Here is a 72,089-nt window from a genome sequence, read left to right as displayed (position 1 = left end):
CAAAACTTTTAAGAATCTTTTATATAAGAGGCAGTCTTTCACAATTAATTTTTGGAGATAGAATTATCTGAAGAGTAATTATAACCATTCTGTCTGTGCACCCAGGCCTTAATTTCCTCTATCCCCAAATAATTCTCAGTTGATGCTTGTAGCTATTCAAATTGTTTTATCTTACTGGTATTTATGTCCACAGGCTGGCGGTTAATATAATTTGTCCGTTGATCTTACATTCCTCTTTCCTAATCCAATAATTATTTTTTTCTACATATTATGTATCTCTTATCATAACCAAATTATTAGCATATGTAAAAAGATGGTAGAACTCTTTGTAGTTATGATATTCTGAAAAATTTACCTTCTCTTAAACCACTTTTTCAGTAGTTCCTTTAAAGAAGATAGAGTATATCCCAGAGTACTCATAAGCTGGTACAACACTGAAGAGAGGTTTCCCTCTCTATCTATATAGTACATTTTTCAGTGCCAAGCTGAAAACCTTCAAACGTTCTGAGATGCCAAATTTTTTCCTCAAAACCCAAGGCTATTTTACAGAATGTCATGATGTGCTCTTTTCCACATTTGATAAAGTCAATATATTTAATAGTATTTTCCATATTTTTCTTGAGTCTGTGACAAATGTAGAATACCTGATCTGCCAGGGTACTTTTATTCTAAATCCCATGTTGTTCCGTTCTCATTTCCTTTGATTTTGGGATAATGTAATGAAGATGGCATTAACGGTAGAGATGCCGTGACAATCTTTCGATTTGCACACAGTGGGAAAGGTCTGCACAAGACTACTTGCACCCACAACTGATTGGTGTTCACTGTGCTGTTCTGCTTCCTCGTGAGTTTCCTAAAAAGAGTTCTTGGTCTGGCTATGGCTCAGGCCTTTACCTCCTTTGGAGCCCATACCAAATGACTGCTGATTTGGTTAAGGGGGGGTTGAGTTCCTTAATCACAGACCCTGAGGGAGTGGGACATTTTGTATGACCTAGAGGCCCAGGCTGTCCCTGACCTCTCTTCTGCCTTATCATATTTTTCAGAGATTCTGGTTCCAAAGATGTATGATCTGTGAGGCACATCAGTTCTCAGTTTTTCTTTTTCATCTTTGTCGAAACCCTGTTCATATCATTCTTGTTGCCATACTCATGGCCTCCTTGTTTGCATCAAGATCAGCCATAACATTCAGAGTTTTTAAATCCAGAAGCCTGTTTTATTAATAATATCTGATATCCCTATCTTTATTTGAATTTCTCCAAAACTCTGTATTTTATAAGAAACTCAGATATTTTTGTCCATTCTTCACTGTGCCAAGGTTTGGTTTTTTTGAGTGCCTTTCAGTGCTTTATAGCTTTGCATTTCATAGAATCATAGAACATTTTGGGTTGGAAGGGACCTTTAAAAGTCATATTGTCCAAACCCCTGCAATGAGCAGGGACATCATCAGCTAGACCAGGTTGCTCAGAGCCCCGTCCAGCCTGGCCTGGAATGTCTCCAGGGATGGGGCATCTACCACCTCTCTGGGCAACCTGGGCCAGTGTTTCACCACCCTCAGTGTAAAAAATTCTTTCTCATGTCTAGCCCGAACCTCCCCTCCTTTGGTTTGAAACCATCATCCCTTGTGCTGTTGCAACAGGCCCTGCTAAAAAGTCTGTCCTCATCTTTCTTATAGGCTCCTTTTAAGTACTGAAAGGCCGCAATAAGGTCTCCCTGGAGTCTTTTCCAGGCTGAACAACCCCATCTCTCCCAGCCTGTCCCCACAGCAGAGCTGTTCCAGCCCTCTGACCATCTTGGTGGCCTCCTCTGGCCCCTCTCCAACAGGTCCATGTCTTTGCTGTGCTGAGGGCTCCAGAGCTGGATGCAGGACTCCAGGTGGGGTCTCACCAGAGCAGAGAAAAGGGGCAGAGCCCCCTCCCTTGACTTGTTGGCCATGCTCCTTTTGATGCAGCCCAGGATATGATTGGCCTTCTGGGCTGCAATTGCACATTGCTGGCTCATGTCCAAAACTTCCCTTATTAGTATTCTGACAGACAAAAGCTAAATGGCCTGGCATCACAATTTTTCAGAGTATCTTCTGAACCTACGATTTTGCATATGTAAAGCATATCTATAAATTCTTCATGTCCAATATAGAAAGAGGTCAATGTGAGTAATGCAAACTAAAAATATTCATTAAATATGAAATGGTTGAGAGGTACAGGCTATTAGACTAGTGTAATTACTGTCCATAGTTTTTACTTTTCATCAATACTTTATTGGAAACCAGTCAGATTCCAGGAAGGAATATTATAGGAGCAAATTTTATTATCCAAGAAATTTCAGGAAAAAAAGGTATTTTTCAACAGAGACAGATAATGCCTAGGAAAGGAAATCTGATAACTCAAGTTCTGGCTGTTCTCGGTATTATTGATCTCTTGCTCTAGCTCCTCTAAAGTTTACCATTTATTTGATTTCTAAAATATGTGCAGAAGTAGTTCTGTGATTTTCATGGTACTCCAAGAATAGAAATGAGGCAAGACTTGTGGGAGATTTTAATTTCACAGAATCACAGAATCACAGAATGTCAGGGATTGGAAAGGACCTCAAAAGATCATCTAGTCCAATCCCCCCGCCGGAGCAGGAACACCTAGGTGAGGTTACACAGGAAGGTGTCCAGGCGGGTTTTGAATGTCTCCAGAGAAGGAGAATCCACAACCTCCCTGGGCAGCCTGTTCCAGCATCTGTTACCCTCACTGAGAAGAAGTTTCTTCTCAAATTTAAAGTGGAACCTCTTGTGTTCCAGTTTGAACCCATTACCCCTTGTCTTACTGTTGGTTGTCACCAAGAAGAGCCTGGCTCCTTCCTTGTGACACTCACCCTTTATATATTTATAAACATTAATGAGATCACCCCTCAGTCTCCTCTTCTCCAAGCTAAAGAGACCCAGCTCCCTCAGCCTTTCCTCATAAGGGAGATGCTCCACTCCCTTCATCATCTTCGTGGCCCTGCGCTGGACTCTCTCCAGCAGTTCCCTGTCCTTCTTGAACTGAGGGGCCCAGAACTGGACACAATATTCCAGATGTGGTCTCACCAGGGCAGAGTAGAGGGGAAGCAGAACCTCTCTCGACCTGCTAGATAACTGCTAGAACTGGGAAAAAGGCAAGCACAAAAATCTTTTTTCAGGGTATTATCTCTCCCTACACACCTTTCCTCCTTTATGTAACAGCTGTATAATTTAAAATGACACATCATTTGTCTGGGCACCTTTTGTAATAGCGGATTGTTAATGGAAAAAGTTATGGATCTATACAGTATTTTACTCATCTGCTGGGCCTTTGTTGTCAGCCTGTTGTTGTTTCATTTTGCTAATCATTTGTTTCTGTGACAATTTCAGTCAGTCTATCCATTTTTAGTAGTTGAGAACTTTAAAAAAAAAGGCATCATCTCAGAAAGATAATTTTATCAATTAAAAAACCGAATTGCTACTGTGAGGTCCTTTTCCATTTCATAAGAGGCTGCCATGTGGGCTTCCTGTACTGGGTAGGGAGAAGGAAGAGATTTAGACAGAAAAGATGCAAAAGGTTGGTTCAGTTGCCTCAACTTTCAGTTGCCATTTCAAAGGCCATCAGGTTTCTCAGATGCCATCTGACACCTCAAAAAGCTGAGGCATCCCCTAGGTTCTGCCAGCCCTATTAGGATGCCTTGAGTATCCTAGAGCATTTGAAGGAAAAAGCACAGCGGTTTTGTTGTTGGTTTGTTTGTTTGTTTTGTGTGTGTTTTGTTTATTTGTTTGTTCGCTTTTTTGGTTCATTTGTTTAATCTAGCATTTACAGTTGATTTGGTAAGTTGTGTAGGACAACTATAATGTGAAAGGAGATAACAAAAGGAAGTAATTGCAGTGATCCAGCCTTACTTTCCCATGAACTGGGGCAAGTCTAATAACTGTCATAAATCAATAGTGTCTTATGGCTATATTTTTTTTAAATTCCAGTGGTCTGTGTTCTGATCCATGGGATATCTACTCTATTCCAGAAAATAATTACTTTAAAACAAAAAGTTCTGGAGCAATACAGCAGCTTGATGACACCTGAGAATTCATTTCAGAGGGATTTACAAATCCTGTTTTTATAGCTGCTTCACGCCTTTGGGCATATCAAAACAGTTAGGGACATTCAAAGTATCTGGCCCTTACAGTTCAAAGCTGTTTATTTTAACCTTGCTTATTTTAACCTTAAGAAATTCTACTGCCGAAGTACTAACTGTTGTTGCAAAAGGCACTATTATGTTATTCTAGGCTTGTTTAAAAAGAAATGATAGTGATTCACTGAATGAATTATTCATACTTGGCTGAATTAGCAACATGTTATTGTACCAAAATATAGGAAAATATGAAATTGTATTTGTTCTTTAGCTTTGGACACAGTGGTATTTTTAAAAAAAATCAAATACTAATGTGTACTTTGGTACAACATCTTTAGCGTTTGTGTCTGCCTCTGATAAAAGGTGATGCAAGAGCTTTAATCCAGACTCTGTGCAGACAAGGATGCTGTTTCTGGGGAATGCTGGACAATGTAGTAGCCCTTCTGCAGTAGCCAGGGAAAACATATTTCCCCTTACAGTTAACTGCTAAGAAACCTTATTTTATCCATTTTCCTTTTCAAGTACCAAATTCTGCTCTTGTTGAGGTGAATGAAAGCTTTTGCAGGAAATCTGCTTTTGTTCCATAGAAATTTACAGGAAGGAAATGGTCCTTTGGGAAGAGTTAATTCCTGTGCCTTTATGAATTTTCTATAGCAAAGATTACAGCAACAGCAATTCCACTACAGGTACCTGCAATTCAGAACTACCCTTAAACTCTCATTGCTGCTGACCAGTGTGTGTTTAGCTGTCTTGATTTTAAGACAGACATTTAAGATCCTCCTATGGCCTTAGAAAACTAACTTTATGCACTTTCATAAAACACCAAAAACCTTCTATTTATGCCTTTTGCATCCATTCCAACTCTCTTTATGAGATACCTGGTGCTGCGGTGTTGCACATCAGATGCCTCTTGTGTTTTGCTCTCATAAAGGGAAACTGGACTGTATCATTGTCTGTCTGTCTGAGAGAAAATTGGATTACATCTTGCACTTTGAAGCAAAAAGAGAAAGTCATGGCAAGATTTTACAGTCTACAGGAGATACTGAGTCATGGAGGGCTTATTCAAAAATCACAAGCAATTGTAACATTCACTTTTGCTTGCTTCAGAGCAGCTGGGGTTCTGCATCTTTTCTTGGTTATTGTGGGTAGAAATCAACCACACATTTGGAAGCAGGTATTTAGAATCATGAAATTTGCATGAAATTCAATACAAAGTCAACATATAGTAGTTTATTTTTTCGAAGAACCAAGTTTGAGCACTTGCCTATGAATATTTCAGCTCTGGTGTACATAGTGCACATATTTAAGACATGTTCTAGTTAGCAAAGCCTGTTGGGATTGTGCTTGTGTCCTGAATATTGCCAGATTTATGTACTGAAGACGCAAGGAATGAAAGAAGCCTAGTCACCACTTAGTGGGTTTACTTTTCCTATTCATGCTGTTGGGAAGTAAGACAGTCACTTAGTATTTCGGCCATCAACAGACTCTGACTCATTTATATTTATGCCCTAATCATTTGGTTTTGCATAGACTTTTTTTTTTTTTCCTGGTGTAGGTATTTAATCTCAGTGTTTCAGATTTAAGAGCTTTTATAGCATGAGGGTGACGTGATGATCACAGAAACCAATTTTAACAGAGTTTACAAACACAGGCACTAAATATAATTAATCACCTTCAGTGGCAGGAGTACTAACAGTGAAATGAATTAGCAACTTGATCTATTGGATATATTAATTTGCCAGCTAGATTTGGACAAAAGCTGTATAAGAGAGTGTGGTATCAGCCTCTTTGTCCTAAAAGAGGATATCAGCACTGATTTCTTGAATACTGACTGATTCACTGTAACTCTCTTGACATATGAATCATTACATTTTTCAGTAATAAATGTCAGGTATAATGTTTTAAAACAGTAGAGCAACAAGTTACAGCAAAGATCCATACTGCTTTTTCCTTTGCTAAACCTGAACTTTGTATCAGTTATCTCTACCCTGGTGATAAGTAATGTTCTCAGAATTAGTAGAGGCTAATTCCACGACAAATCCCGAGACTCCCATTACAAAAAAATATATCTCTCCTACGTCAATGGTACTTTTGTTTCTCTGATTCAGAAAAAAGCTTGAAAAGCTGTCTTTTTTCCTCTCTTAGCTCTGGCATCTGGTTCAGATCGAGTTAAGGCTCTTTTAGTTCATTCAAACATCTGGTGCTATAAATATTCATGCCTTGGTAGGATTCCAAATTCTTTGTGTCCATTGGCTTCTTTTTCTAAAAAATACATGAGGAGTTTATGTGAGGGAAGCTTTCCTCTGTTTGAGTGCTTGCTCAGAGTTATGACTGTGTCTTCAGAAACTGTTGAAGAAGGAGGAAAATTGAGGTTGTATTAAAGCAGTATAGCTATACTGAGTTAGGCAAACAAACAAACACCCACAAACATTTAGACCTGCATCCCCTCCCTGACACCAATCAACAACACAACACATTTGACAGTGCTAGCATGATTATACATCGATTTCCTGAACACTTCATTAAGCCTTGTCCAAAGTTAGCAGAGAAGCCCTTCTCACAACCGACTGAGAAAACTGAGTGAATGTGGACTCCAGTTGGAACAGATTCTCCATCCTTGGAGATATTCAAAATTTGACTGGGCAAGGCCTGAGTAGCCTGATCTAACTGGGCCTGCTCTCAGCAGAGAGCTGGACTGACTAACCTTTGCATCTCTCTTCCAACCTACCTGATTCTATGACTCTGTCCCTTCTTTTTAGCATCCATCCATCCACTGCTAATCCCTTGGTAGCAGAAAAACAAATCCTTCTTGCACTTACCTGGGATCTTTTCAGTTATGTGATGAGAATGTCAAAACACACACTCTAGTTTTTGGAAGGCACGCAGGGTATAGCTAGATGCCTAAGCTCCCATTACAGTTAGTGGAAATCAAATTAATACAGTAAATAGTTGCACTAAATTTTATGAGTCTAGGCTGCCCACATTCTCTACAAATGTGTTACTAATTTGCCGCATTTAAATTACAGCTTAGGTTGTCCCTGCCAATATGGTACACTACAACTTGTGCAGTTTATGTGGGTCACACGTTTTGTGCAAAACTGGGAATTTACTGCTACTCTAATTAAAGTCTTGACAGTCTAATCAAAGAATTATTATTAGTCTGAGTACATCAATACTAAAAATTGTAGTTCAAATTATCCAGACATTATGGCTCATCCCAATAATGACACAGTGAAAACCAAAATACCTAAACTTCATAGTAATTGTCCCTTTCTCTATTATTATGCTCACCCTCCCACTGTCATTCTGGTGACACAGAGATCACATCATAAGACTGATGGCTTTTGTCTTGAGAGGAGGGTGTCATGGTGAGTCATCCATGGAAGAGGTATAACGTTGGTGGGCTCTTCCTCCTCTTTTCTGGAAATATGATGTTGGTGTTGCAGGTTTCTTGCTCCTTACTCCTGGCTCTGCTTAGTGTCATTACGCACTTGCCAACACAGTCCACTTGCTCCTTATTCTTTGGTTCACAATTCCATATTACACCCAAATCTACTATGTACGGTATGTTTTACATATATCAGATGCCTGTTTTTTGCTCTTTTTGTTACTCCTAAATTGTTTTACCCAGTTCCCAAGGTTGCATTCCTTTGACGATCAGTAATTGACTACTGCTGAGTTGTTTATGACCCAGGGGCCTCTTTTATCATCCTGTGTCTCCACTTCCAAGGCTTCAGTTATCATACTATGCCTCTACTTCTCTACACTGCATTTTATTCCAGCATCATAAGCACATTGCTACAGAAAGAAAAATTACATATTGTATCTACTTCTTATAAAAATGTATATTACAATAAGCCTTATGCCATTTACCTGTACAAAGCCAACCAAAAGCTGAAACAAATCAGGTAACAGTCACCTTGTTATCAGACAACTCCTGTTACAGCGAAACAAACTAAACTCAACCTCCAGGTAGTTCGAGACAAGTCCAAGTGAATCCTGACATTTCCTAAGGCCTATTTTGTCAGCTTAACTCAGAGCCTGAAGCCTGCTACTCGTAATGGCAGCACTGTATGTGCTGGGCTATAAGGCTGAAGAGTCCAGAGAGCCATGCAGCTCACTGTGTAACAGATGTTGCCATCTGAAGAGCCCAGTCCTGCCTATATGTTCTGGATGTGTTTTGAATCCTGGCAATGCATTCCTTGATCTTGAAGGAGAGTGAATTATTAACATTTTCTTTACCTAGTTCTGATAGTGCTAAGATCAAATAACGTTTCTAAAAGACATTCTGAAAAGCATATGCTTGGTAAAACTGTTTTGAAATGCAAATAACACGGTCTTATCTACATATACTTTACCTCTGTGGGAGCTCATACGTCAGAACAACTGGTACATTACACATTTGGAACCAGCTTTTCTATCACCACTCATAACTCTGATGCTGTCCGAAGGAGCCCAATAAATACAATGCTTCCTTCATGACTGGGCCATTTGCCTCAGAGTCAAAATAGTCGAGACCAGCATGTCCTTCCAAGTAGACACTTGTGCGCTGAGTTAAACAACATTCTGTGTTGCCTGTTGACACCTGAGTTTCAGTCATATTCCTGTAATACTTGCTGACTTGTCACTATACCTGCCACAAGTAGATTCACTTTTGCTGGGATTCCTGCACAAGACCCAGATCTTCATCTCTAGTTGTGAATATCAGAAAAAAAAATGCCAGAAAACACTATGAGTCCCATTCAGCTTGCAATTCTGGGCTTCATTTCTGTTGAAACTTGGAATGGTATGTATCAAAGGCTAGGAAATTTGGTATGATGCGTGCCTGAGTCTGTCCTTCAAATGGAGCTAGGATACAGTCAATGGCAACAGGATCTAGGAAAGCAATCTTAGATCCTTAAGTACAGGGAGCAAAGGACTATTTCTTAGTTCCATTCGAATTCTCTCCAAGTATCAGCCAGCAATATGGTTTCTCACACTTGTTGGTTTCTCAGTTTCCAAAGGTTCTTGCAAATAATTTTTCACCTGTTCCTCTTCCTGTCTTGTGCCTTCTCTTCTTTCTGAGACTTAATATTGCTTGCAGATTTTACAGAGGCTCCCATTTTCAAATCCCACTACCTTGCCTATTATTATATTTATTAGTGCAAACAGCTTAATAGCAGTATTTTTCAGCACATGATTGGGCACTTCTGGAAGCTCTCACAACAGTGTACTCCAAATGACATAGAAATAAGCTCACTTAATCCTTACTCAACGTACTTACGAGGTTATAGGCTCATGGCTGGAACATGCTGTGGTCCTCATCCGCAGTCACTCATTCTTCTTTCTAAGATGGGCAACGGGTTGTTTTTGTTTTGGTTTGTTTTTTTTCTGTTAGGGCCACATTGCAGAGCTAGCATAGTGGTTGATGCCCACAAGGTTTCACCTTTCTAGCGTGTGAGCACAGTTTCAGAAGTACAGGAGACCAGTCAGCTATGCCTAAAATTAACTTCTTGAATATCTTTTCCCTCTTTCGTCTTATCCCCCTTGTTCTGTGATGAGCAAAGTTAGCCCTTAAGCAGCCTTTTCCTCAGCTTTCCAGCCAGAAAGGGCTAATCAACTGAGATATCCTATTGTTAAAAAAAGAGCTACAATACTAAGATGAAGTACCTTCTGCTATTTTTCTGAAAAACATACCTTTATTAAAGATTCAGTCTGTGCACCCCAAGGATCACGTGTCCCTGCTTCCACATCTTGTCCACTTCCCTTTTACCTCTCAATTAATTTAGGAGCTCCTTGCTCAGCCATGCAGGCCTCTCACTGCCTTTGTTTGATATCCTACTTGTCAGGACAGACCTTTCTTGAACTTAGAGGAGGTGCGCTTTGAGTATCAATCAGCTCTCCTGGACCACTCTTCTTTCCAAGGCAATAACCCGTGGGATTCTGTCGAGCAGATCTCTGAAGAGGCTGAAGTCTGCTCTCCTGATAGGCAGGCTTGCGGTCCTGCTTTTTGCTGTGCTTCCTTTTCCTGGAATACTCCTCCTGGATCCTCTGGATCCTCCTGGACCCTATGACTCCAGTGGTCACACAGTCACTGCAGTCAAGGCTGCCTCCAGCTTTCATATCCCTGACCAGTTCTTCCTTGTTTTTAAGTATCAGGTCCAGGAGAGCACCTTTCCTTGTTGGTTTCTAGAGGCTCAGAGAGCTGGGATTGTTCAGCATGGAGAAGGCTCAGGGGGTTCCCATCCATGTATATAAATACCTGAAGGGAGACAATAAAGAAAAGGCTGCCAGATGCTTTTCAGTGGTGTCTAGTGACAGGTACAGGGACATTTATCTTAGAATTAGATGAACTGTGCGATGAAAATGCCTGTTGTTCTCCACTCACTACAAAAACCCCCTCATCCAGCTATCTAGATGTGATGCAGACATGTATAACAGAAACATCAAAATTTAGCTGAGCTAACTGCTCTGTAATGGAATAAATCTGGACAACACAGCTGACAAATATTTCAAGATAAGCGTTCCTCCTTTCGTTTAGATGAACTGACATAACCATGTGCAGGATTAAACCCTTACTGAACTGCTGAGTTTAGAGCACTTCTGTACATTCCCAGCAGCATTTAAGACACTCAAGCATACCACTGTCTTTTTTTTGCCTCAAAAATTACATAAATGCTGAAATAACATGCCTGAAGCTATATACATGCACCACAATGGAACAAGCACTGCCTTCAGTGGAAATTGTCACAGAAGATTATTTCTCAAAATCAGTTTTTACTTTCTTCCACTGCAGTCCTAGGTCAGCTCAGATGTTGATGGATACTTCTACTTAGCTTCAGCGAACTAGGCATTTTTTCCAGAAAGCTATATGCTTTTGAAAACAAGAGGATGGAAAAGACTTGAGCAATTTTAACTACGTTTGTGTAGTTCCTGAGGTGTGTCTGGACAAAATTTGGGTGACTGTTTCTATTTAGCTAAAATAAGTACAGTATATTCTGACAGTGAGACACATGTTGTTTGTTAACATGCTAGTCCCAGTGAAAATTAACATTTTTCTCCATGTTTAACAAGTTAACTATTGAGGTAAGGGGTCACATTCAGACAGTTTTAACTGCCATCTAAACTCATGTGTCTAGCTAATAGGTGAAAAACTAGGCACGTCGGAAATCCTCTAAAAGTCATCTGAAGGGCTTTGCAAGATGCAGAATGCTTACTCAACAGGAAATGTGAGGCACAGGGCCTTTGAAAGAATTTAGGCTGAGTTACCATTGCAGCTGGCTAGGTTTGGTTGATGATATGGTGGTTAATGGCATGGTAATGTTATATTTTTGTTTCTATCCTGACTTCTGTTCAAAGGAGACTAAGCCAGCACTACAAGGAGCCGCTGTAATAGTGCAGCACTGTGTGGTTTTTAATGCAGTTGTATTACAAATACAGAATAAAAAAGTGGTTCCTAATCCAAGAGGTTTATCATTTCTGCAGAGCTTGATTTTATACTGACAAAAATTGAACTGGGCATAAAGCCTGCTCAAGAGCTATATATGGGAAACATATATAATGATGAACAGAGTGAAAGTTATTTAGAACAAAACCATTATTGGTACTGTGCAGGAGAGTGAGTCACAGGACATCTAATTTGAAAGATCAGCATCATCTTGATACTGAAAAGATCATTTTCACTTTATAGCTTTTCGAACAGATCTTTATGTTGTGTTATAAGTGTTAGGAGAAATGCCAATACACTGGATTTACTGACCTAACAGCAACTTACCATGAATATGTACTCAGCTTCCCTCTGTTCCTGTAGAACAGAGATGCATTGCAGTTAATATTTCAAAGCAATATTGGCACTACAAGAGCATGGAGTTACTTGTGTATCTATTACTTGGCCTTTCCTCTTCTAGTTGTTTAACAAAATGATTTTCAGATAACATCCAGGCCTTTACTGTTTAGATTTTTTGCATACTTATTGTCACATAATTTAACTCAAAAGTGTTTTAAATTATATACAATATTCACATCATTTACAGAAGACTGAGAACTATTTTTTTAAGAGTAGCTTTCAGATTAATGGCTGAACAAATATTTGAATAAACTACTTCCTAAGGAATACACACTCTGAGTATTGTCTACTTAATCATATCTTACTGATAACACAAAAAATACAAGCATTGCCAAGGTCAGAGTGGAAATGTCCAAATAGAACTTAATAGCAATGGATTTTTTCTTGCAGCATCTATATGTATTGACTTTCACTGCGCAAAGCATATTGCCGTCTGTATTTTCTTCAATTTCCTCCATTTTTCTCAACAGATATCAAGGGTTTGGGTTTGTCTTTTTCATTCTTTATTTTCTAACTGGAGGTATTTTCTCACATATTTCCCATATTCTTTCATAATTTGGCATAAATTTACATTCTTTTATTCTGTATTTCTACTTCACTGTTATCAGTTTTATCGACTTTGCATGACTTCTGCACATTCCATACAACCCTGTTTGTTGAACGGAAACTTCAAAGCCATAAGGAGATTTTTTTAAAACATTGTTTATTTCCATAACAGCACAATGAGTTCTGTCAAGACTAGTTTTTTAACATCAGATCTGGATCTGAAAAAACACTGACAAACTATACCATATGCATTTTTAAAAAATTGTAATTAATCCAGTATTTCCAGCCACCCTCCCATGCCCCAGTAGCGTCCACCACTGGTGTTTGTTACACACAAATAATTAAATTATTTTATTGCAAGGCATTTTCCAAAAAGTAGTGATAAACTCATAGATTTTAAAGGGAGAAAACAGCTCTAAAGAGAACAATTTCAAGCTGGCACATGTGTTTACTCCTCTGATTCTTAAACTGAGTTCTCTCAAAGTACACACACCTCTCCTAAGAGATGGGACTTGGCAGACCCATCTCACTCTCTGTTAGAACCTCCTCTGTCACCTGCAAGAAATGCTGTCAGCCTTCACATTCATTCTTCAGTTTTTTCATAGAAATGTACAGTTTTTATTCTAAATTCGTTATATTGTACAGCAATCACAATAGGACAGTAGCATAATACTTAATTAAAACAGTAGGAAATTGTGGTATAAATCTGCAGTATTGGTTTTACGTATGTTTATTAAAATAAAATTTACCTAGTTCTGAAATCTACCTATTATGTTCCATCAGGAACCTTAAAAATTTGAATAGGCTTATACAGGCGAGGAAGTGTAAAGTTAAACATAGTGCTTTCTTATTTGCTGGCCATTGACTGAATAACGAATGAAAAACAAGTTTAAAATTGCTAACAGACTTGTACTGCTTGTCTTTGTGTGATTACATTCAGATTTCTCTGAATTTAGATCACATCCTTCAAGTCAACTTTTCTGAGAACTGAGCTTGCAACAGCTATTTACTACCAAGAAGATTCTTTCCTTGGCTTGTTTTCATGGTGGAGCAAAGTTTAAACTGTTGTAAACTTGCTGACTAACAGCGATTAAGTTTCTTCTTTCCTATAATGAATCTGAAGCAATACTTTCTTTTAAATGTCATTTTGACACTCTTTTGTTTACATGCTATTTAAAACACTAATTATGTTTCCTTAAATATAGATCTTTTACAACAATTTACTACAGGATCCAGAAAACAGTGCTAACTATTACTGTCACTGTAGGCCCTTAAGGTTTAAGAAGGTCAAACTGAAAAAGTAAATATTAAAACTGGTATTAAAGTGTTTTAGTCAACATGACCTGTTCATCCAAGTAATAAAGTCCTAATAGTTCTGAAACACACATATCTCACATTCAATATATATTCTGAACAAGAAAAACATGGACATACTGGACAAAATCAAAGGGCCACCAAGATGATGAAGGGACTGGAGCATCTGTGAAGAAAGTCTCTGAGACCTGGGACTGTTCAGCCTGGAGCAATGAAGGCTTGGGGAGGGATCTCATCAATGTATATAAATATCTGCAGGGAGGGTGCAAAGAGGATGGAGCCAGGCTCTTCTCAGTGGTGCCCAGTGACAGGACCAGAAGCAATGGGCACAAAATGAAACATAGGAGGTCCCCTCTGAATATCAGAGAATCATAGAATGTTAGGGATTGGAAGGGACCTCAAAAGATCATCTAGTCCAATTCCCCTGCTGGAGCAGGAACACGTAGATGAGGTTACACAGGAAGGCATCCAGGCGGGTTTTGAATGTCTCCAGAGGAGACTCCACAACCTCCCTGGGCAGCCTGTTCCAGTGCTCTATCACCCTCACTGAGAAGAAGTTTCTTCTCATATTTAAGTGGAACCTCCTGTGTTCAGGAAACACTTTTTTTTTTTTTTTTCATCTTCCTGGGCTGAGATGTCACATGCAACACTTCAGAAACAGTTTACTTTGGGGGAACTTGTTTCTAACAATATAGAAGACACTGGAAGTTAAACGTATTATATGAATGGTCCAAGTTCCATTTCCCATTAAATATGGTAATACAATTAATAGATTTTCCTTCTATTTGGTAACTGAAGCACAGTGCAGTACTCTGTACAAACTATTCTTAAACTCAGTATGACCTTTACTAATAACTGTTCCTTTCAAGACAGCAAAATTAAACACAGAATCTTTATGTATAGAGGCAAATGGGAAAAAGGAGGAAATCCTGTTAGGAAAATAGTAACATTAATCCATTTCTAACCTATATTTCCCTGCCAACTTTGTTTCCTAACTGCTTGGGCTTTTGATACTCAACGGAGTTCTCGTATGAGGGACCTAACAAATGCAACGAACAATAGAGTAGGCCCAAACTTGTTTTGTTTGGGTAGTTTTAGTAACTGCTGTATTAGGCTGATACGGGCTGCAAGCAAATCCTGGGCACACAAAAAACCTCACGCTTCCACCTCCTCCTCCTTCATAATCCCGTATATCTTCACTTCCACCCCCATCTAGAAACAAAACTCCAAGCTCGCTCTCTACTTCTCTGCCCTCCTACGCATGCATACTAGGATTTAATTCCGCTCTCTCAAGTCTCCACCCAGCTTATCTGTAGTGACTGCCTGCACGAAAACACTGACCCTGCTGCCCAGGTCAGCCTCTGCACCAGCAAACAGTCTGGATAAAGACTGCAGGATAAAGTTCTGCATGCAAGCTATTAGCGATAGCAAGAAGCTGCTTTTGTGCGAGCGTTTACCTTGCAGATCAGCTATACTCTGGTACACAAATGCTCCTCAGCACTGCAGTTAAGAGCTGCATCTGCAGCTATTTTGAAATGGTTTCATACCACAGCTACATCTCCGACAGTTTGGGAACCTACGAATGAGTCATCCTCATCTGATATGCCACCGTGGGTGAAGGTGTTTTTCATCATTTTTACCCCAGGAGGCCAGATAAGCACTGCTTTAGGAGGAAAAGGAAACTCATGCTTTCTTGTCAGAGGAGGGTGCTTGACCTTCAAAGGAACAGAGGGCAAATGGGCTCATGACTTAGAATTACTTTAGGTAGATGCGTATTTGAAATTGTCTACCAAGACCCAAAGATGTGTTCTGTGCCATATCCTACTTTTCCTTACCCTATGCAGATAAGTATCTAAGCAAGGGATGGGTTTGGTGCCTAACAACTTCACAGAATAGTACTGCAAAGAGTAGGGAAAGAGCTGAGGTGCAGACGCCCTGTTGTCAACTGGGCACCATGTACACCGGCACAGCGGCTGAGGTCGGCTGCCAGCACGGCCATCTGGCTCAGCGCAGCACAATGCGCAGGCCTGCAGCAGGGCCAGGGCCTCTAACAGCCCTCGGCCTTGCGGGCTGTCACAAACCAGCAGCCCGCAGCGCCTCCAGCAGCGGCGAGGATGGCGACGCCCACACGCGGGACACCGCCGAGTAGGCTACGGGTGCAGCAGCCCCGAAGGAAACACGGGGAGAGGAGCGGTGCAGGAGGGGGAGGACGGCGCTCGGCGGCAGCAGCAGCCGGCGAGGCCGCACAGGCTGGAAGCGAACATGGCGCCCGCCGCCTCACCCGCTCCCAACGGCCGCGGCGCGCCCGGCAGCAGCTGCGCGCATGCGCACATGCGCACCCGCCGGTGTCGCGGTGTGCGGCGGCGGGGGCGCGCGCGGCGCAGCACGCGTACGGCGGTGCGTCACGGAGAGGGGGCGGTGACTCCCCCACGCCCCGCCCTGTCTGCCCCTCCCCTGGCGGGGGCGGGGCGCGGAGGGGGCGGGGCCTGCGCCGGCTCCGCCGCCGGGGTGGGCGGGGGGCGGCGGCAGCGACGGCGGGGCCGGGGCGGCGGCTCCGGTCGGGGGAAGGGCCGAGCGACGCGGGGCAGGTCACAGGAGTTGCGGGCCGCGGCACTGCGTGTCCGCGGGCGGCCAGGATGGATCACCACCAGCCCGCCAACCGCTACCGAGTGGTGAGTGCGGCGTCCCCGGCGAGGCCCCGCTCGCCTCCTCCCCGCTCCTCAGGTCGGGGCGATGGGGCGGGGGAGGGGGCGAGCGGGGCGTCCTTCCCCCACACCCCTCGGCTCTCGGCTCCCGCGCGCGGGGGTCTGGCAGGGACCCCCCTGGCGTTTCCCCAGTGTCGGTGCGGGACCCAGCGGGGCCTCGTCCCCTCCCCTGCCCCGGCGGCGGCGGAGCTCTGACAGCCGGGCCTTGCCCGGGCGGAGCGGCCCCGCCAGCAGCTGCCCCCCTCGCTCCCCGCCCATAGCCGTGAGGGGCGGCTGGCCGGCCTGCACGGGAAATCGCCTTTGCCCGCCCCCCGTCCCCTCCCTCCGGCTCCCGGTCGCGGTCTGGGGGCGGTGGCGCCCGGCGGGTTTTCCCGAGCGCGTCCCCCGGCGGTGAGGGGGCGGCGGCCTCTCCCGGGAGCGCAGGCGAAGCGGGAGGGCGGTTCGGTCCCGCCCCGCTGCGGAGTTGGGGAAGGGGCAGGGTTAGTTACCTCTGGGGAGTGCGTGCTTGGGAGTGAAGCGGCGTTTCTGCTCCAAAACCGTGTTACTTTTAATGGCCGATGGCTGTCTGGCACAGGAATAGAGTGTAACGTGTGTGCGTGGTGTCATCTTTGAGCCGGTGTGTGTATACACGTGTATGCTGGCTTACTGAAGATTAGATGCAGGGGACTGTAAGGTGCAGAAGACTGACCTTCAGTAAAGCCTCTGTGTGTGTATATATACACACATCAGCACACTTGGTAACGAACGGTCTTCAGCACTTTGCAGTTCGTTGAGTCCGATTTAAAGGTCCCTTATTTCCTTCCTGAACTTCATTACAGAAATAATCATTCGGGATGCAAAGATTTTCCTCCTGCCCAAATTGATCGTACTTCTTGTTTCTCACAGTCATTAGTTTCACGTCACTTACATTAATCTTGCAGTCATGAGCTTCAGGTCGATTATACTCAAAATATATAAGCTTTTCTAAATATTGGCCGCAAAAATGACTTGGGTGCTGTCAGTCTCTTCAAAAGTTTCAGTGTTATCCTTCAGTTACGTGAACTTCATGGCTTGGCTGAGTATGTAAGGTTATACTATGAAATTCTGAAGTCTTTGCTACTCTTTGTAATTCAAATTTCTACTACAATCTTTTGGTTAAATCCTGAATTAGTTATCTTACTGTTTGTGTTTTAGAGCTTGAGCAGTGAAAAAAAAAAAAGTCCACGGAAGTAACCACATTTACTTCTGTGTGTATGTAGAACTAAATGCTGATACTTACATTCAGATTGTTTCTAGGTTACAATCTAAAAAAAAAGTAGAAGGAAAACCCTTGTAATAGGTTTGGAATATTTATTTTGATAGTTTTACAGCGTTCAAAGCTTCTGTGTGCTCTCGGGTGACGATATACTGGGATTGTCATATAGCTGATGCACGCACCTAGAACCCTGTGACTTGTCAAGAGTGACGTATGCCTTTATGATGCTACTGGGTCGCCGAGTGCTTTATGGCTCAGGGCTTTATAGCCCCCTTCTCTTCCTGCACCACACCACCATAACTTAGAATCAGCAGAAGGTCCTAAAGTCACTCTTCCTTCATAGCAACGGAGAACGAAAATGCTGGCAAGGCCTGAAGTAACCCGGGTATGTTTTAAAAGGCCCTGAAAGTATCTGCTATTAAACTTCAGACAAATCAAAGGGAATTTTTAATTCCATTACTCAAAGGAGTTGAAAAAGCATGGTAAGATGGAATGAACAAGTAATTTGCCTCTGTAATATTTTTATGTTGCATTTGTTTAGGAGCTTTCAGCAATGGCGCCGGTGCCCAACTTTTGGTAAACGCTCTTTGGTGGGCCTTCCAAAGGGGCTAATCTTAATATCCTACAGCAGGAGTTGGCCTAGTCAGTTAGTCATGTATATTAAATTTTGTGGTCAATTTGTGTCACTGAATTTTGCTATGGAAGTGTTCTCTGAACTCATCGCAATTACAGCACATTAAGTTCCACTGAATTTGTTTTAAGTCACAATGAAAGTGCTATCTTAATCGCTGATGTACTCCAGAGTTTAAAATATGACCTTACTGATTGTTTTTCCATAGGAGAGAGTGTGTTGTTTTATCTTCTCTCTGTTATATCGGACTGCTAGACATGGAGATTTTTGTAATATTATTTACTTACTGTGTTGGGTCGGAGAATGGAAGGAACAAGGCAATTGAAGATATACTTAATTAGCACCTGATTATTCAAGCATGTGATCTTAAGTGTTATGATGTATTTGCTTACAAAATGGCTGTGAAAGGTAGTAAGCAATAGATTATGGCAGATTTTATGGTTGTGTCCTAATTTTTAAGGACAAAATACAGAAGAAAAATACTACTTAACATGGTTTATATCACATTAGTTTTGTGAATGTCCCAATCCCTAGTGCTAAGCTTATGAAATCTGACCAGTTCTGTTATTCTTATGGTGTGGGGTTTTTTTGTTTTTTGCTTTTTCAGGAATAATAGCAAACACTTTTTTTTTTTTTGTTCCCCAGTTGTACCGATTCTGCCTTTACTTCTAACTGATCTGGTTTGTTCTATTCAGGGCAAGTTCTCTTTTAAATACAAAAAAATTATAGGCACATGTATAGAAAGAATTACTGACTTGCATTTCTGTTCCTGGCAGTGACAGTAGCGCTTCAGTGAATTTGAAGGAGCTGTCTCACTGCTGCCTCTTTTTATTTGTGGTTTCTTCAAGTAGGTTAAACTAAAAGACTTTAAGAATGGCAGACAATTTGGGTTTGAGCTTTAGCACAACAAGCCAATTTTATGACTTCTTATGAAACAGAAATGCCTCATGATAAAGCGAACCCTCAGCTTCTCGTTTTTTATCTCTGTCAGAAATATCACTAAAGCTTCACTCTGCAGCTTATTCTCCCTTGTGCCTCTGCGTTCTATTTAGAAAGCAGTTTAAAAATGTTCAAACCAGGCAACTGTTAAAAAGCTGGTACTTGGAAATGCAGCAAAAATAAGTGTTGTGAGCAAAGAGCGGGCGGTGCATCAGCATTACGTAACTGTCTGCCGCGGGCGTGTGTGGCTTGTGTTTCTTTCTGCCCCTCCTGTTTTATCCTCTCCTCATAGGGCAAAAAGACAGCTAATTGATGAGTAGGAATCCGTCATGCTTCCCTGCAGAAATATGACATCCGAAGTAAATTAGCCAACCTTGTTGTCTTGCTTTACTTCCTTTTTTTTTTTTCTTTTTTCCTTAGTCACTTGCGTGCTGCAATCCTCTTGGTAAACATGTCTTAAATTATACATTCATTACAGGTAGAGTCAGTTCAGCTGTGTTGTTCTATTATTGTTGTATTTTTATCTTTTTCTTATTCTGCTTGTTGTTGGATAAGGGGACTGAGGCGTCAGGTTTGGGAAAATTACAATAAAAAACTCTTTAGTGATCATTCTTCGGATTCTTTTAACCTTCTAGTTATTTGTCATCTCACCTCAATTTTTGCATTACTATCTTGTCTGAAATGTCTGCTCCTAGTTCAGCTTGTTTGCAGAAAAAGTGAGGTGAATGATGATTTGTGGATCTGTACTGAAACAAAGCAGAAGAAATACAGTGGCATAAAACTGAGTCAGCAACTAAGTATTAAAGCTTGGGATTGTCTTTTTTTTTTTTTTTTCTTTTTCTTTTCTATGAAATGTGATTTTCCAGATAACTGAGTCATGAGGGAAAGCTTCATAGAAACACTGAATGTCCTGAGTTGGAAGGGACCCGCAAGGATCATCAGGTCCAACTCCTGTCCCTGCATGTGACAACCCCACAGTTCACACCATGTGTCTCAGGGCGTTGCTCAGTCTCTTCTTGAACACTGTCAGGCTTGGGGCCGTGACACCTCTCTGGGGAGCCTGTTCCAGTGTCCACCACCCTCTGGGTGAAGAACCTTTTCCTGATGTCCAACCTAAACCTCCCCTGGCTCATCTTCCTGCCATTCCCTCGGGTTCCGTCATTGGTCACTAAAGAGAAGAGATCAGCACCTGCCTCTCCTCCTCCCCTCGTGAGAAGCTGTAGCCACCATGAGGTCTCCCCTCAGTCTCCTCCAGGCTGAACAAACCAAGTGACTTTAGCTGCTCCTCACATGACTTCCCCTCCAAACCCTTCACCAATGTCATGGCCCTCTTCTGGACACTCTCCAGTAGCTTTATATATTTTTTATACTGTGGTGCTCAGAGCTGCACACAGTGCTCCAGGTGAGGCCGCACCAGTGCAGAGCAGAGCGGGACAATCACCCCCCTGCCCGGCTGGCAATGCTGGGCTTGATGCACCCAGGACACGGGTGGCCCTCTTGGCTGCCAGGGCACACTGTTGGCTCATGTTCAACTTGCTGTTGACCAGAACCCCCAGATCCCTCTCCACAGAGCTGCTCTCCAGCATCTCGTCCCCCAGTCTGTATGTACAGCCAGGGTTGCCGTGTCCCAGGTGCAAAATCAGGCACTTGCCCTTGTTGAACTTCGTGTGGTTGGTGATTGCTCACTTCTCCAATTTGTCTAGATTCCCCTGCAGGGCCTTTCTGCCTTTGAGAGTGTCAACAGCTCCTCCCAATTTAGTGTCATCAGTGAACTTACTTAGTATTCCTCAAGTGCTGTGTCTAGGTCATTTATAAAGGCATTGAAGAGTGCTGGCTGTAAGATGGATCCCTGTGAAACCCCACTAGTACTGGTCGCCAGCCCGACATAACCCCATTTACTAGAAACCTTTGGGCCCAGCCCGTCAGCCAGCTGCTCACCCACTGCATTGTGTGTTTATCCAGGTGAATGCTGGACATCTTGTCCAGGAGGATACTCTGAGAGGCTGTATTGAAGGCTTTAGTGAAGTCCAAAAAGATGACCCCTGCAAAAAGACTTCATGTGCATGAGAGTGATTTAGGCACACAAATTCCATTGAAAGCTGCAGGACTTAAATGCCGAACTGCTTAAGAATTATAATAATCTCACCGCTTCCCTTAGTCTTTCTTCATTAAAGCTTCAGGTTATCAGTCCGGGGTCAGGTAGTCATCAGTCTTTGATGTATGGGGTAGTCAGAGTGGTAAAATGGGGAGGTAGCAAACTGGCACAGACAGAGCCAAAAGCAGTTTAGCTGTGACTGAACTTGCTGTGCTGCTGTAGCACCCAGGTTTGGTGGGGTTGGTAAGTGATGCACGACTCTGAGATAGCAGCCGGCTGTTGTACAGCACTATACAGGAATAAAGAAATTTTTAGAATGTGTGTGGATCTTGTATGAGTATACGTGTTGTAAATAGTTTTACAATTAGATAAGGCTTAATTTTCTGTATCTCTTAACTCCATTGTCATTGACTGTTTACTCTCGCAATGTTAGCTAGTTAAAAGCCTTAATCAAAGTCAGGCTGTCTTTGTAGGTCTCAAACACATGGAAGTCAGCCTACACAGGAAATACGCACAAAGAAAAATCTCTTCCTCCCTCCTTTCTTTGCATGGGACTGAGCCTAATAGTGACTGGCAGATAGATAAACCCAAATGTTGTTTATTATATATGTTTGATCTAAGACCCCTAGCTTGTATCTAGTGTATTTGCTGTATTATTTATTGTCTTTGGAGAAGTCTTATGTAATTGGTGTTACTGAACAGAATGAGCTAGCTTACATTAGGGAAATTCTGTTGCTTTCCGCAGATCTGGTGGTGATGTCATAACCGGAAGATAAAATGCTGCATTTAGGGGCCTATGTTTGTAGTATTGAAAAGTATTGAGTAGAAATGCATAAAGTGTTAAGCTTTACTATTGCTTGACTGTGACAGCTACACTGATAGTTTTAGTGATATGAACCTCTTAATTATTGAAGATAAAATTTTTCAGTGCACTGGCTTTTTGCACATTAAATACTTAGTGTAGACATTTAATAGTTTAGAAGGGCAAATGAGGATCTTCTGAAATGAGGTAAATGACACCTTCAAAGAATGGGCTGTCCTTGCATCTTAATTGCTGTGTTTGAATTTAATAATAAACATTTCACATTCTGAATTTATTTCTGTAACATTTTACCTGTGACAAATTTAGCTGTTAAGCATAGTGTTTTCTCTTGAAAGTAGCTTTAATATTTTTATAAACAATTTTCCTTATTTTGATGAAGAATCCTGCCACAAATAAAGAAGAAATATTATAAATGAGGTATGTTTGCAGATACACTAGTGGTGCTGTTAATGCTTAAAAAGTAATACATTTTACATTTTTTTTCACTTTTTAGTTAAGTTTTCAAATACTTTTCGTGTTTCATATGAACAAGGAGATAAACCTCGTAACTATTTGTGTGTTCCTCCCAAATCAAGGTGATGAGGTACTAGACAGGTACAACCCTTTCCATCTATTCCCCATTGTAAATACAAAGCAGGGTGGTGTAACTTCATGTGTTGCCATCAGTGTGTGGGGTTTTTTTATCACTTTTTTTGGAGGGCCACAGGTATAACACCCAGCTCTGCATCTGTTTCTCAGGAAGAAATGCTGGGTCACTAGTGGATGAGGAATAACTGTAGTTACAGTTCTGATTCTTTGTGTGGGCACAGGTTGTGGCATGTGGGCAGTTTCCTTTCTTCTTGACGTGGGCACAGAGGGACATAAGGTGGTTTTTATCAGCCCTGCACACAAATTGGTTTAGTTATGTAGGGCACCAGTTTTGCCATACTGAACAAAACAAAATGAGCAGTAAAAAGCAGCAAGGCATACCTGGGTTTTTCTGCTTGGGTTTTTCTCCAAAGGTCTTGGTTGAGGCTGCAGGAGTGTAGTGCAGGAGGAGAAGGGAGGAACAGGACTGTCCTTTCTGGTGGCAGCAAGCTGTTGGTGTGGCTGAGCCTATCTTGTGAAATTTGGGGATTTTTAGGTTCTTAAAAGACTCACAAAGCCAAAAGAATTACATACCTGATCTGTACAGTGACACTAAGTCATGTAATGTAAAAGGACAGCTTCAGGCTGTGTCATGCATACATGCCACATCTAGTAAGTCTTGTAATCCTATTAAAAAAGGCAAAAGTTCAGTAACAGGAATAAAATGCTTTCAAATAACAGGGTTAGAAAAAGTCAGCTGTGATGCGGCCCAGCTAGATGTTCTTTTCATGCTGCTTCAAAAAAGGGAAACTCTTAAGCACTCTCAGCTTGTTTTTATCTGAAAAATGTGGTAGGAACCACATCACATTAAATTAAGAATTCAAGTGCTGCATTAATACAAAATTTTAGTAGCAGTCATCTAGATGGGGAAAAGAAGATGGGAAACTTGTGACAAACGCCTAATCGTAAGCTTATTTTGAAACTTTCTTCCCAGTGAGACAGAGTTGACAAAAAGGGAAGATATGGGAACTGGTCATGTCATCACACCTAACGTTGTGAGGCATCGGTGTGCAGTTTAAAGTCATAGATTTGAATGTTGTGTTGAGTTTCATAGCCTCAAACTTTGTTCTAGACTTCAGGTGTTTTCGAAAGAAGAATGAACAAATGGGAGCATACCAATACACCCACATTAGTTATAAGCCATTTTCAAACAGAGAAGAAAAGTAATCCCAAAAGATGATGAGTACAAAAAAAAAAAAAGAGAAAAAATTGGCAACTTGTTAGGTTGGAGAGGCACTGCCAACTCTTTCCTACTGAAACAGAGCTGTTGCACAGCCAAGACTGTGGGTTTGGGCTGCCTCAGGCTTAGGTCTCCGTCTTCCTGGACAAGCACTGTCACAGCCGGCTGATTTTAGTAACGTGGGCCACCCCCTTCACCAGCTGTGTTTTTATTGAAAATGACCGACTTCTCTGTTGTGCTGAAGTCATTTCAGACTTGCACAGGCGAGGCTCACAGCACATGTCAGGATGTGGGTGCCTTACAGCTTTGAGATTGACAGTGAAAGTGGAAGATATATTTCCATTTTAGCATTTAACTGTTCCACTTAAGCATCCTTTCCATTATCCTAGGCTAAGATTAGCCTAAAACCGCTATAGGCTAATTTACTTCTCGTCAGTCTATAGCCAACACATTAGATATTAAGTCATCCCCCAACCCCATCCCTGGCTGTGCGTCCTCCAACTGTGTTTGGAATGGACAAAATAATTTAGAAAACAAGCCTCCAAACTTCGGTGTAGACACAGCAAAATCTGGTCAATAGTCTGTATGTTACTTTATTTCTGATTGTAATCCCATTTTTCTTTTTCTTGAGTTACTATTCAAGGTGCTTGGCAGGAATTTGTCATCTTCCTTCTTGTAAAATGTGGTTTTCCAGTAAAAAATAGAAGGAAAAGCTTGGTCTCTTAACTATTGTATGGTGACTTAACAGATTCACAAACATAGTTTGTCCATTTTAGCTTTGAACAATATTTTACCTTTTCACAGTAATCCTATTAATGCTTACTGTTTGTTGCTATAAGAGAGGTCAGAATCATGTCCTTGGTAAAGTTGTATCTATTGTTTGAATCATTGAACATATTTTTGCTTTTCCCTGATTAATCTGAAAATATTATATAGAGCAGCCTTGAGGAAAAGTTATTGATAAGAGGATGCTTACAGTATCCATTGTCTCCTTATTACAGAAAATAAAGAGGTTTTTTGTTTGTGGGTGGTTTTTTGTTTCATTTGGTGTCTTTTTTTTCTTTGTAAAGTAGCACAAGCTCAAGTTTAAGCATTGCTTTGGTAATGGTTGGTGTAAACTCTTGTCATCTCTGAGTGAGTGATGCCTTTGATAAAGCATGAGACAATTGGTATAAGACTCATGGGTGACACTGAGGGCAGTGTCATTTTGATCATGGTACTTTGTCTCAATGGTCATATTTCAGAATTTAAGGGAAATGCTGCTTAAAGTATTTTTAAGGAATGTTCTGAAGCATTAAGACTCTTAATTGAAACTCCAGAGTCATGGTCACCAAATTGACTCTCATTAGATTCATAGAATAAATGATTAGAAAACAGACTTACACAAGCTGTTCACTCTTAAAAATCTGTTTCAACTTCTAGAATGTGAGTGCGTACTTCAAACGAACGAGCGGGCAACTAGAGCCCTGCAGTGCTGATGATGAGCAGTGTGGTCGGTGTTCCTTTCTCATATACCTCAATGTCTGCTACTTTTTTTTTTTTTTAAAATACTCTCTATGGTTTAGAGGTAGCACTAGTTTGGTCATCTTCTGCTCTGCTCCGAAGAGATGAGCTTCCTGGGCTGCTGCTTTTTTTGTACTTTTGTTTTTGTTTAGTTGCCTTATAATCAAGCAACCTCCTGGAAAGCGCTTGCTTCCAGGTGTGTGCATCATCCCTCCAGCAACTGAGAGGTCCAGAGAATTTCCTTTTGACCACTTATTTCATAGATTTGCTTTAAAATGCTTAGTTAGCGCTCTCTAGGTCTAACAGTAGCATTGAAAAAACTCAATACTCTCTGTTGAGACATAAACATGCATTCTTTAAAGACAGGACTTTTAATGTTTATTGCTGTTGTGCGAGTTGTGTTTGCATTTGCTACTAAACTTTATTAAAGCTGTGCGTCCTGTAGTGGATGGAAGAGGGAGAAGACCACAAATCAAAATGAGAATCTTTTCCATAGAGCCTGTTCTTCTGTGTGCAATGTACAAAAAATGTGTTCAGCTGGTGTTGTGTATTTGTGTGTGTTTTATAAGCTGTTGAAACATCTGCCTGTATTATCTGTCTAAATTGAGGATCTTGAGTACTACATTTCCAGGTACTAAGAAAATGAGTTATGATGTAAAAGTTGGGCATGATTGACCCGCTAATAAATTTGTTTTCATTGAATAATAATATCCTCTGATTTATATTTCATTTAATTAATTACTTCATTTTGAGCTTATCTGTATTGATGAACAGGAAACTGTTCTGCATGGCTAGCTTTATTGAAATACATAAGCGATAAAACCTCTGTGTTTGCAATAAAGTTGTCACATTTGAAGTTTTTCTTAGAGTTCTGCAGAATTTTCAAGGACACTTGCTTACCTGTGATATAGGAAACACAAACTCAAGTCGTTTTTCTCCTACTCCTTTCAAAAGAGCGACTCAAGGTGAAACTGTGTGTTCCTTCTGCAGCTCAGTTACCGTAATACTTCTCCAGGAAGATACTTCTCTTTTTCTTTATCCTTCCCCTTGCAAAATGAGTTTGCCATTTTTAGCATCTTCCTGCATTGTCTTCATTAGGAAGCTTTGTGCATGATCCTTCCTGCTGTACTTGGGCCTTTGAGTGAAACATGCGTAATGTATTTGGAGAAATATTCAGCTTTTTCAATCAACATTGAATTTTTCAGCCCAGATGAATGTAGGCTAAAATGGAAACTGGAACTAACTTGAACGTTGATTTTACTCCTGGTGACAGCCCTGTCCATTTCCTAATTTTACAGACTTTCCTATTCCCTCTACATCTACAGTTTACGTGTTTTGTAATGTGACTTTACTTTAGAGTGACCAGGATCTACTTTCTGTACTGATTCTATAAAGCTGCTCTTAAGTAAAGACATGACCTTTCGACTTGCAGTTGGAGCTGTCACTAATGGTTTGCTGAGGCTGTTGCTTAGTGGCAGCTGCCAACAAATCCTGATGAAACATTGTCCATCATCAGGGAAATAGTGAGAATGAAAAGGAAGCACCATTGTATGAAACCTGGGACCTTCTGGGCTGTTGGGTGCTGTTTGCAGTTCTGGTCTCTCACAAGAGGAGCGTAGAGGAGCTACAGAAGGTAAAGGGAAGCAGGCTGCTTTAAAGTGACCTCTCAAATGGGCAGTGGCAGTTGGGAGAGATGAACACTTGCCAAGTCATCAAGGCAGTGGACAAAGCAGTTGCGGAGCTGCTAGTCACCAAATTGTGCAATATTAAGACCGGAGAGCGCTCATTGAAGTTTCATTTCAATCTTGGAAAAGAAACAACACAAGGAGAAGCGCAGTTTGCTAATACACAGGATCATGGAGGCAGATAGTAGTAGTGGATTCAGGAACACAAAGTCATGCACATCAAATCTGTAACAGATGCAAATGAAATAGACAGAGATGTGCACTTTACCAGGTATACTATAGTAGCTGTGAATGTTGGGGGAGTCTGAGGAAAAAGGATGGCAAATAAGTGACTAAGGCTTGTGTGATTTCCATGTGTCTCCTGATGATTGTGTTGGAGACTGAATACCTCTCAGACTGACTGCTGGTCTCTGTAACATACTTTTGTGTTATTAATGGATCTGTTTTATACACTCCTACTTCTAACTAGAGAGTCTTCAAGGAGGAGAGCCTCATTTTGTACTTTGTTTATGGAACTTGAACCAGTTCTTCAAGCTATTCTTGAGTTGCCATTTGACAAACAGAAGGCTACATGGTAATCTTTTTATTAACTTCTAAGTTCTTGAGTAACTCAGAGTTACAACACCTTGTTGTGTACAAGCTTTAGAGTAAGCTTTTACCACCTTCTTTATCTAGAAATACTTTTAAACTCATGCTTGAAGATTTGAAAAATGTTGGTCCCACCCATAATCTTTATTAGTATCAGAGACAACAGGTTTCTGTTGACAATTTCACAATTAATTCCTATAACCATAGGAAAAGGGTCCTAGAAATTATGCCCAATTTATAGTTCTATGATAAATATGAAGCATATATCTATTTGGATCATACCAAAATTGCAGTATTCAGAATTATTTCTGAATAACTCTTCAGCAGAGCAGAAACCTAAAAAAACAAGTGAAGAGAAATGAATGTATTTATAGGATAATGCTACGCTTCTAGTAATGTTAGTCTCAGAATATTTACTTTCCTATAAGAGTTCTCATATTGGCACATGATATGTTACTGTCCTTTACTAATAGCTCTTAGAAGCCATAAGGAATGAATGCAGACCTGTATGTTACGCTGTTAAATGTGTAATTAGTTGTTTAAATCTGGATTATAATCTGTGAAAACTGCAAGAGCAAGTAGAATGTTATATGTAAAGCAGGCATTGGGATGGAGAGATAGATATCTCTATATCTATCTACACGCATGTTTTGTATATGTATTTTTTTTTTTCTGTCACAAAGCCCTAATCACGATTGTCGTGTGGCTTTTTTTTTCTTTTTCCTGACATGCTTGTAAGCTGCTGTAAAAATACCCCACAAAACAAAACAAACTTGAAAAAAAATCTTGAAAAATCCAATAGGTTAACACAATCCCTAGTTTAAAAGAACTGACTTAAAATGATTTAACTATCACTTAAGTGAAGTGCATATAAACCACTTTCAACTGCTATGGATCACCTTATGTTCACCTTGTGAGGAATCTTACTTCAGCAGAAAAGCCAGTCTGTTGCAACACATTTCTCAGCAACATTCAGTATATATCTCTTTGGATTCTTTTTGGTAGAACTTTGCCTCCAGAGGTTGTGGGTTTCCATGGTACCTAAGCCTTATTTAGCAGACGCATTTGGTATTTCTGCACAGCTGTGGAATGGCAGCAATGGACTTGTGTTCTGCTTTCCTGCTTCTGCAGGAGATTTGATGCCTTTGAACTTCTAACATCTTTACTGCTGTTGAAAACTTTCTGCAGAGATGCATCAATTAAAAAAAAATTTTAAAAAAATCCCAAACCTTCTCTGCTGTCATGAAAGGCTCTTGCTAGATCTGCGTATGTGATGGTTGATGCTTGGCAAGTGATGAGATGGTAGGAAAAAAAAGTGATGTGGATCTTTCTGTGCAGTCAGGAATTCTGATCAAATTTCATCACTCTAAATACATAAAAGTAAAAAGTAGCTGAAAGTTGCCAGATTTTTTGTGTTTTACTGGAATGTACTGATGTGCTTTATAAGCTTAATTGCTTAGTACTTTAGTAGAGTATTTATTAGTCTGAAGGCTCCCCAGCCTCTAGAGGATGGTGTTTCTCTGGAGTGTTGTGGCTGTGGTCAGGACTGTGTCTTTCAGGAGAGAGTGTTTGGTGTGGAACTGCAAACAGCTGCCTGCCCACTTGCTGGGAAAGTTAATCATTGCTCTGTGTGGGTTTCTGGTAGGTTGGTGTTACAACAGGAATTTGAAGAAGAAGGCATGATGATGCTGCAAACTACCCTATTGTTAGTTTATAAAAACTGATACTGAGGAAAAAGCTAGTAAGTTAAAACAAGTGTTGTTTTTGGTTTTTTCTCAATAATGTATTTCACAAAATTGTGATGTATTCCTTTCAAAGGCCATGTATGTGTGTTTTTTTTCCCAATAAACAAGAAAACGAAAACATGTATTTTGCAGAAGGATTTATGTCGCTCGTCCACTCTTATAATTCTTATCTAAGTGTAATTACAGGTTATTGGTTTTTGTTGTGATTGGTCAGAAGCTTCTAGTGACCTAAATTAAGGCTGATTGATTTTAGCACTTGGATGGCATTTATGGGTTAATGGTATAGGTTTTATGGGTTTTTCTAAAAATAAAAATGTAATAGTCGATAGCATGAGCTGTTGAGACTATTACGTGTCATTCAGAAACAATAGAGATGGGGAAACAGAGGTCAAAGCTGTCTGCAGCATGAAGTATTTTTACAACAGGTTCAGAATTACATTCTATTTCAAGATTTCCTTTGTTTTTTTTTTCTTGAAAATCCCAAGTTTAATGCTTAGCTATTTATAGATGAGTAAACTTATTTTTAGACTACTAAAGCTGAAAAAAAAATGCAAAATGTGATTACAAACCAAATATTTAATACACAGCTTGTAATGCGTTCAAATTAATCGATTTTATGTAGAGAATTCTGCTTTTAAGCCTGAGTCTCTTAGGAGTAGCGCCTCATTTGTAGTGAGCAGTTTAGTACAAATTTACAAATCACTAGCAGTAGGCAGGTATAAAAGACCTTTGAATTTCTCGGCAAAAGAAAATACCCAGGTGTAAGATAAAGAAGGGATGACGGCAGTTTTCTTTTTAACCTGGTGTTGGTTACCCCTCTAATATTTACTGTGGTAGAATTTCAGTGGAATAAATACTTGTGTACCAGTACGGAAGATGTAATGAATCTAGTGCAGAAATGCTGGAATACTTTTTGGTGCACCACACAGGCAATCTTAAGTCTTCCATGCCCTTTCCTACAGCACTAGAAACTGCAGTAAGTGGATATTTTTGGTTGACCTTTAGGCATAGTGTGAAAAACTGACTCTAGAAGACCAAGTGTTAACTTATGCAAAGTGAAGATGAAGCTCTGCTGCTAAGAGTGATTTTTGTCAAGGAAGCATACAACTGACTGGTTTAGCATACAAAGGTTGAACTCGCATGGTCTACTTAGTTGTCTTGACACTGTCACTTAAAGCATAATATTAGGTCCAACATTAGCAAGTTTCTAAGCATTGTGTTCCTTTTAATGAAATTTGAAAGAACCCATGAACTGGTTGGGGTCAGGTCAGAACCAGAGGAGCCCAGCTTCTTCAAAAATGTAACATCATTTGAAAGGCTAGAAAGGAGGATACATTAAAAGCGCTCGTAAATTACAATATTAGTGAGAATGCTGTGCAGCTCTGTGGTACCCCAGGTGGAATTATCACTACTAGAACTTATGCAAAAGCTGATCTAAAAGTCAGGCTTTGTTAGGATGAGATGGTAACAAAGGTGTAAAAGGAAAGAGGAAAAGAAAGCTGACTGGGGTTTTTGTTTGTTTTTCCCTGTATGGCAGTATCTTCTGCATAATTTTATGCTACCTTAAAGAAACAATATAAATAGCATGTATTTTTATAACGAAGGTCTTATTTTAAAATGTTTGCAATGTGCTGTTGAAGTTAATTATGTTGCAATCATTTTATAATGTACTGATTTCTGTAAATCATATTTTATGAAATGGGGTAACAGCAGCTTTTGAAATGTGCATGAAATCAGGTAACAGAAACAGTGCTGTTTGCATGTTACGCTATGAATATGACTAGAGCTGTGTGTGCTACTTTAATCATCATTCTAATAAACATCATAAACATAATTCTAATCATCTAATTCTAAACATCATAAACATCATTCTGATCTTGTGAATGTATGGTGCAGGTGACAGAAGACATCTTATTATATCCTTTTCCCCTGTTTTTTTTTTAATGGCATATTTTAATAACTTGCCTATATTGCCACTCTTGTACAACAAGCCAGTTCATCACAAACAAAGCAAACTCTGTTTTTCAAAGAAAGCAAACTTTTCTAGGTCAGACAAAATTGCTATCTGCAGGTAAATGCAAAGTGTAAGTAAAGAATGAGATCTTTCTCCCACTTTTAAGTTTTTATTTTGAAAAGCTTAAAGAGTAAAAGCATCCACATCCCTCTGCTCAGTAAAGGCTTCTGTACTAAGCACATTCTTGTGGTTCATGGTCTTTGTAGGGTGTCAGCTGATTTCAGGCATTGCATCTGCTTACTTTGGAAATAATTACACAAACGAAATAGCAAACTTAAGTACTGCATCTCCTCCTGTAATTTATTTCCTCCTTTAAAGAAATGTTTTATAATTAAAAAAAGAAATTATAAAATAAAAGTAGCTGTATTTTCCACAATATTTTGATGCTGACAGGTCTGATGTTGATTTTTAGCCTCTTCTGAAATGAAATAGTGAATTCATTGTTTTATAGAGCTTTTCTGGGAAATACACTGAAGATAGTGTAGGGTAAAAATCATATGAAGGAAACTAACATTTTTTCCTGTACTGTGCGCTATTAGTCACCATGAGATTTTGAGTCATTGGTGTCAGAAGAGCCATTGCTCCTTGATAGAACTTTGAATGTTAAGTGTCCTAACATGGCTTATTTCTTTAGACAGTAAGCATTATGACTCCTGAGCCTGTAATGTACTGTAGTTTGAAGGCTATAAAAGCAGGAATTGAAATACTTGTGTAAGAAGTTTAAGAATAATATGTCTAGTAAAGAACTATTTTCTTTTTTTTAGTTGTAAAGCTCTGTATAGCCAACCAGATACTCTGCATACAGACTAAGATGTGAATAGAAAAAAAAAAAGTCTTTGTGTCCTGCTTTTAAAATGTTGAGGTAGGGGGCAGGGAAAGGTACTCATTGACAGTTGTCTGTAGCTTTATCGGTCCTGGCAATTGTTTTGACCGTAATCTTGGCAAAAGCAACTGTACTGCTACATGGTGGTTCACTGGGAGCTTGGGAGGGGGCTGGGGCGATGAACTGTGGGTTCTCTTTAGTCCTTAAATTCAAAAACAGTGGGCAAAAATAATCTTGCTATTGGGGAAAAAAACCCAAATTTAGATATGATTTTTATAATGTTAAATGCTGTTTCAGGTGACGTGTACATACATCACATAAGCAATGCCTTGAAACAGACGTTTTCTGTTTCCTTTTTGAGTGTTTTTAGCTTGGTTTCTATGGCAATGAAACCTATGCAGAGTGTCAAGCCTCTTCTTACCCTGTCTCCAAAAATACCTTCTAAATTTACCAGCCAGTATAAGCCAAAATTAAACAGGAAGGAGGAGGCTCAAAGGTAGTTGGATCCCTACTGGTTTCAAGCAAACGGGTGGCTCCACAGAGGAGAATCAGTGCCCGGTGAAGACAAGGCAGAGTTACTACAAGACGAAATGATACGACCACCTCTGTCTACCCTGCTCGCATTGGCAAAATTTCCAGCTTGCTGGGGCAAGTTCTGCTGCAGTTGTGGGTTTTATTGGTTTGGTTTGGTTTTTACCCCAGTGGAGTCCCCTGAGAGGAGCTGAAGTTACTGCCTTGAAGTGAGAGTAGGAGACAGGACGCTTGAAGAACATTAACTAACAAAAGCTAGTTTCTGTTCATGGAACAGCTTGTGTTTCTTCTTACAGCTGTAGATACTCAAGCTGCTTAATCCACTTCTTATGTTTTTTATAAGGGGGTGTTCTCTAAGGTTTCTTATGATTTTTCTTTAAGTTGCAGCATTAAGATGACCTTGATGGCTTTCAGAATTGCTGAAAGGTCTATATAGTAGAAAATAGGATAAATAGGAATGCTCGGTCCCTGAGTATGAGTCCTACAAAATAAAGACCTTTTGATTGCACTAAAGAGCATAATGGGACTCTTTTGTGTGGAACTCTTAGGATGGATTTTTCTGTTTCCTAATAGCAGTTGCTATAACAATTGAATGACTTCAGTTGAATGCTATAACAGATGAATTACTACAATTGAATAGTAGACTTGGTCTACAAATACCTGAAAGGAGGTTGTAGCATGGAGGGTGTTGGTCTCTTTTCCCAAGTAGCAATTGATAGGAAAAGAGGAAATGCGCCAGGGGAGGTTGAGATTGGATATTAGGAAAAAATTTTTCACGGAAAGGGTTGTCAGGCATTGGAACAGGCTGCTCAGGGAAGTGGTGGAGTCACCATCCCTGGGGGCGTTTAAAAGGTGTTTAGACGAGGTTCTTAGGGACATGGTTTAGTGCTGGAGTTAGGTTATGGTTGGACTCAATGATCCTGAGGTTCTCTTCCAACTGAAATGATTCTATAACTTCTTCACTCAGTCTTTGAAGGCAGGAAGTCTCATGTGCACGTTCTCCTCTGATCCTCACATTACCTCCATTGTTTATAACTGTTATTAAATTACAGATAATCTGGAGGAAGGTAACTTTCAAGAAAGCGTGTGTTATGTAAGACACAAAATTAATTTCCTTGGTAATGACAAAAAGTGGGTTTTGAGTAGTAATGCCCAATAAGCTGCTGTGGATCTCTGTGTGTCTTCAAGATATTGACAGCACATTCTTGCTTATCCAGGTTCTTACTTCTGTATGTGCTTAACTGGACGTGTCCTTTTAAAATTGCATTTTAAACAACCAAACAAACCACCAACTTAGTCTTGTAGGGAAAGGATTTTTTCCAGGTTGTGAAGAAAAGCAGAAAGTTTTGAAGTCTCAGAATTTGAGAGAAGAAGCTCTCTGACAACATGCAAGAGTATAAAAATCTCACTTATAGAAATAGAAATGTGTATTTTTCTTTATTCTAGATCAATAAAGTCAGAGGTAGTGTTGCTCACCTGTTGTATTTTAAAATGTGTTAATACATTTTGTGAATGTATTTAAGGAAAAAAAGTGTGATACTGTTAAAATATGATAGTATAGTAGAAAGTATTTTATAGTCAGCATTCTCCCATGTAGTAAACATTTAAAAAGCCAGATTTTTAAGACTCTGTAAACATCGCTGACGAGAAGGAATCAATTTCAGGTGGGGAAAAAAAAAAAGCCAGTTAAAATTAACTGTTTGCTTAAAAAGATTTAACTGGACTACTTAAACTATCACATGTTCTTTTGTAAATAATTTTTGGTCTTGTTAAAAAGTAATCTCTCTTTTTGAAGATAGATCTGGCAGGACTAGGTTGCCATGAAAAGTATTCCCTGAGCGCGTCTGAAATGTGTGTGTTTTTCTTCTAAGCTTCACAATGAGGATGACCCTCCGGAGCCTTCAGCAGCTGAGCAGCCCCCTGCGCCTCCAGAGACCCCGCAGCCTCCCCAGCCCGCAGCCTCATCTGAAGCAGACGTGTCCCCTCCACCCTACTGTAGCATAGCTGTAGAAGCAGCTGCACCCTCAGGTATTTATTCTTACACGGCAGCTTGTCAAGGAGGCGTGTGTATGAATCAGCACTTGGTTTGAAGTGGTACGATGCTGCTGTGTTGTTTTGTTTTGTTTTTTCCCATGCACACAATTGCGGTAAAAAGCTAGGCTTTTATGCACAGCCCATTGTCTGGTTTGTTAAAAAGAAGCACGCTTCTAAATCGTGCCGATTGTTCCAAATTGCTAGACTAAATGGATATTCATTAATTAGTGTAATAGGTTTTATTTAAGTCTGCATGTAGCTCCATTCAATATTTAATCTACATCTTTGAGTAGTGCTCCTTTATTACACCTCATTAGCAATTTTCACTGCCTCTTTGGGAAAAACAAAACAAAACAACAGCCCAACCACCCACCAATCACAAAACTCTGATTTGTCAAAACTCAAACTTGCTGAGTTTGTTCCATTGTTTGGTTAAAATATTGCCATGAAAAGATTCATTTTGCTTTAAAGACTCTTGACAAAACTTCTTGTAAAAAATGAATTATGGGGGTCTTTTCCTCCATTTATTCACTGCTCCCTTTCTCATGAAGTTGTGACTTTTCTTTGAGGTATGGTAGACTTAACAACAAGCAACATCAAAGTCCCTGTTTAAGTAAAGCTGCTTGGATTTGTGTCTCCCATATGCCAAATAAATATTTTAGACGTAACCTCCAACCTGTTTTTCTTAATGTTGATTAAAGGAACAATTTCCTGTCCCTGTTCCTTGAGACAGTGTTTGCAAGTATAACACATAGCTATGCAGAATTATCCCTATATATAACATCTTTGTGTTGGTGTGCTGACAAATCCTTTTACCATGTGACCTGTGCTGACAAATCTTTTACCACATAAGTGATCTCGTTACAAACTGCTGCTGGCTGTAGGAGGAAGTTCAAGGTGTATTTTAAATAGTTTTTACTCATTTTGTTAATAATTCTATTCTATGTGATGATATTTTATTATTTCAATGTATGAGAATGAAGCCTGTGGTCTATTTTACTAGAAGGAACATTTTTAAAAGAATGTGGTGAAACTGAAATCTTGGAAAAACTGGTTTTCACAGAACAACTAGAGTTAGCAACGAGGCCATGCTATTAAAAATACAGCATGATTATTACTGGACTTAAAAAAAGCTTTTATTTATCAATATCAATTAAGATATTTCTGTGCATATCTTTTGTATGATTTGATAAAAACCCTTTGTTTGGAATACCTAGGGATGCAACTCAGCAAATACAGGTTTCTTGTTCATAAATTTTCTGGCTCCCTGTAGCACCTTGGTTAAGTTTTCTGCCTCAACTAGCAATTAAAAGCACCATCAAGCTGTTCACTGGTTTATGTTATAAAAATAAAGTGTTTTTTTTAAAAAACTTACAAGAGCTTGAAATACAAATACCAATTTCAGCCTCTGTTGAAAAAAAAAAAATACTTCATAGCTCAATAGTTATGTGCATGTAAAATTTATTATTCTGGACATGTTTCTGGCTTAAAAATGCATAACCTCTTTATTTTGAACAGAAACACACAATGAATTTTATCCTGTACCACCTCCATACAGTGTAGCTACCTCTCTTCCTACTTACGATGAAGCAGAGAAGGCCAAAGCTGCAGCAATGGCAGCTGCTGCAGCAGAAGTTGCCCAACGAGTAAGTGATATAGTTCTGCTTTATTTCCATTTAGTGAAACATGTTAGGCTAATCTAATTATTTATAACAATTGGGTCCATACTATGGTCTATTTGTTAAAACAATGGTGGGCTGGTGATTTAAATATTTTGCATGCTTAGGTTTTTATAGATAGTTTAAGTTAGATGTAAAGTATTATGGAAAATGCAGCATGGTCAGTCTTTTCTGAGGTATAGCTGCTGTCTAAACAACTGCAAAAGCCAAATTTTGCCCTGTTTTAATAGTTTATCCAGTATTTTGTCATCTTTTAATTAGGTATCCACTGCTAATGTTACTTTGTAGAGTTACTGCTGATATTTAGTGTTTCAGATGGTAAAAAAAAAAAATAAAGTAGACCTTCAGAGAGGAAGGAGAATTCAAACAGTCTGGAAGGGACAAAACCCCAAATAATGTAGTTTGTGGTGTTTTTTTTTTTTTTTTAAAGGAAAGGTCCCTGTTTGTTTTCTTCATGAGAATGTTAATACTAGTACTTAAAACAATAAAAAAACCCAATACACCAAGAGTTATGGTAAATAGTAAGTTTAGTAGGTATATGTTCAGTGTTTACAGTTTTGTTAGAATTAACATTATAAACAACACAGTCTTCAAAATAGAAAACTGATATCTGCAATTCGCATTAAATGTTAGTTTTGTAAGCAAAGTTCTTCCTTTTTTCTTTTTTTTTTTTTCTTCCAAGTTTTGGAATGTGGAAATTCTGCTGTTTGGTAGTATTGGCCATAATATACTATACCCAAATTAGTCTTCCAGTGCTTTCACTAAAAATCTCCACCTTGTGATCAAATGTGGTTGCTTTTGGCTGCAGTGTGCTTGTGACTGGAAAAAAAAAAAACAACTCCTGCTCACCCAGTGGGAGGCTGTTCCTTCCTTGGCTGCTGTGCAGCAATCACAGTGCACACCACTTGTTTTAAGGTTAAAGTGGGTTTGTGTAACATCGCCAGTGAAGGTGTCACACAAATCTGTTGGACTAAATGCAGTAGGGTACCAGGGACATTTGCGTGGGAACTTGCCAAGTTTCTGTTGTGAGGTGACGATCTCCAGTCGTAGCCTTTTAACCGCTTTAACAGGAGCGTGGATTCTGTGCAGTCTGTCCTGACTGCTTGTCATATAAGTAAAACTTTTGCTGAAATACTGGTCTTAATGAAATCCTCAATCTGAAATTATAAACCTTTAAATTTACATGGAACCTGAACCTTAACTTATAGGTTACCATTACTGGTCCTGTGACGTTTCAGGCAGGACACGTGCAACTCTCTTGCAAGATTCTTGGTGCTTTTAAGTATGTATGTCTAGAACCCTACGAGGCAAAAGTTTCAGACATACAAGCAATCTTCCTTGACCTGAATTTCACAGGGAAAACTTCAGGCTAGGGCTCAGCCAATGTCAAGAATAAAGCTAAGTCTTGACATTTTAAGCTTTTTTAACTTTGGAGAATTCTTTCTCACATGGTCAGGTTACTGTGTCAGAAACATCTTTTGCCCTTCCACAGAAATTCTACGTGGTTTTGGCCAAATTACAAGCTTTTGGAAAATGAGTTTCCACAGTTAATACATACAGGTTCAAATTTAGTAAATGCGTGGAGATTGTTTTGCATGAACAAGTTCAGACTGCTCATAACTCAGATGAGGATGGGACTGCAGGTGTGCCATTGCCACAGAACATTTTCAAATGTTGTGTTATCAGAGCAGGGTTACAAGACTAAAAGCAGATACACCTTATGGCTGTTCTTTACTACTTTTGGTGAAAACACTGGAACTGAGAAGTAGGAATTTCTGATGTGCTCTGGAGTAGCTTTACTATTCTTGGCCTTTGGTTAGAAGGGAAGTGGAAAGCCGCTTGATTCAACTGCAAGGGCATCAAGTGAGAGGTGGAGGGAAGGACAATGACTCTGAGCCTCTGAAGCTTGCGTGTTGTGGGAAGAGTCTGGATTTGGTTGGGCAAGGAGGTAACGGCCTCGCAGTGAACACAGGCAGGGAGGGATCAGAGAGGATGGGTCTAAGTCAAAATGAGAAAAGGCAAGGGTGAATGGGAGCAGTGGTGTGGAGGAGAGAGATTTAAGTGAGGAAACAAGAGGAGAAGGTTAAACTGGGATTCGTGGAGAAAGGAACCCAAGTGCGGGCAGAATGTGGTACTGGGAAAGGAGCTGAAGCTGGTGAGTGAGAAAAGAGGAGGAGGGGGGGAGAAGGAATCTGGAGTTAAGAGGTAGGAGAATAGGATAATGGTGAGAAAGTAAGAAATAAACCTTTACAAAGTCTGCTTTTCCAAAATGTACAGTAGAACTTGACGTTCAAGAACTAGATGCTGACACCACAAGAATTCCACTTATGAAAATCAGTAGGAACACACCATCATTCCCTCAAAGCAGAGACTGGCTAAAAAATTGTAGACATGCAGCAGTACTAAGTTACTAACAGAACTCTCCACAGTGTACCTCCACAGTCTAGCTCTTTGCTACAGATCTCAAATTTTCATAGAATTTCTGCTCAGTTTGCTTCCGTGTTTTTTGGTTACTTATTTTTTTCTTAGGCACATGCATGCACACACACAAGCTATATTAAAGAAACAGTCAGGTTGCAAAGTTGAGACTTGGAGAAAAAGTAGGAAATGCTGAAGTTGAGTTCCAGTTTTGTAGATGATGTTAAAATTATGTGCCAGTGCATTTTTAATTAATGCCATTTTAATTACCCTACTATGTGATACTGCCACAATATCCCTGCCATATTTAATACCTCTGATGGACTTACACTGGGGTGGACTAAGTGTTTTAATCTGGCAGATAACTGGAGTAAGTAAAAAAGGTCATGTTATGGTTAGAGTGGTGGTTTTTCATCTTCAGAGCTAAGGATTTTGATCCTTAGCTCTGAATGCCAGTGGAGGAACAGGTAAGTGACTTCAGCTTTGCACTATTGGTATGTAATTAATTGTTTTCTAACTTTCACTGTCTTGGAGATCACAGGCAGTGGCAGCTGTGGACAGTGTCTGACTTGCGTATTACACGCTTTGCAAAACACACACAAACGATATAACGTAGTTTTTCCAGTTTTTATTTTCAGCCTTATGAAATTAGTGCTTTTATGAACGTGAACTTTTCTATGATCTGTGCCTCTAGTTTCTTCCTTTTAAAGTGAAGATGTATTGCCTCTTCACTACAATAATGTGAAAAGTTGGAAAATGAAACTGATAATTGTTTTCATGGTATAGCCCAAAGCACGCAGTGAAGAAGGCTACGAACTCACACATTGAGCAAAAGCGATGAAATTGGTATAAAAAGGCAGCACTTTTAATGAACAACTTTCATTTTTTTTCCCCCTGATTCACCTAAGGATCTTACAAAAAACATTAGTGTGATCATATTAAAGACTCGTCATAGGCCCTGCATCCACAGATTATACATACAATACAAACTTAATGTTTACTGAAAATTTCAGTACTTGTTTTTGTAGTTCTTTACTTAGCTTGTCTTACAAGAATAGATTGTGTTTAAACATTTATTTCTTTCAAATGTTACCAGATAGCTCAATGTATCAAACAAAATTATATCAGCCCTATGTCAGCAGTAGCGATAGCATTAGTTACCCTGGGTTTTGATGTTTTCCTTTTCAAATCCTCAAGGTCAGTTTTGAAAGGTGAATTTAAATGGACAAAATATTGCTAATAGTTAAATGACTTGTTTGTATGTTGCAATGAATGGCTTTTACTTAATGCTTTCAGTTGCATTTGTCTTATGTTTTTCTGTTTTTACATGCTTAGCACGCCCAGTTTAGGGAGTCTAGGAGTCTGTTTGATGAAATATTCCTCAGTCGTCCAGAGGTATGGTATAGTTCTCTCTAGTTTAGACTTTAACTATGAATTTTCCTGATGGCAAACAAATGCTTCTGGGGTTCATTGTGCCTTTCCCACCCCCCCCCCATTAACTTCTCCATATTGTTTTGTATGCTGAAGGTATCATTTATGGGGTTTAATAAGTAATTTTAGCCTTTCCTCAGAAGTTTTTCTCTGTAAATCCACTGTATTGAGAAGAGTTATATCAGTTTAGATATCCAAGGTGTTCCTGAAAACTCTGGGTATTTACTTGATATTAAAGGTGATTTTGTCACTGTATGCTAGGTTTCAATTTGCAAGAAGGTAAAAGGCACCGGGGTGGGAAAAACAGTCTGCTTTTTTCAGACTGCTACAGCAAGTACTGTAATTTCAGAGGAGTTAATAGGTTCAACTTCAATAGATGCTGTGAAGTTCTTTAGCTTAGAGAAATTGCTCAGTGTGGCATGCCATTTATGTTGGTAGCATGTTTTCCTGTTCAGTTGTTTCTCTGGTCATAGAAACAGTAAGCTTTCTGCTTATACAGATCTCAGCATGTTTAGTGAACAAGAAGTATTGTCCGTGACCCTTAACATGGCTAAATTTGTCAAAAATCAATATGAAAAACTGAAACAGTATTATATATTTCATGGATTTGTGGGTGTTGTTAAATGATGTTCTCATCATTAAAAATAACTGAGAAAGTCATTATTGTTGATAAAGATGTCACCATCTAATAGAGGTATTACTGTGAAATTACATTTATTTCTAAGCTTCAGCAGAGACAACAATAATTCCACATTGTCCCTTTTCATTCCTCAATGAATGGTGGCAAACAATTATATTTTGAAGGACTGGGGCTGTTGACACCAACTAGATCAAATGAGAGCACTGTGAAAGAGCCAATATTAGTGGGGCTTGAGCTGTGGCCAGTTAGTGTCTTCTGTCTGCAGGACTGATCATAAAACACATAATACTAAATTATGTAGATCCAGGCTGAACATGATTTAACCTCAGGAAACTATTTCATTTCTTAAACATTCTGATAATTTTCATATGCCGATTTTTTGAGACAGCAAATACAACTTGGTTTAGTATAATTCCCTTTTTACATTAAATGTGATAAATTAGAACTTGTTTGCACTTATTACGCAGTGCCTACTTGCAAATATTGACCTCACATGTGTAAGCCTTAGAGACGCTTGTGCCTATAGAGAAACCTGCTGAACTTGCTGTTATAGTTGAGCAAAATTTTATTTTTCTGAAGCAACATTTTACACAGAGCGTAATTCACTAATTGGTTTGGAAATGACAGTATGAAGTACAGTAGTTAGCAGACAGTTTAAAAGAAGCCCAAAAATTATTTTATATGGGGTTTTATAGAGTTTCTGAAATCAAAATTCAAAATATTTTTTCTTGCCCTGACTTGAAAAAGGAACTTTTGTGGCCTGCTTCTCAGAGATAAGCACACTGAAATGTAGCTCTTCATTTAACATATTTTCAGCCCTTCCTTGCTTGCTCCCCCACCAGTCTTGTAGCTTCAGAAAAGTTGAGCTAAATAAACTAACGCCTTCATAGCCACTTAAGATGACCATTTAGGGACATCTGAAATTATGTGGAGTTGAATTATAGCCCCTTAAGATTGTCGTTCAAGTAGCTTTTTGTGCTTTCCTTAGAATTGTCTATGTGAATAAAAGTGTTTTTAAAGTTATCTGACACAGCGTCTTGGTTAATTAAACTGAAATAAAGAGCACAGCTGGAAATTCATGGTCAGGTTATAAAGGGTTAAGCTGTCTGCCTTGAGTTGGTGCAGTTCAATCTACCACTTTTGTAACCATAATCTCTACGCCCTGGTAAATATTTTGCTGTGTTGACAAAGGTGAACATGTCAATCACATGACAGAGCTTTAGATCACTGTGACTTTTTTTAATGCCCTTTTAGTTATGAACTTAATATACAAAATAGCATTTGGTACAGCATTATTTAACTTGCATCAGCCTGCATTCTTGTGATGTTATTCCTTTCAGTATAAAACTGGTGTGTTTAACTGGCTTTGCAGTTTTCATCAGGCTCTCATTAGTAAGTGCAATCATCGTGAAAATTTTTCATTTCCCAGTCCACAGTTGCAGTGATGTTTTACTTGTGCGCAGAACTGCAGCTGTAAGATCTGCCAAGTTTTGTTGAAAATCAAGTACTGAGAAACAAAACAAACTCATATTTCCAGTATCTTAAGATCTAGTATTTTGACACAATGGGAGAAATTTTCAGGTTATTTTTACTGACATCTGTGTTTACTTTTGTTTGACGTGAAGTCCTGTGCTTTTTGAGTTTACAAGACTTTTAAACACTTTTAATGAGCTCGCGCCCTCTGGTGTCCCCAGAGGTTTTCTTTGCTTTGCATTTGTTTTGCAGTGGGTTATAGGGCAGTCAAGTTGGTTAATGCAGTGCTGTTGCATCAGCAATTTATTTTAAGGTACTGACCTTGTTCTAAAACTTTATTCTGTATTTTGGGAAACGTTAGAAGACTTTTCTGTCGGGAAGAAAATAGAACATACTATGTAATGATTTTTAAAACAAATATTTAATAGCTTGGCTGTTTATCTAGATAGTTACAGGAAGAAAAGAGATTCCTGTTGGTTTTGATTGTCAAAGTACTCATCTGAAATAACTTCTGGCTTCTTTTAAGATGAATAGGCAATGCATACTTGTCTTCTACAGAAACTTTTCAGGTAAATTTGGGCTCTGTCAATATAAGCAACAAATAAGACTTGTTTTATAGATATGAATTATTTTTCTTTTAAGCTTCCTTGATGTGGACGTGTTACAGAAATGTCAATTTTCTTCTAGCTTTAGAAACATAATCAATACTTTAATTCTACAGATAGTTATTCTAAAATAAACTTCTCACTAAATTATCACTAACCTGTAAATCCAGGAAGAAGAGTATCCACCACGGGATGATTTCAGTGATGCAGATCAGCTTAGAGTGGGCAATGATGGCATCTTCATGTTGGCATTTTTCAGTAAGTTATCTTGTACCCCAGACCTACTGAGATGTATCTTAATTGTACCTTTTTTCTATGGAATATAAAAGATAGCTATGATAAACTGCATTAATGTACTGTAATGAATCGAGTTTGTTTTTTTTTTTTTTTTGGTTACTTGTATACAGATATAAACAATTCCTGTTCCTGATGTAGCAAATATGTTGCACTTTTTTCCTGTGGCATTTGTCACAGATAAGGGGACAAAACAAAATCATAGTAAATGTTTTGAGGCATAGCAAGGCTGCACTGTGAACTATGAATTAGGAAATTCTGTCATCTTCTAGTTGGACTACCGACTTGAACTAAAGGCTGGATCACAGAAATCTGGCAGTCGATGTTTAAGTAGAAAAAATTTGTGCCGTATAGAAGTTGCTGGTGTTAACATAGTAAATTAAATAGCTGTGGGTGGAGTTTTGGAACAAATCTAACAACGCTTATTTTCAGGTTGAACTGATCACTAGCATATAAAAATATACTGTCTTCAGGTAACGTCTGATTGCAACCTGCACTATTGTAGCACTTCTTCAAGTACTATGTGTGTGCACTATATGTGTCTTATCCTGTAATGTTCGTACTGCATTGAGCAAAGGTAGGTTTAGCCACTGTAAGTTACATATAGAAAGAAGCTACTTCTGTTTTGCCAGTTGTGTATTTCTTTCTAATTTCTGAGGGTATTTTCCCTTGTGGATGGAAGGTTGGTGTTGGGGATGTAGTTTTTCTTTTTAGCATTCATCAGGATGAAAGCTGATCGATTTATCCACTGAAATCTCCTTCATGTCTTTCAACCTAGATCTCTTCTTAGTTCTGTTCTCTTTCATGTCTTTCACAATCTCTTTATTTAGCTATTACAGATGCAGGTAACAGAACTCTCACGGAAGTTTTTGTCATGTCGGTGTACGATGTACTAGGACAATGTAGTGTTTGCATCTTAGGATAAAAATGTATGTGTCTACCTTACATAGCAAATACATAAATACATATATAGGTAAAAAAGTGAGTTTTGTAGTCTGACCTCTTTCTGCGGCCGGTCCATAGGAAGGGTATATATTCTCGGGGGCGGAAATGGGCTATGGCTTCATTTTTCTTTTTCTCTTTTTTGCCCTTCCCTATGCGCTACAATTTTTTGTATTTAACCTATTTAGGTTCTGTATTGTGTGAACTTGTTCTTGCTTTTAAATGCTGGTTTGGGCCTTCATTAGCACTATGCTTGGATGTCAAGTGGATTGTTGGCTCTAATATGTTTCAAGTCCTTAAAATCACAGCTGAAAACAGATTTGTTAGCTTGCAGCTAGGAGCACAGTAGTAGTAAAATCCTGCTGTGCAGAAGCTGAACTGGAATCAAAGGCTCTAGAAAGGCTCTGAGGACACTCAAATGCAGTTGACCGAAACTGTGTGCCCAGAACCTTGTGTGAATCTTCCAAGAATGCAGATATTTTCTTGGATAAACTGTCAACTTTCTCTTCAAATAGGTGTTTACCAGAGCACTACTTTTACACATTTGACAAAAATACTCTGCAGATCATAACTTTTCTTGATTTTTCTGAGACTGTTACTGCCAACTTTGCTCGCCTATGAATGAAATGCGTAAAATGAGTGTTTACACATTGCAAGATATTTGTGCAAGTGTGTGCTTAACCAGGCTCTGTGTTGGCTCTTACGGATACTGGTTACATATGGAAAATCGATGAGGTTTACTTGTTCCTTCTGTTCATAAGTATCAGGAGCTCACAGAAGCTCATAGCATGTATAGATCTGTAATATTATTTTTCAGTAGTTTTTCTTAAGGAAGTGGGAGAGCTAAATGAAAAATGAGCTTAATAAGGGTGGATTGCAAATAGTGGGTTGTGTATTCCTGTCCCTCTAATGAGGAGATAAAAGTCCCCATAAAAATGATGTATGTAGATTTAAGAGAGCAGGAATTAAAATGAAATTTACAGTATGACTGTCTTTTGGGATTTGTTTTCAAGATGGGATATGTTTAAACGCTGCAAATAAAGGTGGCAGATCACAGAGAGCCTTGAATAAGTTCCCTCAGTTAAAATGCAGGAGAACAGTGTCGGGAATTGCGTTCTAGTGAGGGGAGCATGGAAAGGATGGCTTGTTCCAGGTGTGCTCTCCCACCTCCTCCTGTGGCTGTTACGCACAGCCTTGGTAGAAAGGCTTTTTTTTTTTTTAATAAAAAACAGTGAACTTGGCTTTTTAAATTTCATCTTATTCAGCCGAAGTATAATAAAGCAAACTTTTTACTGAGCTTACCTGCGCATTGTAATCAACTAGTGATACGTAGCTGTAATACCATCTAGTGGTAGCTGCTCAAGTTGCATGAAATTGCTGTCTTGAGGCCATCTGGTGGCCACATCGGTTTGGATTTCTTGTTTGCTTTAGGAGCTTGGTGCATGCAAGTTACAAACCTGTTTCCCATCGAAGTTGTAAAGTCCCGTTCTGTATAGCATAACTAAATAGAATCAGACAATATGGTCAACAGAATGAAAGTCCTTTGCGTGAACAGGTGGGTTTTTTGCTTTAGCGCTTGATTCAGAAGGTGGAAAAAATTTAGAGAACAACCTATTTTATTTCTAATATGTGGCAAAATCATATGTTTTAAAAAATTGGTGTTGCTCTTGAAACCTGTGACTGTGCTGATGAGCAAAGAATCGGATCTCTAATGGTCAGGGCTGGTGTTTGTCTCTTTCTGATTTTGAGGTAAATGAATATATTAGCGAATATATTCATTTTGCTATGAATGTGAAATGCAACAAATTTTGCTGTCAGACCACTTAATGTATTTTTTCTATTATGTATTTTTAAGTCGGTTGTGCCTTATACATCCTAGTATAAACTTTTCAGAATGCCAGAAGAGGTTGTTAATAGGTGAGTTTCTCAGAGTGAATTTTTTTTTTCTAAATGCACATCAAAAAGGAGGAATTTCTGAGCTGTTTCTTTCCATTTTGAACACAGCCATAATGGTGATAGAGCAAGTAACTGCCATAACCCAAAGGACTTGGTTTTCATGCCTAATGAAGTCTTTTGAGTCACGTCCGATTGGCTCATCCTGGTTAACTATGCGAAGGAGGTCAATCTGGGCATTAATAAGAGGCGTATATGGTTATCTCTTGTATTTATGGAGTACCTTAGAAATATCAAACAGCCTTTTTCACCTGTGGGCTCCAGAAAGAATTGCAGAATTCATCTGGATTCTTTGAAACCGTGGAAGGGAGTTTTGGGTTGTCCCTACAACCAAGGAAAAATGAATGTTAATTTGAACCTCACATATGGTTAGGTAAGGAGGAAGAAATGGAGAAAGGCGCTCAATCGTACAGCCCAACTTGAAGTTCTTATATAAAGTTCTGATTTCTTCATTTTGAACAACACCTGGGCAATATAAACGCTGTGTACAACTCACACCAATAAAATCTCATAATGTAGAAAAATGTAAATGCACATATTATCCCAGATGCTTTATATAACAGATAATAGCCATACCAAAATTTTGTATACTAACGTTCATACAGTTTTCAAAGCTACTAGATGCTTCAAACAGTCGATAAACTGCATTCAAGCTAGGTAGTACATTCAGGGTTTTCAAGCGAGCAGAAGTCGGAAGGTGGAGTTGTAGCACAGCCTTTGGTCGTGCGCTTCTTGAGGAGGGGTGAGCACAGTCTGAATTTTCTGCTGGGAGGATTCCTCTGTGTGAATTCAAGAAACCTGACTTGTGTATGTCCAGATCATGAATCTTATGCAGGTTTCTCTTCGTCATGCAAGAGAAGCTGAAGGGAAGTCATTTGACTGAAATTGTTAATGTTGGAAGGAAATAAAGGAACTGTTTTGAGAGCGCTTGTTTCCCTCTGATTATCAGAGAAGCCTGGCTGACCTTCATACACAATCACCTGACTTCTTTCTGTATGCAGAAAGAATTTGATTTACACGGTTTCTCCATACATGTTGGATGTAATACTGAATAACTGGAATGAGGAAGCTTCCAGATGGGCATTAAGAAAAATTTGCCAACACGGGCAATGAAGCAATAGAAATAAGTTGCCTAGGGAAGGTTTTGAGCATTCATCACTGAGTAGAAAAAAAAAAAAAAAATTGTCTATTGAAGTTGATAGCAAATGCTTCTAGTGATCATCATCAGACTTGAGGTGAGCCCTTCAGGAAGGAGGAAAAATGTGTCCCAGTTTACAAGCGGTATGAATTCTATGCAGAAATTGGAAGAATAATTCTAGTGGTGCATGAAAATCTGGATAGTATTATTTAGTACAGTATGCTTAGTAAACCTAGGCCAGGTATGAAACATTAAGCTCTTTGATGTTTACTGTATATTAAAGTAATAAGTCATTGGACAAACACATTGAAGAACAAAGGATATAACTGAGCATGGCTGCTTTTTGTGGGTATAGTTGCCATTATAATCTTATCACAATCTTGAGCCATGGTTAAAATTTGGAACGAACACAGGTCTTCACACCAGTTTTGCTGGCTCCTTTTCCTGATACTGAATATAAACTTAAGACAAGTGATTAATGTGTAGATTTGGGAAGCTAAGTAAAATAGATCAGCAAGTGAAATGCAAGAACAATTGAGGAAAAAGCAGATTTGTTCTAGTATGCTTATCATTATTGTTGCATCTTCTGATGTATTGCAATATGTACAAAAACATTTGCACAAGACTGCTTAATAACTTGAAAAACTAAGCTTTCTTTGTTTACTGTAAATTGTGGGAGTAGAATGAAAGGTTGTGTCATTATTGCTTTGCAGCTTAATGAGCACTAACAAAAAGCAAGCATGGATTAATAAATTGTTGATGCCGAAGTGCAGCTTCATGCATCATCTTTTCCTTGCCACTGTAGTTACTGGAGAATGAAGAATGGCAATGGATACAAGCTTGTCTGTCAAAACCAAGCTGACTCATTTTACTACAGCTTCTTCAGAATTGCTGATAGATAAAAGACTTTTGACTTCTAACTTCAGTTTTTGATGTGAAAGATCCTCTGCTGACCACTGCCCCTCAGAAGAGGGCTTTGGGTCTGGAAATAACTGATGGATAGCCTTATTTTGTATGTCAGATTCTAAGACTTTTACAACATGTAGAACATCCCGTGCTTTCTATTTCAGCTGGGGCTATCTCATTGCAAACCGTAAAGAGAAATAAAAGTAAAACATAGTTGTTGTTAGCATTATATTGGATATCAAGAAGACTTTTTATTAAAAAAGACCTTTCGTCCAATCCTTCTTGTCCCAAAAAGCAACTTACCTGTTTCTCCTTACGAGTTTTGTTGTCATGAGGAAAAAACTCTAATTATTATATGCTTTTTATGTGAATTACATTAATATAGACTTACTTTCTCCTCTTGTTGTCACTTCAGGAATATATAAAACCCCCAAATCTTAGATTTGTCAGTCCCACTTGTCTGTATGCTGTTAAAGTAGCAAAGAAAGAGACTGAAATCATGATGCTGGTGCAGTCAGTGTAAGTTTCATCTAAATGTCTGGCATTTTTTAAAGGAAAGAGGACAATAGTTGAAAGTTGGGTTCAAGTATGAATCCAGAAGCTGGCGATCTCTGGCATAGGGAACAATTCTTGCTGCAGGGTGGTGAGTCTTGCAGTGGGAGAAGATGAACACAGAACCTGTGTGCATGAAGAGGATGGGCAAACAGAAATTAATGATGTGGTTGTAGCAGCTTGTTAGACTTTGTCTCATGTTTAGGAATGGCTTTCTTCTTTCTGATAGTGTGTATGAGTGCCAGACCAGGAACGTTGTATGAGAATGTCAAGGGAAGCTGAAGCAGTATGAAGGATGAGGTCATCTCCTTAACTCCACGAAGTGAGTGGATGGATGCTGACAAGTAGTGGAAGCTTGCATTCGTGGAAGCCGGAAGCTCACACAATGACTTAGTTATTTCTAGTAGATACAGAAGGAAGTAAATACATCTAGAGAAAATAGTAGATGCTTCCTTTTACTAGTCTCTCCTCTCATCATTTTATTTTCTCTCTCAGCTTGGTGGAAAAACTTGTTTTGTGGCAATATAGGGATGAAAATTATGGACAGCTTGTATTGCGATAATTAGGAATTATACAGAAAATAACATTAGTAACTCTGACCACATGCAGTGTAGGCTGCAAAACTCAGACAACTTGCATGACTGGCAGAGGATATACACGGAAATCATAGTGGAAAAAGATACAGATAGGCAGATGAGGCTAATCTTGATATAGAGAAAAACAACCAGAATGTAGATAAAAATCTCATTTGTTACAGTCAACTCAGAAGCTGGAGATGTGTTTCTGAAAGGAAATAGTGTATTTTGTAACCAGGATGAGACAATGAATAGGATTTTAGGAGTACCAACAAGACACTGAGGAGGTGAGAGAGAAGCAATGGGAAATATTGAAAACACGTAGACATTGTTGTTACCCATCTTAACTTTTTAAAAATGATGCCACACCAAGGCAATGTTGGGAGGATCTCCCTAGCATGTTGCCCAGGTTTTACAGAGATGGAGGTAATACATTCCTCATTACGCTGAAGACAGGTAATTTTGATTAGGTCCTCACTGCAGAATTTTTCTGGTGGATGGTTACAGATAGAAACTTAAATAGTGAGATTTTTCTTCTGTATATAGTTCACTTTTATTGGGATGTGTGAACTTGCGTAGTTTACAGCTTTTTATGTGGTTTATGCCTTTTCTTTCCCGCTTGCATTGTCTGATTATATAACCTGATGGAACAGCACACCAGTTAAAGAGAAAAAGCTATTGTGCACAACACTGGAACATGCTGATGATGCCTTTGCTTTCAGGAGTTGGGCAAACAACTTGCTGTTAAATATCCACCTAATACTCATCCAGTGACTGTAGAGCCTATTTTTAATGTTCCTGTAGGTCAAATTGAAAGGAGGGTAAAATTGTCACTGTGTTCAACTTTGATAAGAACTAATTTTTCCCTCCCCCTGTATTTATGATAAGGAAATTTCTGATTTTTATAATGTATATACAAATTCATTCACATGTTATAGATATCCTTACTTTATATATATATATACATATATATATATGAATTATAAGTATTCTGAGAATTCCTCTAGTCCACATAATCCATTAGAAACATGTCTATCTTCTGTCCTCTTTAGCGTGCCTATCTTGGGAGCCACAATCACCCTTTGTAGCTTGAGTAATGGGGAGAAATGGAGAGAGCAATAAGCTGTTATGCTGGGACAGGAGCAGGAATGCATTGAAGAACTACCTTCCGAAATCTGTTACTCAGAAAAGTGTGGGGGAATTGGAAGGGTTTGCTTAAAATAAGGGAAATCTTGTTTTCAAAACAACATATCCAAGCTTGCTCAAATACAAATGCTTTTCCTGTGTTGTGGAGAGATAAGTAAATGTTAGGGTCACAATGTTGTTCTGTAGTTCTTATGTAATAGAAATGCTCTTTTTTTCATTCTTCTCTGCATATACCAATTTGGATCAGCATTTATTCAAAGTTGTTTGTTACGGGTTGTATGTTTTTGTTTTGGTTTGGTTTTTTTGTTTGGTGGGTTTTGTTTGTTAGTTTTCTTTTTTGTTGTTTGTTTGTTTTTTATTAATTAGTTGTTTGGTTTTTTTTTCCCAAAAAGAGTAGTAATTAGCATTAAAGTAAGCTTTCTCATTGCCACCATCTGTTACCTCTGGCTCTGTCTGAAGCAAGATGTTTTCTCACTTGTACAAAATGACTGTGTTGATGTAAAGTCTTCCAAAACTTCCCTTGAAACTTCAGTTTCTTTACAGTTCATGGAGTTCCACTGCGGTTTGACTGATGACTTTAATTTTGCTTTTGTGGGCAAGTCATTATGTCTTCGTGTGGATTGTTGGAGGAGTTGTAACAAGGTTTTAAATTACCAAAAAAGTGATTATTTGTAGATAATCCTCCCAAATTGACTTTTGTTTAAGAAGACTATCGACCAATTTTCTTTTCCTAATGTTTTGCTCTAAGTGTTCAAATATTTACCAAAAGGCAGACTTTTTTTTTTTTCCTGTGGTGATTTATTGTCTGAATTTGATGTAGGTGTGTGTTTGTTTGTTTGTTTTTTCCATAAGTTTGGGGATTTAATACATTAAGGATTTGTGTGCAGGGATTTTATTCCCCTCTGCCCCGCTTCCATTCCTGCTTGCCTCTTCAGTGGTTTGTGTGTTTGTGGGCTTCACTAATGTTTTCAAATTTCCACCGTCTTGTCCTCACCAGAACTCCTGTATCGTCATCTTCTACCAGCTGCCCCAGCTCTTCTGTTTGGTGGTTTTCCTTTTAGTTGCCCTCACTCCCATAGCTGGGACATCACCGACTTGGGGATTCCCTCACTTTGACCTAACGCACCCAAACCGAAGTCAGTGCAGATGATGTCGTTGATTGCCAAGTGCATACATAGATATGAAACTTTAAATTGTAAAACCACTGGGAGTTCTGTAAAAGTGTTAACTGAAGTTACAGTGGTACTTAAGCTCAATGTCCTTTTTGTTTCTTGATTCCTTAAGCTTCTATGTAAAGCTTCCAAGGCTTCTTATATCTTATGCCTGAAGACAGTAGCCAATGAAACATCAGCTTCTCAGCTTATCTTCATTTCTATACTATGTTTACAGAGCAAGAGCGGATACTTTTATTGTGTTCGATCCAAACTGGATAAAGCTGAATATGCAGCCTTGATACATGCACCTATGTGTGCATATAACTATATTTTGATTTTTAAAGTTTAGCAAGGTCTTTTTTTTTCTTTGTTTTAATCCACGTCTTGTACGTTATAGTCCTTTGTTTGCATTTATCCTTCATGTCTAGTGTCCTCTGGTTAGATTTCTATAGCAATGTAATGCTTTCTTTTATGTTGGAATTTTCTCTTGTTTAAAGTAGTAGGTTCCAGCCAGTTTACCATTTGCTTTGTTATTAAGTGACTATACCAGGGGGAATGTCTGGGTTCAAAGTCAATCTCTGAAAGCCTGAATTACCAGAAGGGAATTACTGACTGTGTAAGCATGTCCTTATTAGCTTAAAAGTGAAATTAATGTTAAGTCTGTTTGCTTAGCTATATAGATTAACAGAAGCTACTGTTTCTTTTATTTTATAGTGGCGTTTATTTTCAACTGGATTGGATTTTGTTTATCCTTCTGTATAACAAATACCATAGCTGGGAGGTATGGTGCAATCTGTGGATTTGGTCTCTCCCTGATCAAATGGATTCTTATTGTACGGGTAGGTTTTTTTGATTGACACTGTACAGACACTGTTTGTAGAACCAAACCAGAACATTTCATTCAAGGATATATAATAATGGAATTAAAAATTAGTATATTAAATTCCAGTATTTAACAAAGTGTCTAGAATTTTCTCTAACTTCTACTTTAGTTGAGAATTTACTTGCTATATATATGCTTACTAAGGATGAAGCTTAATCTGTTTTTATCTGACATAGCATTTTATGTTAGTCTTTCCACTAAATAAATGCAGATGACTCATTCTTTGCACAAATATTTAAAAACATAAAGAAGAAATGGAGCTGGTACCTAAAATGTCACTGGTATTATAGTGTCCTATATGAAAGGTTTATAAATAGCTCAGTCTATTGGCCGGGGGAAAAAAAATGAGAAAACCTTTTTCCCTTGTATTTGATTCCTTTATTCTCTGCAAGATATGTACTGAATCAAGTCAAAATTGAATATGAAATTAGTCACATTTTTACTATCTCGGATGCTCAATTTCTTGATGTTTTAACTGCAAGACTAGATGCTTTTCAGAAAGGTATGTAAGCCAAGTGAAAGTTACTTAGCTAAGTAGATACTGGATGAAATGTAATGATGCTTTATGGACTTGAATTCTGCATGACTGTGAGACACAACATTTAAAATCTCACCCTGTCTAATGAAGAGAGAGATCCTGGATAACTTAGTTAACTTTTACACCCTGTCAGCTCTGAATTTGTTATGTGTGCATGCTAGTAACTTTAACTTGATTTGGTCTTGGCACAATAATACAAAGATTGTAGAGGAGAGATTGCATGGTCCTTCCTGGACATGCCCTTCATCCTTCTTACAGCTGAGGATGGGTTTTTCTTTGCTTTGCCAGGACAGGGGAGTTCTACTGGACTAGATGTGATTCTTAGTTGGAATTCAGGATCTGGGATGGAATTTGTCTCAAGGGAGGGAGAAGACACGATTTTTTCAACTATGCGTGCACTGGGGATACCTTCAGCTTCTCTTGAGGCATACTGAACAGAGGGTAGAATTGCTCATTGTGTCAGTGTTATTATTCCTCTCTGCTTGAAAATGTGCTCATAACGAATACAAAAATTAATATATGCCAAATTTCACTGAAGAATTAGTGTGTTCTAGGCTATATTTAAATTTCCGAATGTAATCTGTTACTAACTTTAAAATATTGGAGCTGACCAATTTCAAGACCTCAGGGCTGTTTCTGCTTCATACTGAAGATTGTCATCTTGTGTTGTCTCCCTTTAGAGACAACAACCGAAAGCTCATAAGGTGTTATGTGGCCAATTTTGTTTTCATGGTGACGCGCAAGCACGCCTGTGTGGACAAAATTGTTCTGTTCCTTTGTTTCAAGCTCCTCAGAAGGCTTGTGCTGCCCTTTCTCACTCAGGGTCAGTGGTACAAAACTTTTATAGTGTCTAAACTATCCTAGTTCCCATATGCTCTCTCTGTATCAGTTTTTACTGGGAGGAAAAAAAAAAAACCAAAACACCAAAACAAAAGGATGACTTTGCTGTGGAGGAAATTAGGCAGAAGAAGTCATAGCTGCAGAAAGAAAGTGTGAGAGTAGTGCACATAGGCCAGTGTTTGATTGCTGGCTTTAGTAAATCTTCCCAGTTAAATGCAACTGTAGCTTTTTCAAAGGTGGATTGGTATATACGTTTGGAGAATTGAAAACGCTGACTCTCAAGAGAGCTGGGATTAATAATGTTGTGAATTTCCTGGGAACTTGAGTATTCATTTGCTATTTTAATGACATGTCAGAATATGAAATGCTTACCCCACTGAATCATAGAAAAGCTAGTATTTGTATAGGAATAATGTAAAAACCAATTTTTCAGTTCAACTTAGCAATTCTGTTTCTTGATATTTTTTTCTTTGATTGCCCATAAAAATCAATACAGTACACGATTAAACCTTTAAAGAATTTATGTGGTCCGGCTTTATTCTGGAGAAAACGTGGATTTCAGTGCACAGTTACTTGAAAATGTTCTTTAAATGTCTTGGATTTTTATCTGGTTGCATATGTGGCACAGTATCCTCTCTTTTTTTTTTTTTTTTTAAGAGTAAACTGAACTATGTGCCTGAATTACATGATTTCTTGGTTGCTACTTCTGAAATGACAAATGAGAAGCACTGTGGCAGGATGCAGTAAACAAACTGCCTCGCAGTAGGACGGGAAGTGTATGAAAAGTGTGCAGAGCCACCAAGCAGGTTATTTTATTCTTTCCGGCAACTTTTCACCCATCTCCCGGTTCCTACTTGTGATGCGCGTTTTGGAGACATTTGATTAGCCTTTTTGTCAGTGAAGCATGCAGTCTGGAGTCTGGTAAAGGCACAGATACCTGTCTCCAACACCATCGCACGCTGCCCTCCAGCTGCCTCCCACATCACAGGGAGGACAAAACAGTCCACCATGGTCACTAACAGAAGCAGTTGAAATACCACTTCAAGGTTCATTTAGTTGCGTTCAGCTCACTGCTGGGAACTGAATGCTGGTTTGAAAATGAAAAGACTTTAATGAGTTGGGGGTCTTTATGGGGCTGGTATTCTTGGCAGCGATTAACAGTAGGGGGTATACAGAAGGTCAAAAGCTCTTCTTTTGAGGGGTCAGCAGAACATCCCTGTCTGATAAGATTAAACTAATGTGGCTTTTGGTGTTAATATCTAAAGCAGCAGGCTGCTGTAATGTGTTTGGGATGGCAGGCATTGGGGGGGAAAAAAAGGAAAATCGACGAGGGGGATTCATTATAACAGAAAATGTCAGAGGATTCTGGCAGGTGATACAAGGGGTTTATTAATACATACAATTTTTTATATATGCACACACACATATATTTTTTTTTAGAGGTTTTAAAATAACTTTGCCACAGACTGACACTGGAAGTGTTATTTGTATATTAAGCTGCTGCACAAATACGAGGTTTGCATTTTCGTTGAAAATATTGCTTTTATTTAAATTTACCTTTTCCTCTATGCTTTCTGTATTCACATAGTGTATTGAATGTGTTTTAGTCATCTTTCTTACTGCAGCTAAGTCTCTTGTATGAATTTCAGTTTTCAGATTATTTTACTGGATATTTCAATGGACAATACTGGCTTTGGTGGATATTTCTTGTACTTGGTAAGTGGCAATTGAAAAAATTTCTGCTTTGATGTGGAAGTACTTAAACATGAATCACATAAATAAGAGTTCTGTAACATGTTTAGCTATGTGTTTTTCTTTAGCTGCTGATACGTTTGTGTTGTTTTTATTTCCATAGTGTTCGTGAGGTTATTGGTTACCATAGTGGTGTTATTGTGTGAACTGCGGACTATTCAAATAACCTTCAGCTCAAAAAATTTTGCTCTACATATGTAATTACATGCATACCTGAGTCTTTTAGTTTCTGCTTTTTAAGCTGCTTCTACTGACTAGGGGTGCAGAACCGTGTAATGAAACTCCACAGCTTTATGTAGAGAACTTACTGAAAAGTGAGTGATATCTAGTACTTACTTACCTGTATGAACATGTATGTCAAGCATTGAATTTTAAGAAATGTGACTGATCCTTGGAAGGTGAAGCTTGCTGTCTTGTGCATAAGTTCATAAAATGCCCTTTTTCTAGTCCTTTGAAATGCACACTGCATCAGTAGCTTCTCAGTCGGACAAGAGAACAGCTTCATGCTTTCTGATCACAGCGCTCCCAGGATCTCAGCTTTCTCTTAAGAGATCGGTCTGCCCATGTTCAAAATGTTAGGCGCATCAAATTCTACTCTTCTGTCTGTTTTTAGTCAGGACATACCAAACCCCAGCCACTATACCTTTTTTCCTACTGTGGATTCTGTAATTTGAATATGGAATCGGGAATTCTTTTCTTTTACAGAAGTGAATGCTACTATCCATTTTCTCTCTCTGGAAGTGTAGTAAACTATTGCTGGTTCAGTAGGTGGCACTCTTCCCTTTGAGTCTATTGACTCAAATGGCTAAACAGCAAATGTGAGAATGAAATGTTGAGTACATTTCAAAAAAATAAAAACACCACTGAGATCCTGCTTGTGAGTTGCTATTTATCTCGCAAGAAATAAATGTTACCTAAAATTTTCTCGTATCTGCCTTTTAGTACAGTTCGAGGACATTCATCAGACTTGTTAATACTCAGCTTGTTTTACTGTTATGCACTTGGTTACTTGAGATATATGGAAACTGCAGATGTTTAACACATCACAGCACCAGTCCCTTGAATGCTTTCGAGTTCTGTTTGAGGTGATTGCTTTTAAGTAGGAAGTAAAATGACTCTTTACAGGTACAAACATCTCCAGATAAATCTTTATTAAAAAAGAAACCCTTGTGGTGCCTGAGGTTGAGGTTTGACACTTTTTTCACTTGGATGAAAATAGCGTGTTCTTCCCCTAACATTTTCCTCCACCATGTCTATGGAAAAAGCTATGCACTTGTAGTTCCTTTTCTTACTAGTCTTCTGCAGCGCTTGTTCTGAAGTTCGGTCACTTAGATTTAGGAAAGCCTTAACTTAGGTTTATTTTCAGCCTTAACTGTTAGAAGATTATTTTTTTTACTTTGACACACGAAGTTTATTCATTCCAAGATACATTATAAAAAGCACTGTGACCAGGCGGAATGCATTCAGCCATCAACGTTCTCTTGTCTTATGAACGTTTTGCATGAAATATGCCAATCGATAACGTGGATATACCGAGATTGCTAGAACACCATAGAAGGATTTAACCCAACAGAGCTACTGAGCAGGACGTGGAGGAGCATTATCGAGTCTCGGGAGCGATGCCAAGCAGATCTGTATTTCATTGTTTCGGATAACTCTCCCATTAGAGCATGCGAAAAAGCGTGTCCTGCATCTCTTCAGAAGTGAAAGAACCGAGTTGGATTCGTTCATTTGCATAGCCCTTTGAACATACCTGAGTACACCTATTGCCATTTTCTCTCTTGTGGTGCTCACCCAGCTGCTTCTGCTCCCTTCCCTTCTTTCAACATTTGGAAAAATCTGCTCACGCTTCGCGGAAAAGTGAAGTCTACTTCCAAGGAGCTGTCATGTACAGTGAATAAATTGGAGAAAGACAATTCAAATTTTTAAATTTAAATGTTAGCCAATATTTCTTTTTGAGGAACACAATGGAAAGTGGTTTGGTTTTGTTTTATTTTATTTTTCTTTCCTTCCCTAAACGGAGGAATATAAAATATGGGTTGAACTTGGACTGGTTTTTCCAACATGTGTAATGCAGAAAGTATGCTTTCAGAAAGGCACCTTGAGAGCTGCCTGCCCACCTTTTGCTGTTTCAGCTGCTTTTCAGTTGAACGTGGGACCATCATCTCTGGGAACGTCTGGGTAGCAGCTTTTGTAGTAGGCTTTTGATCCAGACCTTAGTGCTTTCATCTCCTCGCAGAATTCACCTTAATCACAGAAATGTGTCTGGCTTAGGTCAAAGTTCCAGTGGTTAGCAGAGCATTCTCTGTTTGGGGTTTTTTTTGGTGTGTGTGTGTCCTAAGGAGGTTTGTTTTTTTTTTTTTTAAAAAAAAAGGCAGAAAGAAAGTAAATAAAATGAAAATTTACAAGTAAAAAGCATTTCGAGAAGAAATGAGCATAGGAAAAAAAAGAAAAAAAAGTCTCAACCTGGAGAGCAGGTGGCATAAGTGCATCACATAACAAAATATCAGTGTAAGCCTGGAGATTGTTTATTAGGATGTAAGATGATGAAAATGATGAAATCTTTTGCTAAACTGGTTATGCTTCAGTTTAGACTTTCATTTGAGCCTTTGGAATCTTAGTACATACATGTATGTATACACATAAGCATATATCTTCAAGGTACCTATGTATTCATTAAATCAGGAGAATTGCGCTCTAGTCGCGTGTTTCTCTCCACTGGATGTGGAATTTGGATTTCAACCCCCTAACTCTTTGGGCGGATTGTTTAATCTCTCTTGGATTCTCCCCGATCCCACTGATAAATGGATTAATCTGTTGAAGTTTACTTAGCGGAGGAAAATGGACCAAAGAGCTGTGTCCACTATGCAATAATATCTTTTTCTGGGTTTGTTTGGTCAGATGCCCAGTGAATCTCTGAATTGGTAACATGATAGTGATTTCCACTGTTGCAATTGTAACTTCTGTGTGACTGTTCTGTATCCCTTGTTCCTCTTAGAAGACCTAAAATATTCTTTCAAATGGAGTTCGATTTAAATACTTAAAATAATTTGAAATGTGGAGTAGACCAAAACTAAAAAAAGTAATCATAACACATGTTGAGTAGTTTTCTTTGAATCTGTTTTCTTCCTACTCTTCGACTGGTTCATTTTCCTGGATGGTTAAATCTCAAGCCATAATCTACTATATTTTATTATAGGCTTGTTACTAGATCAGCCTGTGCTGTCTCTTTTTTTTTCCTCTTTTGACTTGAAATATATTTCTCTTATACATTTATAAAGGTATGTTTTGTGCTCCGGATAGTTTTTTAACACACTGGTAATTAATTTGAAGAATTCTACTTGAAAAGAATGTGGAGCATGTATTCTTTTTTTATTTTTTTTTAAGTTCTTTCATGCAGTCTTTTTAGCAACTGATATTTGAACCCAGAATGAACGTAAAATTTCTAAAAAGCCGTCCATAAGGCTGCATCCTAATGTCAACGAGACAAAAGCAGTAGACCTTCATTTTGAATTTGTGAATGATGCATAAAGACATTGATATCTTTAGTATAGTCTAGATTTCTAAAAAAATATGCTAATAAAAATAATGTGGGATAGTGTCTGCTTGGGTTGATATACTTCATTTTGTGCATTTTCTACACTTTCAGGACTCCTCCTGTTCTTTCGGGGCTTTGTTAATTATCTTAAAGTCAGAAATATGTCTGAAAGCATGGCAGCTGCTCACAGAACAAGATTTTTTTTCTTGTACTGAAGGTAAGCAATTTTTAGTGACAAGGTTATCTCTCTCAGGAAAACTGAGAAGAATTAAATACTTAGAGATAAATAATTAAACTTCTGTCACAAAACAGAAGTCACATGCTTTTTAAACATCTGTCATGAATTTTGTACATAGTCTACGTGGACTCATATCTGAAGTCTCTTGAAGTCATGAAATTTGAAGGTAAATAGTGCATCCTCGTTGCCTCCAGTCCTCCCTGGAGCTAGTGTTAGTTAAAAAAACGAAGAGGAACCTGTTGTTTTTCCTAAGCAAGAAGCAATATCTGCTCCCTGTCAGGATACTGTCCTTTGTGTTAGAAGCCTGGCTTTAGCAGTCAACCTGTTGGGAGCACGTTAGGAAGTACTAAGCTGCCCGCATATTAAACCTGATTGACGTGGGTCTGAACATGCGAACAATAGAGGAATATTGTGTCTATTTACATGACTGGATTAAGACAGTCATGTACGAGTATGATTATTCTGTATGCAACAATGTGCTGTGTATATCCTTCAGGTAGCTGACTAATCAGTCTGGCACATATCCACTCCTCTTTTTTTTTTTAATATACTTTTTATCCGTTAGGTGGATCCATTAGACTTCACCGTGTAACTTAAATCAGGGATGCCCATTTGCAATTAACTTTTTTTACTTAAACTGCATGATGAGAGAAATCTAAGCCTAGAAATAAACACTGTAGCACTTTCATTACTCTGCAGCTTACTTAAAATGCATAAATACTGTATTTTGGCTTAACTGAGAAGCTGTGTTTGCTGTAATAAAGTAGATTTTCGTAACTTTTTTCCAAGGTTAGTCATAGGACCGATATGAAGTAACCAACAACACATTACTGAAGCCTGAAAAAAACTGAGACGGTATTTGTGTAGAAAAAAATGGTTCCTTTTATATAAGACAGTGATATACATTTACAACGGGCTAATAAATATTTGTGCTATACTACATAGTTCTTGGTCATGGAAGAAATCTGTTAATAGAACTGTAACATAATATTTCTTTGTAATGTGCTATTTTTGTCAAAATTATGCTGCAAGTTAAATAACTAAGGCCTATGTTGCCTTTTAGTAGCCAACCCAAATTGGCATCTATATGGCAGCATTTCCTTTTTACAGTCATTACATGTCTCTCTTTTTCTTAGTAATATGGAAACCTCTTGAGAAATACTGAAATTTGTAGAGATGAGACTGAAAATACCTGTTAGCTCTCAGTACAATGAAGTGTAAAAACAATATTTAAAAAATAATTTTAAAGATTAATTGGTATTTGAAAACTGTAGCTTGAAGGGAATAATGAGAGTGTATGATAATGTGGTCTGGAATTGTTTTGCTGAAACTAAAATTCTGCTTTGGAACAAAACGCTATTTAATTCAGCCTTAAGTGGAGTTAATGAATTGTCCTATCTGAGTTCAGTGGTTTTGAATTTTTCCTTTCATCACTGAGTTGTAGGGGCTGATAAGGTCCATTAGAGAGCTGGACACACAAATATTTTTTTGAAGTATCTTAAGTATTGAAACAAGGAGTTCAGATTAATTGCTGTCACGCTTAAATGTCCTTGTTCTTGCGTAGACAGATAATTTCCTCCTCAGTGGGTATTAGTTTTAGTAAATAACAAATGTTACCTGTACAGTACAAAATAATAGTAAGCTTTCTTTTTCATTTTTGTGCTGTCTTGACGTGGGGGGCAAAAAGGCTGCTGCTTCGTTGCTTCTCAGTTTAACATCAGTCAGCAACGCTGCTTCTGGTGAATCACTGCGATGAACTGAAGTACAACTCTTTCTTTATCTCCAGGCTGCATTGAACAGACATTCCTTTCCCATCCCAGTGTGAAGCTTCCAGATGATCTGAAACACTCCGAGTTAATAGGAGACTACTAAAACCAGAAGACGAATTAGTGAAGATACGGCTTCAAAAACAAATGACAGGATGGTTTATGCTGAAATGCCAGTTCTTGTCATTCTAGTAAATATTTATAATTGCTGCCTTTTGTTTTAGCACATTTGTATATGTGCTTATGAAAAAGATAGTACTGAAGAAAGAACAAACCATCTGTTAGTATAGATTAGGTACAGTCAGACTCAGTTAATCTGTGCTTGTTGTATCTGAAAGATTTAAGTGGTAACTTGTTTCACAGCGTGTATGTACCACTGAGTTGTTGATCTGAACTTCGAGTACAATGGAATGCATTAAATGATTCAGATTATCCGGTTCAGACAGATTTTTTTAATATAATTTAGATTCATTTAATGATTGTGTAGAACATTAAGTTTACTAAAACCCGAAGTTCCTTGTTGTCACAAACTTGTATTCGCCAATATTTTATCAAATTCAAACCAATATAATGGTTTACTTAAAACCGATACTCCACTTTGAGTCCCCTGTAAATAACTCTGCATAAATGACTGTTTGAATTGCTTCTTAGGAAATATGCCAAAATATATTTTGTAACAGCATATTCTCTAAATTTTGTTTAATCTTAGAGCTACGTACGTATTTTTTGTTAATTGGCCATTAAGGGTATGGTTACTATTAGATGTAATTTTGGAGGTAAGGGCATTCATCCTAACTTTCCTCACATTAATTATTATTAACAGGTTCGGGCTTGAGACTGAAAGTCCTTTATTCATATGCACAATCCCATTAAAAGATGGAGTTTGTTCACATTCACAGGGATGGACGGCCTGATATCGTTAGTCCTTGGTTATCAGTTGGATCCTCGTAGGTGCATCTCTGTTCCTGAAACAGAGTATTGCAAATGTATTCCCTGGGTTGTAACACTGGCTCTGTTTAAGAAGTCTTGAGTTCTGTATAAATGTAACATCCACAATGAGAGTTTCTCAAAAAAATTCATACAGCTATCTTGCAATGCTTGTTTAGAATAAATACTTTGCCATTTCCTAAGAATAAACTAATTTAAATGTAAGGTAATTTTGGAAATAATCTGTGAAGGAAAAAAAAAATGGAAACCAACTTACTTTTAAAGCTCTGAAAGTAGAAAATGTGTGTTGCACCTCTCCTAGTATTCATTGAAGATACACTATTACTTTCTTATAAATATCATCTCTTTAAGGGGTACTGTCTACTGTTCATGCATGTGTGGTTTCCTTTAAAGTTTTTGAAATTTATGCTGCTCCTCAAGTAGGAGAATACATCTCTCAGTCCTTTGTACAACTGGAATCTCAGTTGCAAAAATATGTTGGTTGTTGGTTGCACCTTTGAGGAAAAAAAAAAAATCCAAATACTTTCCTCCAGTTTTACTTTTTATATTAGAATTCTGCCTTTTTATTACTAACATTAAAACCAGTGAGGTTTATGTTGTTTTAAGCTAGTGTTGTATTCCATTTTGTATCTATAATGAATGTTTAAAATATACATACGTAAGCTGGTTATGTTATTCATTTTCTTAATCTTTCAGAGACAGTGAAAGTGACTAAAACTTTAGGGGCACCTCCACTTCCCAGCTTTTTATGGAACGAATAAAATTACGTATTATGTTCGATATCTGATTGGGATTTCCTTCTAACTTATCTGTTTCTTTCTGTGTTCTTTTGCATTCATTGTGCAAACAAAAAAAAGCAGATAATAAAACATTGCTTTGTTTTGCTAATTAAGACTTATGCTTTTTCGTTTTTTGTACTTCACATTGAAAAATGCACACTGCGATATTTGTGTCAACATGGAATTACAGGCAAATTACTTTGCAAAATGATTACTAACCAATCCTTTCTACTCTTCTCCTTTTCGTCATGTTTTATGGCAACAAACTGTTAGGACGTTTCTTTTAAGGAGTTAATACAATTGTAGAAGCCATGCAATATTGATTCGTTTTCCATGTTTACCAATGTCAACTAGTACTATTTGCCAACTACATAAATTCTCCCAAATTAAGTAGTGGTCTTCTGATTGATTTATTTCTGTTTGCTCCGCTGTTATAGAAATCTTCATACAGATTTTTTGTTTGTTTTTTTTTTTCCTGGACTAGCTTTGAAAAGTTCTCATTTGGACAGAAAGAATATGTAGGGTTAAAAACATACACATGTTATCTAATCCTCTATAGTTGATGCAGCATTTTGGTAGCCTGAAATCTCATCAGCAGGAGGAAGGGAATTGGGACACTGTTTTCAAAGACTCTGCAATCTATTCCAGATGTGTCAAATGCTGCATATTTTCCTTGCTATTTCCTGTGAGCTCGGTTAGGAGCAGCTGGCTCTGTGGTTTGGAGACACCTGGCCAGCTTCACTTTGTGTCTTAGTCCGGGGGGAGAAGAGGGGAAGCTCCAGTATCACAATGAAGTTGACTGTAAACAGATTTTGTATGAATGCAAATAAGGCTTTGAAGTTTGGGGCAGAAACAACTGGGAGAGGCGAGGTGGGGAGAGAAAGTTCCATTTTATTCAAGCAGCTGGCATGAATGTAATTTCTTTAGTTTTGTCATCTACCTTTATTGATGTGGACACCATGGGGAGATGGACATCTTGAATATGGCTCAAGTATCCTGTGACTACTAGTGCATTTCAGAAGTGATCCATCAGTTGCACTTTCCAGTGCAGCTGACTGATGGAATTGGACTCCTTCGGCAGAGGAGGTTGTCTCCAAGCTTTCACTTTTCTCACTGTTCCACCAAGAGTACGGACACAGTCCTTATCCTGCAACACCTTTTCACCTGGTTTCAACACCCTGCTCTTTCTGAGTCTACTTCCCTCCCCTTGAATGATGACAACAGGTGAGGAAAAGTGGTTTATTTAATGTGCTATCACAACTATCAAAACATCAGAAAGCTTTTAATCTCTTCCATTTTTGAGTGTTTTCCCACAGTACTCCACGTTAGTCCCTCCCGTGTGGTTGCTTGCATTATTCACTTGAACAAAAAGTTCATCTCATCAAACTACCATTGCTTCCTGGACTTCTGAAGAGAAGGTGAATAACCTCTGGTATGGAAATAGGTGTTTCTCAGTAAGGAGAAATAAAGTAAAGCATTTGACACCTTCTCCCACAGCATCCTTGCAGCTAAACTGAGGAAGTGTGGTCTGGACGGTCGGGTAGTGAGGTGGACTGTGAACTGGCTGAAGGAGAGAAGCCAGAGAGTCGTGGTCAATGGGGCAGAGTCTGGTTGGAGGCCTGTATCTAGTGGAGTCCCTCAAGGGTCAGTACTGGGACCAGTATTATTCAATATATTTATCAACGACTTGGATGAGGGAATTGAGTGTACTATCAGCAAGTTTGCTGATGACACCAAGCTGGGAGGAGTGGCTGACACGCCAGAAGGCTGTGCTGCCATCCAGCGAGATCTGGACAGGCTGGAGAGTTGGGCGGGGAAAAATTTAATGAAATATAACAAGGGCAAGTGTAGAGTCTTGCATCTGGGTAGGAACAACCCCAAGTTCCAGTATAGGTTGGGGAATGACCTGTTAGAGAGCAGTGTAGGGGAAAGGGACCTGGGGGTCCTGGTGGACAGCAGGATGACCATGAGCCAGCACTGTGCCCTTGTGGCCAAGAAGGCCAATGGCATCCTGGGGTGTATTAGAAGGGGGGTGGTTAGTAGGTCGAGAGAGGTTCTCCTTCCCTTCTACTCTGCCCTGGTGAGACCTCATCTGGAATATTGTGTCCAGTTCTTCGTCCCTCAGTTCAAGAAGGACAGGGAACTGCTGGAGAGAGTCCAGCGCAGGGCCACAAAGATGATGAAGGGAGTGGAGCATCTCCCTTATGAGGAAAGGCTGAGGGAGCTGGGTCTCTTTAGCTTGGAGAAGAGGAGACTGAGGGGTGACCTCATTAATGTTTATAAATATATAAAGGGTGAGTGTCACGAGGATGGAGCCAGGCTCTTAGTGACAACCAATGATAGGACAAGGGGCAATGGGTACAAACTGGAACACAGGAGGTTCCACTTAAATTTGAGAAGAAACTTCTTCTCAGTGAGGGTGCCAGAGCACTGGAACAGGCTGCCCAGGGAGGTTGTGGAGTCTCCTTCTCTGGAGACATTCAAAACCCGCCTGGACGCCTTCCTGTGTAACCTCATCTGGGTGTTCCTGCTCTGGCAGGGGAGTTGGACTAGATCTTTCGAGGTCCCTTCCAATCCTTAACATTCTGTGATTCTGTGAAGGAAAACAAAAAAATTCTAATCATGCTAAAACATGTTTAGCATATGTGCACATCTCCCTAGAAACAGTGGAGTCCAGTGTATCGTTTGTCCTATGTTGTTATTTTCCACCATCCCAAGATCCCTATGTTTTTTCTTTATAATTCTGAGGATACTTTTGCCATCTGTATCTTCTCTGCTTGGCATATCCTTTCCACTTCCATGTCCCTTTTCCTTTCTCTGTGTACTTGTTACGTACCCAGTAAAGACAGGCAGAAGGCTGCCCTACTGCATGTTTGCTGCAGTTAATAAATAAACTGCCTACCAATTTTTAAGGTGTTTTGTTGGTGTGTTGTGTTTTTTTTTTTTTTTCTTCCCTGCAATGATGGTTTCTATTTTCCTCTCTCCTTTTTTTTACAGGTAAGCCAGCTTTTTAAAATCAATGACTTTCAGACAGACAGCTAAAAATGCTTAAAATATGTGACCGCGCCATCCACCTGTTTCAAGCATTGCCTGTGCAAGTGGAACTAAAACAGCAGCAGAATTTGGTTGAGATGTATTTTCTTTTATCTCCTGAAGTGTCTGCATGATGAACTTTAAACATTTTTCTGATATGTAATTACTTCCCCCCTGCCGCCCCCCATGCTTCCCAAATGAAAGAAAAGTCATCTTTACTGGATTTTTGTCTATGGTATATTTTCTAAGTGAGGAAACTTGCAAGCAGTGAGGCTCAAAAGTATTGCAAACCATATCGGCTCTCCAACAATTGTTTTTTTTTTTTTAGTGTAAAACAGGTATATATTAAAAACCAACCAACCAAAAAAAATTTTAAAAGTTTTGATTCTTTCATACTGAGGGATGGATACAGTTATCCCCACATTTTTCCATCTCTTCTTGCAGTCTTCACTCTTAATTTTTCTTGGGGTCAAAAAACCACTGTGTTTGCGGGGGTGTCCTTGGTGTAACATGCGAAGTCGTTCATTGATTTTGCGCTATACATGGCTGCACAGATGCCCATCCTTCTTCATTTCCTAGGTTGGTGTGGTCCCATGACTTCCAAATCCTCAGTTTCACATAGAATCATAGAATGTCCTGAGTTGGAAGGGACCCACAAGGATCATCGAGTCCACCTCCTGTCCCTGCATGTGGCAACCCCACAGTTCACACCATGTGTCTGAGGGCGTTGCTCAGTCTCTTCTTGAACACTGTCAGGCTTGGGGCCGTGACACCTCCCTGGGGAGCCTGTTCCAGTGTCCGCCACCCTCTGCGTGAAGAACCTTTTCCTGATGTCCAACCTAAACCTCCCCTGGCTCATCTTCCTGCCATTCCCTCGGGTTCTGTCATTGGTCACTAAAGAGAAGAGATCAGTATCTGCCCCTCCTCCTCCCCTCGTGAGAAGCTGTAGCTGCCATGTGGTGTCCCCTCAGTCTCCTCCAGGCTGAACAAACCAAGTGACTTTAGCTGCTCCTCATATGGCTTCCCCTCCAAACCCTTCACCAACTTTGTGGCCCTCTGGACACTCTCCAGTAGCTTTATATCCTTTTTATCCTGTGGCACCCAGAGCTGCACACAGGGCTCCAGGTGAGGCCGCACCAGTGCAGAGCAGAGCGGGACAATCACCCCCCTGCCCGGCTGGCAATGCTGGGCTTGATGCACCCAGGACACGGGTGGCCCTCTTGGCTGCCAGGGCACACTGTTGGCTCATGTTCAACTTGCTGTTGACCAGAACCCCCAGATCCCTCTCCACAGAGCTGCTCTCCAGCATCTCATCCCCCAGTCTGCATGGAACAGACTGCTGCTGCTATAAATTGTTTCCTAGTAAAATAACTACAAAGCAAACTTCACTTGCACGTGTTCGTTAATTGAGGCTTGTAGTTTAATATAATTGCAGTAGCATTGCTGGTCAGCTGACTTCTGCTGCTGCTGCATGTAGCTGACGAGATCTCACTCCTGGAGCCTGAAGTCTCAGGTGTATTTTTTTCATTCGTCGTCTGCAGGTCTTTCTGGTGGAAGTGTTATTGGAATAAAGCCAGTGCTAATCATCGTGTAATTGGTAGCGTGAGCACCTGAGGGACCATTGCTTAGCTGGTCTGCTCTTCTTTGAGTCTCCAACTGACTTCTAATTAATGAATTATTTGACCATGTCTCTCTCACCTTTTATAAGAAGTCTTTACAATGGATTTTCATCTTAAAGGATGATGAGTTGTTTATGATGGATCAAATTTATGTCTGTACCTTTTGGAAGAAGGAACTTCCGCAGACGGCCCTATCAGTTCACTTCTTCGTATACACAGAACAATAGAAATCATTTCTTCAGTTTAAATTGATAACCCAAATACTACTATTTCTACCTGAAATGTGAATCAGATCGCACTTAAAAGCTGCGACTTTGAGGATAGCCTGACACTGCAGTTAAGCAAAACCAAGAATTTCTATTGTAAATAATTATCAACAGCCAGTTGTAGTGTTAGTCTTTTTTGGATTCTCAGGTGCTGCTATTTTTTTCCCTGAGGAGTCAAAGTTTAGGGTATTTTTTTTGTTGTTGTTTTTGTTTGGTTTTGGGTTTTTTGTGGGTTTTTTGTTGTGTTTTTTTTTTTTCCATAGGATTGCAATGCTTACTCCAGTTCTGCTGCTGTTCAGCATAACATGGGCATACGTCAAACACAAGAAACACTGACAGCATAATCCCGTGGTTAAAAAACTTCAAGTGTACATATTCAGGAGACTTAAATGTTTCTGAATACTGACCGAAAGCTGGCGTGAATTGCTGGACTCAGCAGGCTACATATGACTTGGCTTGGGTCTCTACCCAAATCCTCCCTCATGAGGATGGCGAGTGCTGCCGTGCAGCCTGCGCTGGATATGTCACGGGTTCAGGCTGAGGTTGGTGCGTATGAAGCAAAGATTCACTGTGGAAGGAGAGAAACGAGGGGAGGAGGAGTGGTTGAATCTTTAACTCTGGGTTTGCAGCAGCTGATGTTTCTGGCAAAACGATGGGACCTCCTGTGGCTGCAGTCCTCGCCCCCTTCCTCCCTCGTTGACCAGCCGCTTTGCGCGCCTGCATCACCTGTGAAAACGGCCCTTGGGTTTTCTTCCTGGAGACAACTGGAATAGCAAAGTCTCCCCCAGTTGGACAGGGAGAAGGAGGTCCCAGCTGGCTGTGAAGGCGCTTGGCCAGCAGTTGTTAGCCCGGCCAGCCCCATGGGAGATGCCTCTGGCTCTTTCCCTGCCTCGCCGGCAGGAACGCAATCTGCAGCCCTGGCCGTGGTTATACGGTCTGCGTATGCGGCCTTGTCAGCTCCTGCGACACCGAGGTTTACATCAACAAAGAAATCGGTGTGGTCAAATTTGTATTTTGTCACAAATCTTGTGGCGCTGGGCAGCTTTCGTACTGTGGCGCTTCCTGTGGTAGCTCCACGAGGTTCGGTTTAGGGTGGAAAAATGTATGTTCCCTCCCAGCGTGTTTTTTGAAGTCTCTTGGGTGTGATACATTCAAGAACGCTTGCTCCAGAGCTTGGGTGGACCTCTCTGTAACTACCCGGTATGAAGGGGGCACTGAACGCTGTGACTGGAATTACCATTTTGCTCACAAAATCTGCATTTTTTTTCAGAGAAACTGCTGCTTCCTAGAAATGTTATTTATCCAGTTACAGCAGCAGCTGTAGGAGGAACATAGCCCAGAACACTAACAGTTCTTTCTCATGGTGTCTAATGTAATACACGATTTCAGGGAACGAAAAATTTCAAGTGCTAAGTTTTTCATGTTGGAGTGGGTTTTTTTTAACTTGCTTCTAATTTTGTTTGATTTTTTCTTTTAATTTGTATGAAGTCTTTTTTCCTCTGGCGGATGCATACAGCTAAAGGGTGAATATTGCACTTCTCAAAGGCTGGGTCACTCAGTTTGGTTGTTCTTAGGAGATCATGCTTCTTTGAACTCTGAATGTGAAAATTACTTAGGAAGTTTTCAAGAGCAATGAATTATCAGGAATCAAAAATCAAATTGATCAAGAAGGCATAGGCAAAAAATAAAATAAAACAAAGCAAAAGCTAAAGAAATAATAATTAAAAAAAATCACTTTCAGCTTTTTGACTGTCATCATGGCTGGTCATGCAAAACTAATTGCAGTTCTGCAAGGTCTTGCCTTGCAAATCATCAGCATTAATCAAAACTCAGAAGAAAGTGTCCTTCTAATTATGCTCTTACAATTAAATTTGTGTTTAGAGTCTTCCCACACTCCACATACATACAATTCATTACCTACAAATTCCCTACAAAGGAAATTCATTATTTTTTAGGTCAAGGAAGGTATCTGTCCTGTGATAACTACTAGCTTAAAATTTTGTGCCCTTGCCATTTTCAGAAAAACGGTATAGTGTTGGGGTTTTCTTTTTACCTCCTTGATCAGACTGTTCAACAAAATGTGAAGTGAGTACAGTTCTTAAGACTGGGCATATATGGTAACTCTGACAAGTGTGTGCGATGCAAGATACATAATTCTTGCCTTCCTCGGTTCTCTTGAAGACGCATAATCTGAGAAGGTCCTTCAGCTTTGTTGACTGTAGTATAAAATGAATAATTTTAGAATATGGGAAGATATATTTTTCTTCATTTGCTTTCTGCTTTCAAAAATCAAATAACTTAGAAGTAATTCCTAAGTTTGCTGTCAGTAAATGTTATCACAAAACTTTTTTTACTTGTTTGTTGTTATTTCCATGCAGCTTCTGCAAAGTCTTTCCCATCATGATATTTGGGCTATAGAAGTACTATATATAGAATTTTGCCTCTGTGGTCCATACCTATATAGTGACTTACTGTATTGTACGTGCATACAGTACACATTTCTGTTATCATATCAAGGGAAAAGATGTTGTGTGGGTTTGGGTTTTTTTTTAAATCTAGTGAGGTTTGTTTTCGGTTTGCTTTGGAAGTTTCACCAGACCATTGATTGCTTTTACGTCTCAGCCTTAAACTCTAAATTGCAGGGATAATGATGATTTTTGCATCTTTATTTCCTCGGGCTTTTCCTGTTGTGTTTTTTTGAGGCCTGTGTTAACACTTGTGCGGCATTCAGACCAGTCCTGCTCCCCGTCTTTTTTAGGGCTTCTAATTATACAGCATCTGTGTTACGAAAGTGATTAAACAGCTAGTGTGTGTGATTTAACCCAGATTTGAGTCTTGTGAAACGCATAAAATGCAATCCAGTAGTATCGATGCTCCTAATTGGTACCAAATTGTTTTGCCCTTCGATTGAGAACTACCCTATGCAGTTGACGCACAGCAATGCAGAGGCAGCTCCTCTGCCTGGTGAATCAGTGGGCACCACGGACTGACGCCTGGGCTGGTCGTGTTTGGCTGCCAGCTCTGTGCTCACCTGTACTGCTATGAACCGTGGTTTAGGTTTGAGTTTGGAGAGGTTATCATGGCCACCCTGTGTCCCAGATCATAGAATCGTTTTGGTTGGAAAAGACCTTTAAGATCATCGGGTCCAACCATTAACCTAACACTGCCAAGTCCGCCTCTAAACTGTGTCCCTAAGCACCACATCTACATGTCTTTTAAACACCTCCTGGGGCAACCTGTTCCATGAAGAAGGATCTTCCAAGAAGATCCTGAGCTAGCAAGTCCTCTGCAACTGAGCTCACTGCATACAGAGCCGTCTTTGGTTTCCTAGGCTGTGTCTCTAGCATATGGGACTTCTGGGAAATATCGTGCAGAAATTTCAATGTGGAGTCAGCTTAGGTCTGACATGGCTGGTTGCCACTCAGAAAAAATTTGGTCAGGCTCAAGCTTATGCCTTTTGGGCCAGACTGAATATCAGCATCATGTTCTTCAGCACATCTTGAGTATCCATATTAACTAGATCTTTTTTCATCATAGTGAGAAATGAGTATCAGGCTGATGTGTATATAACATTCAAGTTCATTTATGAACCTAGCTTTAGGTGTATTGCTTGGGTGTATAAGTTGAAGCTGAGTTCATGCTGTCAGGATTATTTCCATGTTTAGCATCAAGGAAAATCTCCTTCCTTGAGTAGCCCAGCTCCTATCTGCGTGCTGTAGCTGGGTTAAAGGGTTGGGTAGCCTCTTACCTGCTCTCCTTTGGACCAGTAGTTTACACACTCACTGCAGAATCAGTCATTTGGGTTAGAAGGGACCACAAGAGGTAATCAGGTGCAAGCTCCTGTTCAAAGCTTGGCCAGTGCTGAATTCAGACCACATTGCTTAAGACTCTGTCAGCTGGGTCTTGAAAACCCCAGAGCTCAGCGATTCCCCGGGCGACTTGTCCCAGTGCTTCACGATCCTCATTCACCACCACTGCCGAGTTTTGATGAGCGATGTGCTCAGTGGCTCCTTCCACAACAC

At 39.3% G+C, this 72,089-nt stretch overlaps 1 protein-coding gene across 2 annotated transcripts; it reads left to right on the top strand.

The window, feature by feature from the left end:
- Positions 1-16,297: 16,297 nt before the first annotated feature.
- On the top strand, positions 16,298-63,539 carry NDFIP2 (Nedd4 family interacting protein 2). 2 transcript variants are annotated; one of them, XM_065636984.1, is made up of 9 exons: positions 16,298-16,476; positions 34,799-34,955; positions 36,480-36,607; positions 40,394-40,453; positions 43,378-43,465; positions 52,582-52,706; positions 55,778-55,844; positions 59,530-59,635; positions 61,443-63,539. In XM_065636984.1, the coding sequence occupies exons 1-8, from the start codon at positions 16,441-16,443 to the stop codon at positions 59,631-59,633; spliced, it is 765 nt and encodes a 254-aa protein (XP_065493056.1). In that variant the 5' UTR covers positions 16,298-16,440; the 3' UTR covers positions 59,634-59,635; positions 61,443-63,539. The 2 variants fall into 2 exon arrangements, with proteins under 2 accessions (XP_065493056.1, XP_065493065.1); XM_065636993.1 differs by lacking the exon at positions 40,394-40,453.
- Positions 63,540-72,089: the final 8,550 nt, after the last annotated feature.

Source organism: Caloenas nicobarica, chromosome 1 (genome assembly GCF_036013445.1).
Source record: "Caloenas nicobarica isolate bCalNic1 chromosome 1, bCalNic1.hap1, whole genome shotgun sequence".
In the NCBI taxonomy this organism is placed as follows: Eukaryota; Metazoa; Chordata; class Aves; order Columbiformes; family Columbidae; genus Caloenas; species Caloenas nicobarica.
Note: the sequence above shows the minus strand (reverse complement) of the source record. Positions and strands in the feature narration are given on the sequence as shown.

Bases quoted from the DNA above. Each gene is read 5' to 3' on its own strand.
- NDFIP2 (XM_065636984.1), top strand. From the start codon at position 16,441: ATGGATCACCACCAGCCCGCCAACCGCTACCGAGTG. The intron at 43,466-52,581 runs GTAAGTTATCTT...TTTATTTTATAG, and splicing joins CTTCATGTTGGCATTTTTCA to TGGCGTTTATTTTCAACTGG. The intron at 52,707-55,777 runs GTAGGTTTTTTT...TATGAATTTCAG, and splicing joins AATGGATTCTTATTGTACGG to TTTTCAGATTATTTTACTGG.